Source organism: Amblyomma mixtum, chromosome 2 (assembly GCF_055824585.1).
Source record: "Amblyomma mixtum isolate Tamu chromosome 2, ASM5582458v1, whole genome shotgun sequence".
Taxonomy (NCBI): Eukaryota; Metazoa; Arthropoda; class Arachnida; order Ixodida; family Ixodidae; genus Amblyomma; species Amblyomma mixtum.
Window position 1 is genome coordinate 105,924,994 of NC_143013.1, and position 71,861 is coordinate 105,996,854.

General features: G+C 47.3%; 1 protein-coding gene and 1 non-coding gene across 2 annotated transcripts; one reads left to right on the forward strand and one right to left on the reverse strand.

The window, feature by feature from the left end:
• Positions 1–2,655: 2,655 nt before the first annotated feature.
• Positions 2,656–17,182, reverse strand: LOC149360442 (thiol S-methyltransferase TMT1B-like). The gene is made up of 3 exons (XM_089569284.1): positions 16,817–17,182; positions 5,438–5,587; positions 2,656–2,967 (listed from the first exon to the last, which is right to left on the reverse strand). Exons 1-3 carry the CDS (start codon positions 17,180–17,182, stop codon positions 2,734–2,736), a joined length of 750 nt encoding a protein of 249 aa, XP_089425410.1. The 3' UTR covers positions 2,656–2,733.
• Positions 17,183–29,332: 12,150 nt separating this feature from the next.
• TRNAT-UGU (transfer RNA threonine (anticodon UGU)) lies at positions 29,333–29,404 on the forward strand. Its single transcript has one exon. It is a non-coding gene; the product is annotated as a tRNA-Thr (tRNA).
• Positions 29,405–71,861: the final 42,457 nt, after the last annotated feature.

Sequence of the window (71,861 nt, forward strand, 5' to 3'; positions counted from 1 at the left end):
ACACCGCGAACTCTCCGTGACTTACTACGGCCGGTTTGTTGCAACTTCACACCAAGACTCAGTGCTGATTGTAGACCCACTGAGAGCGTGGCTTCTCCGTCTATGAACCGAAAGGCTCCTGCTTCGCTCAGTCGCAGTAAGAGTGGAGGCCTCGTAACGTAAGAATACACGACACTAAGATTACTTTTGCTTGCAAACTGTGCTTCAATGCACGCCGCTGCTTACACAAATACTATTTCCTGCACGAGTGGAAACTAACAAAGATGTTCTAATTTCTTTGGGCCGCTATTGCTCATGAGTATGTTTCACGACATTCAGCGTGAAAGCATAAAAAAATCCGGAGAATAAACTCAGTCATATGTGTGCGTTGGCCTTTTACTGATGAAACTGTCATCATAGCAGAGATAAAAGATGTACCAAGTTATAGGATGCATAGACTCCGGGATCAAAAAGTTGTAAATCAGCCCTTTCAACGGGCAAGCGCAAGCAAACCTCACACTGCTCGCAGCGTGCACAGGTCCTTGAGCAACGTTCGAGAAGTCCTTAAACCAGTGGACGTAAGATGATGCTCTAAAGGACCATTATAGAGTCAGTGTTCTACCGTTTACACCACTATTTCTTGTAAATCATGTGTACACCTCAGATGGCAATATTCAGCCCTCTTGCGCTACCTGTATCGTGTCATTTCATGAAAACGTTGCCTTCCTCTGGGCGACTCGAAGCCGAGATCAAAAGCCGTCTTCTCTGCAAGGGTCGGGCTTCTCTAAAACATGCAACAGAACTAGCCTGGAAAGCGTTTTGTGTTTAGTTAAGATTTCTTAGCCGCGATGTTTTAACGTCGATAAATCTCAGTGCATATTGGAATGTGTCATAATTACAAGTATTACTATTATAATTTGCATTGGCGGATAGCTATTTGTAACCGTGGGCCTTATTCAACTACGTAGGATGACGCCGCGTTGCGACTCTGTAGCTTTGGTAGCACTGCATGCCAAGAAAGGCTGTTGCCAAGTATAGATGATGGCTTTCGGTTTATTTCAGTGGCCGGCGGCCATTACCCCACTGGCGATGGCCATTTTGCGTTCTCGAGGCCGTTGAACTGTGCAGTGACCTCTCCATCAACGTTAAAATGTGGTCCGTCATGGCTGGCGCTTGTGTTACAACCACCAGCGAGCCTGAAGCAGCCCTCTGCGTAGGCGGTTGTCGTCTGCATGCATAGGAACCACAAGGTCTGTTCTGCGACTTTGCTTAATTTGAAGCTGTTCTTCTTTGCTGTTTTCTGATGTACAGTTCAAAATTGAGCTTTACAGATTCCTTAGTCCCCGAGAGATAGGTGAAATCGACCTCTGAACAAGTCAAATGCAGCCAGGAGACACAAAGTAAGGTGCTAACTGTCAGCGTTAGGTACCTAATTAACTAAAATATATTACTGAATTTTGTAGCCACTGCGGCTAGCGTGAATGTTTATATTCGAAACGCAACGGCGGTCTCATTTCTGGACTACTTGAATTAGTAGAATTCTTCAAGAGCAATCGTGTTCCGAGATACTCGCCGTCAAAGTTTCCAGTGATTTCACGTAATTATGCATACATCGCAGTGGCGGTAGACTCGAAACTTCTTAGCTTGAAGCACCTGTAGCGCCAGGTGTTTCACTCATTTCGATAGCCAAAAGTGAAAGTTAAACAGCTACCAGTCTCACCGGCCGATATACGCTGTTGACAGTCGGAACGGTGTGTCACAGTCGAAGGTCTTTCGCGCCAATCGTCATTCCCTTGTATATGTAAATACGCGGATCGAGTTTAAAATTCGGAAGCTAATACTCGGAACACATGCGTACTACGAGTGATTCCAAATGGAATTATGTAGGGATAGTAATGCCTTTGAGTCTGCAATATAACGATATCTGCTAATTGCAGGTATTAATAATTTCGCTAATCGATTTTAGTTAAGTGCGTTACGTGGACGATTATCATCTACGTTGTGTCCCCCTGGCCTCATAACGTATGCGAAGAGGTAGATTTCAAGCACTATCAACAGCTAATTTTAAGAAATCCGCAAATCTTAATTTTGAACCACTTGTATAACCTAAGCCTGAGACAGTGAATTGAGAGTGGCGACTTAAATATGGCTTGACCGCATGCAGCCTGTGTGTCCACTCGTTCCTAGTGTGGCCTGGAGCCCACATCACATTCGTGGGAACTGCGATCTCTCGTGGTACACGCGCACTCAGCTTTAATGAAAGTTCATTCTTCACGAGTGGAATGTTCTTACGCACAGCATAGAAACATGTAGATTATGAATAGCAGCTGAAATATGGTAGTCGCAGCGATAAAGCGTGATAGTAGTTCATTGAATAAATTGTGGGCGAGAAACAAACCAGCGTAGACAAATGTTCCCGAAGTGTAAACACACCCATAATATGTACGCATATTAGGGCACGATATGATATAATCACAAGCATTGTTTCATGCTTTCAGATGGTCTAGATATATTTGTGTTTCTGGAAAAAGAGAAACGCCCCCCCCCCCTCCCCCCCCCAGGTGCATCGGAGGTGCCACTGGCGGGCGAACCTGTGACGACTCCTTTTAATATTTCGTCTTTTAGGAAGGCAACCTGATGTAGCCAAATTTTTCAAGAGTGGATGCGAGCCTTTATTGGTCGGTAAAGATCCTTTATTGGTCGGTAAAGACGGTAAAAATTGACGTCTGGCGTTGGTAAGCTCTACTCTGCGGGTCATGCGACAGCGATTCCGAAGACCTGGTTGTTTAGTACAGTCCCCATTGGCACATGTGCGTAGTGAGTCGTGACATGGGAAAAGCCGGCCGCTTCGATGACCTTCACGGATTCTCTGTTGAGGTGGCAGTTGCAGCAGAAAATCGTCCAGAGAGGAGTCATTAAGTCCTGCAGAAGCCTCAGCCATGTGCCTTTAGGATAGGCCACGTGCTCCAGGAAGATCAGACGTCCACACTGAAAGCGCAGTAGAGTACCTCATATCAAGTATATTAAGTATCAAAATTTTATTGTTTTATGGGTGCAACGAGTTAACGACATCCTAGTCGAAATCTCATGGATGAAATGGACATCGATAAAGCTTGAAGCGGGGCTAGTGGGTGTGACTGCATGACAGTCTTACTGTGGTGGTTGAGAAAGCGAGGATATAAGACCAGAATTCCCTAAGCACTATGGTGAAGCGCTACTTGTAGCAGTGGAGGCAGGCTTGACATGTAAAAAAATTCTAATGAGGAAATGAAATTCAGTGAGATATGTAATGCCGAGAAGAGTGTCTGTACCGAGAAAAAGAAAATGCTACAGGGGATGGCATAGAATCAGGTGGGAAAATGGAATAAAGAATTTGATTGCAATAGAGTGTCTGCTATTAATTCAAGAGGAGGCTAAGTGTATATTAATGGCGGGGGTCAAACATGCAGTTTACGTGACAGGGCAGATAATGATACTAACCGTGATAACAGGATACGGTCGAGAACTTCCCCTCACGTCACGGCAAAATGTTCGTGGTCCATTTAGTTACCTGGCTGAAATCAAACGCGACTGGCGCCAACAACTTTTTTGTACTTATAGTAAAGTGTAATAGTTTGGGCTGCGCTTGCACTGAGGGCACGTGGGTGCATTCGTTTTGTGAAATTCTTTATAAGCCAGTCTAGATACCCAACAGGGTAGATGTTTTCCAGGGATTCCTATTTAACGCTGCCCCGCACCAGCTGCGGCCACCTTGTCCCCGCCACCTTGTCCCAATCTCATCTGCCCAACTGACTCTGTACCACACCCTGCTGCTCTTCACGTCTCTTCCAATTAGATGAGCTACCCCGAGAGATCATAGGTTGTCAGCTTTTCGCATTGCATTACGTTGCCGCTGTCCAATTTCTCTTGATTTTAGCTAGGATATTGTGAACGCTGGACAACTCTAATATGCCTTCCTGATGTTCATGCTAACGCCGTATTTTCACTTTCTAGGACACGCTGAGTTCGCGCTCGATTGATGTTTGATCGATTTCATTATCTTCCCGGTTTATGACGGACACGTGATTAGAGGAAGAGCAAACTGATAGACATTTTCCTGTTTGGAGTGTTGCCCACTGTGCGAGACAATGCTGGTTTCTGCACATCGACATTTTCGTGTGTTGGGCTTTGAAATATGTAGATTACCCTGTTTTACGTCTTTATTCCCAGCCTTGGAACCATCCAGATTCCTTACTACCGAGAAAATCAAAAGGAATGTGTGGTAGGCAAGTGATTGGGTTCAGAAGAACTCGTGAACCACTGAAACAAGACCGCTGCAGCCAAGGTGATTGGCTGTGCGTACTGTTGTGATGTCCAGTTTGAGAGCGGTTGATATTAAGAATAAAACATACTTTTTCAGGTCGAGAGTGGAAGAACATGAATGTTGGTCTGCTAAGTGGTCGGTCATGAAGCAGCTGGCGGGGTTAGATAGTAGCCTGGCGGGAACTCGACAAGACGAAATCTTTAATAGTTCCAACTTTTTCTCGTCTGCAGCGTTACTCGAAAGGCTTTACTCTAGCGAAGAAAAATAAGAACGTATTTTGCATTGAAAGGGTACATGCACAACATTAATCGCCTTGTAATGTCTAAAAGTATAATGAAGGTACTTGAAAACGGCTAAAGAAAGTGAAGCGGCCTTTTGGAAAACCTGTTTTCTCCTCCGTCTGAACGCGGCCGACTGTCACCATTATCATGTGTCGGGACAGCGCGGACTGGGCTAGGGTGTTCCTTCTTGCGGGAAGCGAAGGCAGCGACGGGAGTGCCCCTCGACGGCTTCGCCAACTTCCGCGGAGTCGCAAGAGTCTCTTCGGTGCTGGCCAACGTGGTCGGCCAAGTTCGTGGCCGCACGCTCTCGTCGCCGCCCGGGGCAGTCACATGGGAAGATACCGTACCGTGCCACTGGACAGAGCTTCTCGCTAATTATTTCTCGCTTTCTCCCCCTCACTTCTGGTTCGTGGCAGCGAATCCTCCTCCGGCAAGTGCCTGGGTATGGCTTTGTCCTAGCATACGGCGAGCAAGGCAATACCCGGCCGCCATTGTCGGCTCGTACAAACGTTCGCCGCCGATCCCTCCTAAGCCGCGTCGCTGGGCTTTAGCGCCCCTGCCCCAGCGTGTAAGTGAGAAGCCCTTCTTACGTAGACTTTTACTTGTGAGTAATACCTTCTTGCGTGGCCTTCTAATTCCGAGCAATGCCTCTTTGATGTTTTGCAGCTAGCTGGCCCGCTCTGTGTATTATTTGCAAGTTTTAATAAATAGCATATGAGTGACCACGCATTATAATCCCCCCTTTTGTTCGCTCGAGAAGGAATCCCTCCGTGTTTAGCCAGCGGAGACACTGCAGCTGCGTAGTTTGAGTACGTTGCGGAGACTGCCCCCACAATTCCACAATAGATAACTGCAACGCAATAAGGACACATACTTTGATCAGCACTCGCTTGGCTTCTTCAATAACTTTTCTGCCGTTATTGACGGAGCACAGCAAATAGGTGAAGACGACCACGTCGAACTGGCCGCTGGCGAGATCCCTCATGTCTTCTCCGTAGCCGTGTATCCAGCGTTCAAGTTCGACCTGGAAAGCAAAAATCGGCTTAAAGCATACACTCAAACAAGAACTGAATGAGCTAGTGACATCACTTTGACACTGCAACGTCACATTAAAGCCTTAAACGCAGCATTTCTTGTCATTCGTTTGAGTGCAAGTGAAAAATTAAGAAAAGACTTATAACGCAGCAAGTAGAAATGTCTCCAGCATGAGCAGTTGATTAGCTTGTCGTTGCACTCAAGTTATGGATAGCGATGAAGATAGAGCATCTGTGTGGCGAGCCTTGCAATAACATATATACGCATGAAATATATATGTACACTGGCGGTCAGGCGTTTCCACAACAAGACTGTCGAAAAAGTTTAATTTCTTTGCATTCCTGGAGCACTACTTGTTGTTTAATGACGCGCTGTGTTACAATCGCATTCAGCTGTATCTATTCTAAAACAAGTGCGGTAAATCTGCAAACAGTGGGAAGCAGCGTATCAAATAGTTACTGTAAAAATACAACCTACAAAAAATATAACAGTAATCAATAAAAAGAGACCAAAAGGTATATACAATGTGAACTCATTCATTAAAGCTTGGAGCCAGTGCCAACAACGCGTTTGACGGAGAAGAACCAGGCTATACAGCAGGGATAGGTAGTTATTATTTCATCCACGCTGAAGGCGCGTTGGTTTTGTGATTTTTGCGTTGCTTGCTTTTACCGCGATAGCGGTAAATGCCCCGTTAATCAGAAAATCTGGCGTCGGCGTTTTTGGCGAAACATCACGGGAATGTGTCTGGCCGGTGGTCCCCGGAGAGCAATCGAAGAGGCACGTGGGCCACCTGGATCAATTGACCTTGCGGCGTCATCTCAACTTGCCTAGCAGATAGTGAGCGAACTGCCCGCCGTGACGGGTGGCAGTTAAGTTAATGATTGGTCGCTCGGGAGAACAACCTGGGCCGCAGAACGCCCACCACTCGGAGCGCCTGCCATTGCAGGCAAGTAATTAACCCTGTACGCTATCGGGTCTTGCCCTTCAGGCGGAACCTAATTATCCCTCCATTTTTGTGCTGGGCTTTACAAGGCGCTCTTATCATGCCATCAAGTCAGAAGTCGGAGCTGTTGTGTATGTTTTAACATCTCTCGCTTCGTTCCCGTTTTATTACTCTGGAAGAAGGAAAATGAGTCACACGCATTCCTAGCGACGCACAGTTGGGGCTGCGGCTGTAGGTTTTCGATGCACCTCTTTCTATCGAAATTTGTTAGCACTGTACTTTTTAGAAGGGAAGAGAACTGCTCGTGCATAACATTAATTCGGCAATATCTGGAGGTTTCACTTTCACCGATTTCTCCCGGTTGTAATCGTGGTGTCTGAAAAATAGCTGGAGGTTCCATCGCTGCTTGTACCGGTGTTATCTTGCATGCGTCGTTGTTGTAAATGTTATGATGCACCTTCGAAGCAAATTCTTCGCAGTTCGGCGCCAATGGGGCTCAGCTTCTGCGCATCACTCGTATTTGACGAGCTGCGTAGTGCACCCTAGAACAGATCTCTCCCTGGGATTGATTGAAATTTAAATTGCTAAGGCAGTTGCAGTTGCGTCCTTGTGATAGGGATGGAACTATAGTAAACTGAACGTTGAGGATCGGAATCAACTCTATCTGCATAGCGCATGTTAGCAGGATTGGTAGCCCAGAATTAAGGAGCAGGTGCTGCTCAGAAGTTCGGAGAATTAAACCAGCGCAAGTTAACTCTTTGTTGTACTCCTTTCCGCAGCAAGTTTTGGTGAGCACTCTTCCTTGTGTATTTAAGGTAACCAGGGAGGACATATCGCAGTGAAAAAAAAAAGACAAGTGGACCGAACAGGGCGAGTCCTACATCCTTGACACCGAAGTAATTTATCAGCTGACGTTACCCAGAAGGAATGAGGGAACTTGTAGTTCGGGCTAAACATTCAGCTGCTGTGATGGATCTGGTGGTAACCAAGATATCTCTGTGCAAGTTGCCGACAGTGTTAGTGAAGTTCATGGCAGTCGCATTTGCAGGTAAGGATTTCAACAGGATGACACCGAATAGCGGCGCGAAAGAAATTAAATGTGCGATGCAGGATACTCTCTTAGGAAATGGATACTTTTGGGGGCGTAGAAGCCCCTGAAGCCCTGAAAAGTTTTTAAATTTGCCGATAGAAGGTAGTATGATATAGGCTATACTAACCTTACTACTAGGCAATAACGTTGTTCCAATATGAAAGCGCAAATAATTGCCGCCTTTGAAACACAGAATATGTGTTGAGAAGAAATGCGTTGAAAGAATTTGTACTAAATAAATTACAATCTGGCGCAGTTAAGAAAAAGAAGCAAGAAAGCATTCCCGCTGTATTGTTAGAGTTTATTGTACATATGCATGAAAACACTTCTTTTATGGTAACAGCCGAATACTTGCAAAACAGTGGCTGTGCGAACATCAGTAGGTTCTGCGCTTAAAACAGTGACGTTAAAACCGAGCACTGGCAAATGTTAGCTTTACCACGGGCGCAGAACACAATTTTTAGAAGGAATTTCTGTAGCCGTGCTTTTGACTATCTGCTTTGGCAAGAGCTCACAGACATGACCAAGTTGCTTTTCCGGAGCCTTATATTAGGTTATTAGCGAACCATGAATTGCTAGGGGAATACTGACATGGCTAACGTCTGGCCGTCGCCTACAAGAGGGCATGTGTGAGATCAAATCGGACGAGAAAGAACATCCAAAGAAAAATTTGAGTTTTCAGCGGGCCGTGCCCAACATTTACTGTTCCTCCTTCACAGGAATGGTGGCCTATAACTTCGGGCTCTTCTAGAGTTGCTCCTTGAAGGCAGCTCTGAGGTCGATGTTAGGGTAAACGTTCGTGTACTTGATGATTCGTCTGCCGTGCTCGAAATTGCCCCGGCGCCTACCTCCAGCACCCTTTTCCTCAGCTCAGGGTCGCGCGAATCCAACGACTGGAACTGTTTTAGGGCAAGGCATCGTGCCTTGCCAAAGCTGGTTGCCCATATGACGTTTCCAAGAAGAATGAAGGTCGAAATAGAGCTGCCGAGCTCTGACGGAAAGAAGCGGCACGAGCAGCAGAAGCCCTAAAAATGAATCGACAGCATCTACAGAAGTTTCGTCAGGAATCGGTAATTGGAATGCATTGATCACGGCCACGGAGTTGGCGGAGTTCATGTCAGGTTCTCAGTGCAGCTTTTTAAACGCCCGTTACTGAGTTTATCGTTCGAGCTGTAATCATGCAGCAGAGCGTGGGAGGAGTGAAGCCGCAGATGTAATTATGGCGAGAGCGAAGAGAGCGTGAGGCGAAAAGCGAAGGAGGAGAGTATATAGAGAGCGGTCGAATGGCAACTGCAGCGCAAATTGCCGCCCGCAAAGAGGTTCAGCGGCTCAGAGGCGGCGACGCAAGGTTGTAGATTCCTGCCGCTGGGCATGTCGCCAAAGCCGAGGCCAAGCGCAAACGTCGTTCAGCACTGCCTGTTCCGTCTGCAATCGCCTGTGGTTAAGTAATTCAGCAGCTGCGCTCAACTTTTCTATTACTATGTGTCGTACCGTCCAGTGAGTTTTTTTTGACGAATCGCACGCATGCCGCATGCGGCAAGGGTTGGCAGCTGTAGGCGTTGACGAACAAGATTGTATAAATGGAATCGTCTGGCATGGGTCATCGTACTGTGACATCTTGGGGTATCTGTTGTTTCAGCCAGTGTCATCGCTTCGGCGGATGCGGTTGTTGCGACGCGCGCCTCTTCTTTCACTCTTTCCTCTTATCTTTTAACTCTCCTCTATCTGCACTTGGCAGCGGTGATGGCTCGGCTGGAGCCAGTAGGCAGGCCCGTGCACTTTGCTTTTCACCCTTCTCTCAGTCGCAACAACAACGGGTAATCGTACGAAAATACTGTCGGGTATCGTTGATCACGGTCAGGTAGACGGCCTGAAGGCGTACGGGATAATTATTTTTCTGACGGGTAAAGGCTGTGACCACTCAGCAAAAAAGAGAGGAAAGCATTGTGTCGATGTACTGAAACATACGGCGTTGCAGGCAGGACACTTATTTTTCTCGCCCTTTGAATATATGTACAGACACACACTACGCAGTTCTCAATCGAATAACACATGTGGTCCTAGTTAAGCATAATGGAAGCACTACATAAGCAATGTGCATAATTGAGACAGAGATGAATATTGTAGGATCACTTAATTGTGCAGTGGCGGCTAGCTTTTTAGGGCAAAGTGTTTCTAATGGGCACAATCCTAGGCCAAAAGAGGGCCGGCTGCGTTGGGCGCGATCGCTCACTTTCGCTGTTCGCTCTGTAAATGAAAAGACCATGCACTTAAATGACCAAAATGTTTATTCCTGCAATATCAGCAAATTTTGTCCTCACCGCGCAGATCCGGTTTCCGGTGTCATGTCTAAAAAAAGACCCTGTCTTTGCACTGGCGCCTCCACCACTTGTATCTTTTATGCCTCTTTGCGCTGATGTATTAGTATCCCGTCCTCTCATACGTTTTTTAGGCCCCCAGCTGCCTCAACTTCTGTGCTCCACTCGTATTTAACGCGCTGGATAGTGCAATCTGGACCACATCTTTCAGGCGTTTTCAGACGTTTTCATACCACATCTTTCAGACCAGGAGCATAGACGTTTCTATCAAATGCATCTCCATTCTTTTAATATGGATGTTACGTTATCAAACTGTTCAAATATTTCTGTGGGGGCAACCTCTTCTCGCAGGATTGTGGGCCCAGACTGCCGCAGCATATCGGAGGCAAGTTCTTTCTACACCAGCTACCCCTCGATCAACATTTCGTTTATCCTTCGGCTCCTTCTGACTGCAGACACCTCCTATACCACGGCGGAAATGGAAGCTGTAATATTCCATTAATCTGCTCAGTAGTGGTTCCAGCTAACCTGCACAAAGCCCGAACACGAAGACCGTGATTTGGAAGCAAGCCTGTTCGCGCAATGTTCACAGCCCCACTACGACAAAATATTGCATAATTGGAACTAATCTTCGCCACAAAAAAGTAAGGTGGAGATAAGAGGAAGAGAGAAGAGAGAAATGTGAGCGCAAGAAGAAATCTGCTATGAAGACCTTGAGCGAGACCATATGCCACTAGTATTCGCCTCGAAGGGCGGCAAATCGAGAAAAGATAAATGTCAGAGATGGGTACAGGAAAAGGCGACGACAGATCTCCCCGAACTGAATACCTCTACAAGATGTCGGAACAAAAGTGGTATTATGCCACTGCGAAAAGCGCCTTAAAGCGCCAGCAGACGGCTCATTCGCAAGGATCTGCTTTCTCTGGAGACGACGAAACAGAAGGCGAAGCTTGATTGATTCCATAAGGGCGCGGCACATTCTGTCGGGACGCAACCAGCGTCTTCATTATAGAGACGCCCCTTTGGGTGGCCGCTTAGGGCGAATTGTGCTGGTGGATCGATCAGCTTTTCTTGCACCGCGGTTGTGAATGCGTCTTTCACTGGCTAATCCGGTGCAGGTTCGCAGGTTCGCAAGTTTGCTCCGCGGTGGAGCACTCTCTATTGATGCACCGAGCAGAGGAGAATTTAGCCGGTACTCGGACGGAGCGTTGCGGTCACTTCCGCAGTGGGTAGGCTACGTTTCCCCGTTTATAGTGTGGAGACCGCTGGTTAACCCTGGACTTTTTGTACGTTTCTGACGATGTCGTCGGACCCAGGAGTTACGATTCTAGCCGCTATCAACTGGAAAAGCGGCGAAACAGCTCAGGGACAAGTGACTGGGAGAACGGCGAAATGTATGTTCCTTTATTGCTGTTTTAAAGAAATGGATCATCTATTACTTTAGTTTTGGTTTAGTTTATGGGGTTTAGCTTCCCAAAGCTATTCAGGCTATGAGAGATGCCGTAGTGAAGGGCTCCGAAAATTTCGACCTCCTGGTGTTCTTTAACGTGCACTGATATCGCACACTACACGGGGCTCTAGAATTTCGCCTCCATCGAAATTCCACCTTAGCGGCCGGGATCGAACTCGCGTCTTTCTGGTCAGCAGCAGAGCACCATAACCACTGAGCCACCACGGCAGCCTGTATTTCTTTACAAAAGGTACAAAAGTCGCCGGCTACATAGACGACGCAGCGCGCAACTATTCACACGAAGCGGTGCGCTCATATGTGGACGGCATACGCTCACTCGAGGTATTTAGCCCTGGTTGTCTTTGGCCAATTGGTATGGCAAGAAAGTATGGGGACGCTTAGTCACCTTAAGAGTGAAATACCAAAGCATTAGAACCAACGTTGATGCTGCATATGCGTCTCTGCCAGTTCTTCAACCAACCACGCGATGTTCTCACCGTCACCATTTCTTTATTTGCACACACACTATCATCCGCTGAGTGATTTCGCCGAGAGCCTCTTCCAACCTGCTTCTCGAGCCCTTTCCCGGCTGCGCACCCCTCCCCTTATTGCTTCTCAATTTTTACTTCGAGCGCCGTGGTCACGCAATAGTGTGATGCCATCTGCTTCTCGACCACTCAGTGACTTTTATGACTAATGGAGGGTGCGAAATCGCATGATGTGGAGTGCCATGGTGGGCAGGTGGCAATGGAACTGAATTTGATTGAAGTAATTTGATTTACACCCTCCACTGTGGGCTGGTTGCTCACACCCGGTTGGGCAGGTTGTGATGACATCACATGGTCATTTGGTCGCTCTCGAGGAAGCGATTATTGGGAGAGAAGCAGGACGCGAAATCTCAGGATGTGAATGCTAATGGTGTAGCATTAAAGTGCGGTGACTTCAAACGTGAAAGATATGGCTCACTGTGTGGTCATCGCTGGCCACCGTCAAGGGAGAATGTGTGGGCGGATACGAGGCCCAATTTCCGGAACCGGCAGGGCACTGAGACTTTCCGTCCAGCTCCCTGCTAGAGCTTGTCTTCCACTGCTTCATGAGTATTGGATCGCCTTGTGGCAGATTCGATCGCTGTGAGGCTGATTAAGCACCGCGCACAATTTCTACCAGTAGGAATCATAAGTTCTGCGGAGAATATTTCGAAGGATGAAACACGAAAGTTGCAGCTGGCGAAAGTACGCTGTTAAGGGCTTAGAAAAATTTGGTAGAGGCTTAGCTTGGTTAAGCCCGGTAAGTTGCGAAAGCAATAGCCCTGGCTGCGCCTGGTTTGGCTTGTGGTGTGTCTTGGTAGTGCTCTTAGTAAAGCTTATGTTTATGAAAGTTTTGCCAATTTTTTTTACATGGCATTATACTCACCACACGAAAGCCCCCACGTGCTGGGATATTTATGCGTGCCTCGGTCGCCAAAACGAGCGGCTGACGCTAACGGATGATTGTCTAGAAGCTTCCATCTTCTTTCACTCCCAATCCTCCCTTCCTGTACGGTGCAGTTCGGGGGTCCACCGAGATGACAGAGAATTTCCTTTCCTCAAAAAGCGTTGCGTTCAAAGGGCAAGGCATCGCACCGAACGTGTGGTGGCGATCCTCCCTTCCTGTGATTCGGGTGTCCACCGAGATGACAGAGGATTACTGCGCCATGCCTTGCCCTTTGAACACACCGCTTTTTGAGGAAAGAAAGTGGCGCAGTAATTCTCTGTCATCTTGGTGGACACCCATACCGACCGCTAAGCGCGCCGCGCTCGGCAGGAGGGGGTGTTAGGCCGCGCTTGGTAGCTGCGGCCTCGCTACGCGACGGCGCAAGTTGGAGCCCCGCTCTTGCAGCTGTGACGTCAGACTGCTAAGCGCGCCGCGCGTGGCAGGAGCAGGGGTTAGGCCGCGCTTGGTAGCTGCGGTCCCGGAATAGGGACTCCACCCATTGCGGGACTCTTTAAGAGAGCCTCAGCTCTTTTATTAAATAAAGGCTTTTCGTCATCATTCTCGCTACGCGACGGCACGAGTTGGGCCCCTGGTTTTTGCGGCAGATGGCATGACGTCACAGCAGGGGGTCATGCTAAAGGTCATTGGTAGCTACCGGCCTCCCTACGCGATGGGCTGAAAGTGCAACTAGTATTGTGTTCGCAATAATAGCGATGCTGCGGCTGGCGTCAGCATCGGCGAACGATAAGAGAGGCCTTGGTGCTGCTGTGGACGTAACCTGGCAGATTGTTATGATGACGCAGTAAACTGTGAATGCGGATGAGGGTAATTTGCAAGAGCTACGATGAGTTCTTCGCGTTATTAGATGCGTGTCCTTGCTAAGCTACTAACATGGTATGTGAGCCACCTGGTGAAGTCGGCAGCAAAAGCTTTATTAGGGGATACACGTTGTTTATTTATTTATTAGAGATACCATCGGTCCGGTCACGACCAAGGTAGGAGTAGTGTAAAAGGGTAATGCAGACAACAGAAGGGTGAACAATGCAACCAAACAGAGACGCCGTCCAGTCGGTACTAAGTTCAAGCACTTCTATAATGGGTCTGATCTCTTCGGAAAAAACATGCGCAAAAATCTTGACGCATTTAAACGCGAAACAGCATGAGAACATTGTGTTTAACACTGTGCCAAAACCACATTGCACCAGGCACAAGACATTACCGATCAAGAACAGCAGCAGTGAACATACCTACGCCTGATGTGAGCACTACATGTTCTGATAGTTGGCTCCAGTCTTTCGCAATGGATAGGAAGAAAGAATGCTAATCGCACTGCTTAAAAAAATTTCGCTCTTTTACATGTCTACGATGGTTCCTTCAGTAACACGTGAAGTGGTTTCACTTGTGCATTGCTGCTTATTGATGATAGACTACGTGCTTTATGACCTTATAGAAAATAATCAGTCTCTTATGTTTAGTTTGTTGTCCTTATAAGAGCATGGTCGTCGGCCGCTGTGGACCACGATTCTATATTTGACGCCCTTTATTTTTAAACGTTATTGTACTGCACAGAACAAAGGTCGACTAATGAGATTTCAAGATATCGGTTGATGGCTATTCCTGGTACTCCTTGCAGCCACAAATTAACACGGTAGGAAACACAGTACTGCAAATTACCGAAATCAGCGAGAATAGAAAGGTCACTGCCGTTCAAGCTGTTATGCACACCAAATTGTACGCCTCTTGATTCCAACGAAATATAATAGCGGAAGGCATCCGGTAAGAATAAGGAAGCTTTTAGTTCTTAGGAGAAGTTGTCTAAAACTTTTAGGAGCAATCAAAAATACCATGCTGTTCAAAAGTTGTCGGCGCACAGTGTCGAATGTTTCAGTGAAGTTCATCGAGGCCGCACTTGCAGGAAACAATTAAACCGGATCGTCACTGCATGTCAGCGCCGACGAAATGAAATGTATGATGTAGAATAGTCATTTAAAATATGCAAATTTCAATAACGTAAAGGGATCGATCACTGACCAAAACGTGTCATGATATAGCGGAATGGAAAGATCCTGCTCATGTTGCACGAATTGACCGCTGATATTTCAAAGAAACGAGGATCTACAATTTTAATTTGGCATTTAAAATCGCATAAAAAGCCATGGCCGCCGCGATGGCTCTGTTTTTATGGCGCTCGGCTGCTGACCCGAAAATACGCGGGTCCGATCCCGGCCACGGCGGTCGAATTTCGATGGAGGCGAAATTCCAGAGGTTAAGGCGCTCGTCTACCAATCCAGAGTACACGGGTTCGAACGCGACAGCGGAGGACGCGTTTCGATGGAGGCAGAACGCAAAAGGCACCCGTGTGCTGTGCGCTGTCAGTGCAAGTTAAAGATCCCCGGGTGGTCGAAATTATTCAGAAGACCTCCACTACAGCACCTCGTTCTCTCTCTCTTCTTTCATTCCCACCTTTCTCCCTTCCCTTACAGCGCGGCTCATGTGTCCATCGAGATATGTGAGACCGATACTGCGCCATTTCGTTTCCTAAAAATGCCAATTTACCAATTTTTTTTAAATTCCAGAGGTCCGTGCACTATGCTATGTGAGTGCATATTCCCAGGTGATAAAATTTTCCGGAGCCCTTCACTACGGCGTCCGTCATAGCTTGAATCGTTTTGGGACGTTAAACCTCCATAAACCGTACACCATAAAAAACACCATTATAAGTACAGCCCATCACGTGGCCACATCTCGATAAACTATCGCTCATAGTGCACAGTGTTTTTCTGTCAGTAATGTTCGTCATCTTTTGTTATAATTTATGCTCTCGACAGTGCGCCTTTCCGTGAAAATTAATACTCCCTTCGCATCATCGACCATGCGCTTTTACCTTTCGTAACTAGATGGCGCCACATCGTTTGTAACTAAATTGCGCTGCAAGAAGGTACGTATGAGGTTTTCTAGAAAAAGAGTGCCAGAAAAGTTTCAGTACGATATAGACAAAATGTTTAAAAAACGTCTCACTGAATACAAGATAGGTGTATTCTTAGTGCCTTCTTTATTTTGAAGCTGGCGTATTGACCACACGGTCAACAGGCTTTTCAGCGTCTCAGCTTCCTGAGGAGTAACACGAGCTATTATTTATTACCTTAGAAGCACTCGAGAAGTGTTGCATAAATTGCATGTTAGGCGTTATTGAGTATCCTTGCACCATATGAGATTCTCATCCTTTAAAAGGCAAAAATAAATGTAAAAAATTGCAGACATTAGCCACCGGATAAGTCCTCAAGAGACCAGCACAAGAAAGGCAGTTTTCTTTAGCATCGGTGACTGTTAGCTTCCGTCATGTATGCAATAACGAGTTTCCCTTTCCATTCACTTGTTTGATGATTAGGTATACTTTTGCCATATTTCTTTGCGCTCTTTTGTATTTTACGGAATGTTCACGTCTTCGTACCCACCAAGCCTATTGATGCTATTTACTTCCTTTCGCGGATGTACGGTTCGTCAACACGAACCTCCAAATCTGATGCGAGTAAACCCACCGCCCTTGCTTACAGACTAAGAGTGTAACAAATGATCGAAGTAGGCGTTTATTGTGAGGCGGTTACGTTACAAACAAGATTATAGAACAGGAAACAGAATATTAACTTTTCTGAGGAACGCATACTATCATCTGGGGAAGAAATTTCTGTTACCACGTTGACTTTTTCGTCAGTCAGGAACTCCTCGACAGGAGCTGAATGCTACTTCTCTATTAGCTCGTCGCGGACCATGGAAAGGTAAAGGGGAATATTCACTTGGCTAAGACGTGCCCGCCGCCTATACCGGTTCATGTGTGAGACGCAATCGGACGACAAAATAGCGCCCAAACGAAATATTTAGCATTTACATAGGGTTGTGTCCAGCAATAACTATACCTCCGTCATTGAAATGGCAGCCTATACCTTGGGGTTCTTCTTGAGTCGCTCCAAGAAGGCAGCGCCGAAGTCCTTGTTGGGGTCCACGTTCGTGTACTTGATGGGACGCGTCACATACTCGAAGTTGCAGCCATGTCCTGCGCCGATCTCCAGCACCCTGAGCGAGCCCCTTTTCCTGAGCTCGGGGTCGTGTGACTCCAACGAATGGAGCGGTTCCAGGGCGAGACGTCGTCCCTTGGCGAAGCTTTCGGCCCAGACGACGCTCGCCAGGCGAAAGAAGGCGGCGAAGAAGACCTGCCGCACTCTGAGGGACAGGAGAAGCGGCAGCAGCAGCAGAAGCCCGAAGAAATGGAGGAAAACCATCCACAAAAGTGGCGGCACGAATCCGAACATGACTGTTCTTCTGCCCACTTTCACTCTACACTGAGCATGAGCATATGGTTGTCTCTTTTTAAAGAACCGCTCGCATACTCATGCGGCAAGCATAGGCGGCAGGCCGGCCTGCCACTACAGAATATCACGAGACCTTTGACAAGTGATTGCATAAATTGGATCCTGTGGCAGAGGTCTTCGTACGAATATCTTGACACGCGTCGGTGAAGGCGGTGACGCAGGCGGCATCAGGCTGACTGGAAAACTAATTTTTGTATAGGGTAACAGTTGTGGTCACGCACAAAAAGAATGAAACTTTGACGTCAGGTGGGCTATACTGTCACGCCAGGCAGTCTGCGATTGAATAACTTTTACCGTTTTGCTCCAGCAAGCCTCTCCAGCATGCTGCATAAGCACACTGCACTATTGAGAATAGATACGAGTGCAGAAGAATCACGAGTGCATGTCAGTGATCTTTCTATAGCAGAATACCGGGCGTAAAGTAAGGGGCTCAATCCTAGGAAACACCATCTTTTCTCCTTTGAAAATTCGCGCCAAATGAGAAACAATATGTGCGCTTACATTATTTTGCTCAGAACACGACAAAGGTGCCCTGAAGGGGCGCCTGAGATGTGCGTGCTTCACTTTCTGTGCTGGAAATTCCTGAAGCAGATATTAGTCCTGCGGGCGACCACTGCGACAGGCTGTAGTTTTGGAACAGATGCAACTTGGTTAAAGACGATGAAATGTTGGCTTTGAGCAACCTAAGACGATTGCGAAAACAAGTTTTATTTAAACGCTGCAGAAGCATCTTCATTTTGTTGAAACAGCTTTTCCTAAACTTTGCACACAAGAAGGCAAGTCGAACAAAACTATTGTTTTATGCGCCACGTTTTCTGCTCACTATACTCGTACCGAAAGATATTGCAATTAACCATGCATATCGGTGAAACTACCTTGGTCTTTTTAATGAACTAGCATTATTTTTTCTCTCATAAACGCGAGGGCTATAGCGATCCTGTAAAAAAGTGTAAATTGCCAGTGGCCGCACAACGGTGAAACCGCCGCCTTAAGGTATCTGACATCGCACAGCAGGCGGGCGTTTGTACTCCGGAATTCTGACCTACGAACTCTGTCTCACCGGACGACAGCAATTGCCACTGAAGCCGGTATCTCTGGAAAGTTCGAGCAGTTTGTGTTCGTTCTACACTTTCAAGAATCCATCTATGTATTTGTGATCATTTTAAATACCGTATTTACTAGATAATAATGGGCACCACTTTTTCAAGGCCAGCAAAATTGCAGACATCGATTGTAACCCGCACCAGATTTTCATGTCTTGATGAAGAAATGCGCCCCACGAGTCAATTCATTACCGACTGTGATCACTGGCGGGCTCTAGTTCTCAGTTCCGACCCGGGGACACAGATCAAGCTCCTCCAGCTGGCTGAAGACGCCGCCGTTGCTCAAGGGATAGCGGCCGTCGTTTAAGCGAGGGGCGACTCAGGGTCGCTCCTCTACATCCGCTGGAAATAAAGTTTCACCCCCACCTCCGCCAGAAGACAAGTGCACACGACTTTCGTGGCCTACCTGAGAGGAGGCAGGTTTAGAGATTTGGATGAGCTAGCTTCTGAGGCGAAGCGCATTCAGGGAGGCAACCTCTCGGCGCGAGCGTATCGGCCACCACCACCAGCATCGCTGTCACTTTGTTTGGTGACGAGGTGTTAAACCACCTCCGCGACAACGAAATCAGGTTGAGACAGTGCGATACCACTTTTCGCCTCGAGCAGCACAGCGCAATCGAGAGGTGCAGCTGAATAGTGGTTCGCCGGGAAAGAGGCGTGCGGCGACAACGCCTCGTTCATCTTTCCTGTTCATCCGTTCCTGCAATTCTTGGACGAGGAGACTTCCTAGCCACGACAGGCATCGTGATAGACATAATCAGCAGAGGCTACCGAGAGTCCATGACAGGCACCTTGAAGCTTTTCGCGAAAGTGCCTGCGGCACAGCAGTCAATTCAGGCTTCGAACGCGGCGCTAGCGGGTGGAGACCATGAACAATCACCCGCGCCGGCCCGAGGACCACGATGCGAGCGGACAGTCGCCGCTGAATGAGGCCAGAGAGCAGGCTGTCGCAGTACAAAGTTGCTCTGCCGTGCAGGGAAGGGCAGCGCTGCCCTTGCTGTCAGATGTGAACAGCGTGTCGGAGAAGAAGAAGGCGCGTTTGTCCTCTCTATTCTACGAATTCAACGCGACATTCAAGGACCGTCGTGGACTCACTACGCTGGTAAGTCACAGAATAGACACGGGTGACGCACTCCCTTGGAAATGCAATTCGATACCAATTCGCTTTGTTAACAGAACAGCACTAGACAGCGCCGTAGACTAAATTATTGACACTGGCGTTGTCGGGAGGTCTAACAGCGGTAGCCTTAGTTCCAAAGAAAGACGATACGTATCGACTTTGCGTGGACTACCGCCGACTGAATGAAGTTACGAGAAAGGACGCGTGCAGTCAACCATTTCTTCGTTAGTGTCCAACCTAAATGGGGCGAATTACTTCACTATGCTCGATTCTAGCCGCTGGTTCTTTCACGTTGAAATTGATGAGCGTGATAAGGAGAAAACTGCTTTCTCTTGTCACGCAGGTCTTTTTCAATTCAAGAGAATGTCTTTTGCATTGCTAGGAGCACCCGCTACTTATCAGGGCCTAATGGACCTTGTTCTGGGATATGCGAAGTGGCAACATAGGCTCGCATACCTAGACGGCGTCGTGGTGTACTAGAAAAAGTTCGAGGAACACCTACGCCATTTGAGGGACGTCTTCGAGAGGCTGAGGTCCGCGGGGAATCACCTTGAACGCGAAGAAGGCACAGATTACCGTGACCCGAATAACGCTGTTGGGGTTCACGATCGACAAAGGCCGCATTGTGCCGTGCGATGATAAGCTCGAGGCTATGCTTACGTTTCCATCGATGACAGATCTAGCTGGTCTCAGAAGCTTCCTGGGGTTGGCGAACTTATTACGAGTTAATCCCAGATTTCGGAGCGCTGCAGGCGCCTACGACAAGGTCTCTCAAGACAGACGAGGGCTGGAGTTAGAGTCACGAGGAAGACGCTGCACTGCGCATCCTCACCAAGGTGCTCGTGGACGCGGCTGAGTTACAGCTACCCGACCTAAGCAGGGAGGCTGTGATCCACACAGACGCAAGCGACCTGGGCTTAGGTGCAGTGCTGCTTCAGGAGCATGAAGGCGTGTTTCGTCCGGTAGCATTCGCGAGCCGTTCGTTGACGCCGGCAGGAAGGAACTGCTCAGTGACAGAAAAGGAATGTCTCCCGATAGTTCCTGCTCTGCGAATGTTCGACTACTACGTTGACGGGGTGGCACTTGTGATCGCGACGGATCACATGGCGCTCACCTGGCTTAGACGACTCAGCGAGCCGAGCGGCCGCCTAGCGCCTTGGGCCCTGTTGCAGCAGCGTGACGACTTAACCGTGCGCTACCGCAAAGGGAAGAAAAGCACCGTGGCTGACGCACTCTCGCGAGCGCCTGTCCAGAGCGAGGAAGGTCACGCGACCGACTGCCCGATAGAGAGAGAGTGAGGGATAGAACCGAGCTGTAGCCCATGTAAGGGATGCGAGAGCGTGAACCACGTGTACTGCGCGAGTTCCGTGGGGATCGTGTTCAGCAGAAAGGAGCTGGTCCAAGCTCTGCAGAGGAATTCCATTTGTCGAAGGTTGTTCGACGGGCTCCGGGAGCCGGGCGGCCGGTAAGCCGCGCACACAGAGACAGCTGGCTTTGTTGTCAGTTCGGAGCGTTTGGAAACAGCTGGTAGGGCAGTGAGCACGCTGGATAATTATCTGCTGGATTCTGGCGGCGTCCTGCTGAGGTATATCCCCTACGAGAACTACAAAGTGAGGCTTTCAAGGTGGCGATAGCGCGAGTGTTGAGAGCGGCACTGTTCCGCTACTTTCATAACTCGGGCATCGGTGGGCATGCAAGAGGTCCCAAGACTTAAACTAATTTGTGTCACATTGCTATCTGGCCTGGCATAAAATGGGACGTAATACGTTCATGCCATATGTGCCAAAGCGTGAAACCCCGAGGGGGACGACCGCCCAGCCTCATGCAGCCCATTAACAGCCACACTCCCTGGCATAGCCCAGTGTGTGACATCATGGGGCCGTATCCCATGACAATCAGTAGGAACCATTTCTTGCTGGTGGTCACAGATCACTTCACTAAGTGGGTCTGACTCTCCCCCCTTGGAAAGCGTACGGCAGGAGTGATGATGGTGAACCTGATGAACGTATTCAGCAGGTTCGGTTTCCCAGAGCAGATGATACCGGACAAGACGTCCTACCGCTGCGCTGGGCATTAAGCACAAGAAAACGACCACCTATCATGCTCAGTAAAACCCGATGGAACGAGTCAACCGCAACATCAAGCACAAGCTTGTCGCATACTCTGAGAGGTACAGAGATTGGCACTCCTATTTGCCGGAGATCGCGTTTGCTGTGTGTTCAACCTTTAACCGTCCGACTGGGTATGTGTTATATTCTCTCAAATGTGCAGAGAGCTGCTAAATCCGAAGGACCGGGTTCTAACGGACAGAAGGAAGACGCCAGTCGCTTCGTCAGCATGAGCTGAATACGCGACGCAGCTGCGCGCTTAGATGACGGAGGCCTTACGCAAGGCTCGTCGCTACCTGAGCACTGCTAGGGCGCAGCGGAAACCGCAGTGCGACTGCTCAGAACGACATGTTTACTACGGAGTGTGCGATCTGCTGCTTTGGGGCCAACACGTTCTCAGCAACGCTAGCATACTGTTCGCTGCCTCGTTCGCGCCGAAATGGATCGGGCCGCTCCACGTGAGGGAACGGCTTTGCTCGCTCGTTTACAGGCTCGAGTACTTGCAGTCGAAACCGACAGGCGGACCGGTGCACGTGTGCGACCTGAAACGTTACGTGGACAGAGATGAGTGGGTTGGAGACACAGCCCAACCCACGCCGCAGTCGGAAAACAAGCGTTGCGATCAGCCGGCGAACCCTGCGTCCCGCTTTAACTTGCGCCTTAGGCTGAAGTAAAAGCTGCTTGCGCAGTCTAGAGCGAGGACGCAGGCCGGCACGCAGTCTCGTTAAATTCATGAACGTACAGGCCGCTCATGCCGGTAAATATCGCGTAAGACTGACCTGTGTATAACATAATTTATTTTTATTTATTTATTTCATACTGGAGATCATCTTACAGATCCAAGCAGAACAAGATAACACAGATACACGGGTAACAAGCAAAATAAAAAGAAAAACTAAAAATAAAAGGCATGCAGGATGACTATGCGCTTACATTTTATCATGTCAGAAAATTCCACTCACGGATGGTACGCGGGAAAAAGGAAAATTTAAAAGTGTCAGTTCTAGCAAAGTACGGGGTAAGTGAAACGGGATGATGGTGACGTGTGATGCGTGTAGCTAAAAACGATAAATAGGGTGCAGGATCAAGAGCCAGTTTGGTATTTATGAGCAAGGAAAGAAATTCTCGTCAAATATTTGTTGTTCTTACCTGAAGGATTTGGATACTATTAGGTTTCATTAGCTCAGACGGAGAATCAAAGGGTGAAATTTTAGAATAAATAAATCTTATGGCTTTTATTTGGATTCTTTGAATTTTCTTAATATTGGTATTAGTATAAGGATCCCACACCACGCATGCATATTCGAGCTTAGGCCTGATTAGTGAGTTAAACGCGAGAAGTTTAACCTGAGGGGGAGCTTTGGAAAGTTTATTTCTTAAAAAATAGAGTTTGCGAAAGGCGGACGAACAGATATTTTCCATATGTGAATTCCAGGACAGATTGTTAGTTCATGTTACACCCAGGTATTTAAAACTGGAAACTTCCTGTAGTGATGTTTGTCCGAGATGATACCTGCGCTCAAAAATTAGTTTTTTACGTGTCACGCGAAGGAAGCTTGTTTTTTCTTTGTTTAAAGCCATGTCCCATTTCTGGCACCATGTAAGGATGTTAGAGAAGTGTTTAGGTCAATCTGGTGATTTGAACATGTAATATCTCTGTACAGCAAGCAATCATCCGCAAACAATCGAATCTCAACGCCCGGAACAGTTGTGTCGACGATGTCATTAATATATAGTAAGAACAATAAAGGTCCAAGTATACTCCCTTGAGGCAGTCCAGAAGTGACTGAAAGAGCGTCCGATTCCTCTCCATCAATCGAGACATACTGCTTACGGTTAGTTAAATAGTTTGAAATCCAGGTAACTAATATCTCAGGAAGGCCAATAGATGACACCGCCGCAATGACACTCGTGAGGGCTGAACAGTTATGTAGCACGCGCTGCAGGAGTTGGCTACATCCGTGTTGACCTTTTCAGCGCAGATAGAAAAGAAGCAGGTCACATCAGAATGGCATCGTTCACCACTACCAAACAACCAGCCACTATCCAGCTTCGGCAACTTGCCGCGCCCAAGGCCCGACGCTAGGCCCCGCCCGCGACCTGCAGTCGCCACCCTGCTGTATCCAGGCCGCCCCTCCTACCTGCCACACCGCATCGGAGCTGCCCGCCTGTCGACTGTACGCCGCCGCCTGGTGAGAGCGCAACCGGCCGCTGTCACAGACCGCCGCATCCGCTTACCTTGAAGCAAGCTGGCCTAACCCCTGGAGACAGCAGAGCTGCGGCCCTACTACCACTGCAGCCCTGGGCGCTCGTAAACTGACCAAGTATGCAGGGCAGCCTAACCGCGTCCTGAACCATAGTAGCGCCGCAGCCCCTCTCCCTGGAGCCACCTGACCCAGTTCTGCATCCTGCGGTTGCTTAATGGACCTGGCCTTTAAGCAACTGCAGACGGCGCTAAGGAGCTGGTTCATCAGTTTCACCCTAGTGGCGTAGCAGTGTGTGCTCGGAAGACCATTTTGGGAGCAAGATGCCTTTCCACATCGGCATCTCGTAGGAAGCCTGGCCTTCGAAGCAGCTGATCGGCGCGGACGTGGCGCGGACGTCAGCTGATATACCGGAGGGAGCGAAAGAACTCGGAGCTTCAATCCCTGGATGGCGGAGAAGATTACGTTGTCCTGCTTCTGTGTTCTGGAGGCTTCTTAAGAAGGCGAGGATGTGGTATACACTGGTATCCTTCCTCGTCCCCGCGTCAGAGGCGAACGCGCCGGAGTGGCGAGTCTACGCACGTTTGCCACCAGGAATGTGGAGTGGAGGCACTCAGGCTACTCTCTCCGTTTCCAGCAATGACGTGACGTCCCGACACCGCGCTGGCCATTAGGGCAGGGTTGCATCGCTGATCTTGTGAGTAACTCATTGCTCCTGGTTCGACAATGCCCGAGGGGTTAAAAGAGGAGCTCGCGGCGGAAACTTCTGTCTTGCCGCTGGCCTACTGCTGACCTGGGGCGAGGGATCCCTTCCTGCCCGCCGACCCCCGGACCCAATGCCGCTCGACAACGACGACTAGGTGAGCAATTGAACTTCAATTTGATCGGATAGAACATTCTTCCGCAGAGTGCTTTATCTCGCGTTAGGACAATAAACTATTCCCTAGCGTACTCTGCCGTTGCCTATTTAGTCCGAACCTGCCGTGGCTGCGACTCTGCGCCACGGGTTGGGGAAACGTGTCACATACGCCTTAACGGCCGGCTGGACGCGGAGTAACGCCGTAGCCCGGATGTAGTCTTTTCACGCGGATGTGTCGAGTGCAGCAAAGCAAAGCAAAGCAAGCAAAAGCAAAAGCACGCAAGCAAAACAAGCAAGGCAAACAAAGCAAACAAAGCAAACAAAGCAAACAAGGCAAGCAAGGCAAGCAAGGCAAGCAAGGCAAGCAAGGCAAGCAAGCCGTTTAAGTATGCTGGATGGAGTAGATAAGCACTGTGCAATGTTCAGAACATAGGCGAACATTGTAGAGTCACCTGTGCACGGCCGTGATCTTCTAGGGAAAAGTGCTTGTTGTAAATTGGCCGGCACAATCCTGAGCTAACGTTCTCTTCTCATATCCCCTGCAAATTCATCCCATTAGGGCAAAGTTATGTGTACTAACATTTTTCGGCTCAAACCATGACAGGAGTGTCCTGAAAGGGCCACTTGTGAAGGGCGTGTTTCACTTTGTGTTAAGAGTCTCTGAAGCGGACATAAGTCCAATAGGCGACCACTGATAGAAGCCATTGGCCTGGGGTTTGAGCAAGGTTGCTGAAGACAATAAAGGTCGGTATTCATCAACCTAAAACGAGAGGCAAAGCACTAGGTAATACCGCACCTCATAGCCACAGGCTGTCTATAAGCTCGCATGGGAATCGATATCTCAAAGCTGTAGACACGCCGTAATGGAAAACTGAAGATTTATTCCGACATCAAGTGGTTCCGTAAGGTGCTTTAACCTCGCACAGGAGGCGGGCGTTTTTTCATTTCGCTTGCACCGAAATGCAAGATTCTGGTACTCGACCCCGCGACCGTTGGCTCAGTGGATGGCAGCTATTTCCACTGATCTACTAATGCGTGTATCTTCTGTAAATATCAAGCTGCTGAAGATCTTTGTGCAGAGTTGAGAGTGCATCGACATATATGCAAGATGTTTATTAAACAACGTCGCAGCCTTGAATCCTCGTGCTATATTGATGTTTTATCAATAAAATGAGATGGCGGTTAATTAAATGCACAGAAGATGGCAGTGTGGGTTACGAGCCTGCCGATTACAGCCTAGAAGAATTGTGCTAGTAGACTGCTCAACGGTTGTGGTATTCATGCAGCGAAGTATGTAGACAGGTGGGGGGAGGGGGGGCATATTGTGAGCTGCAAAGGTGAGTAGTTAAATGGTAAGAACAGCGCTGCGGTTCTTTACATGACAATGTGGGCCATTGGCTTTCCTTGTTCATACTATGTTAGTTGTAACTGTCATTTCCCACCTCATTCAACGCTGCTGGAACCTTCTCTTTCAGTTTGCCTAGGTGGCTTCGGCCTACATCCAGGAATCAGCCAGTATCCCAAACGTCTAGCGCGATAGCACTTAGACCACCACTCACTGATTTTGCTTCTGTTTCAGTAGCTCCTAGCTGAGCGTACTTGACCTTGAAGCAGCCTAGATGGGCCATATAGGTCGCATAGCCTATTGACACTATCAAAACCTTGCCACCGGATTGTGAGGAGGATACCCATCGTGACCAGTAGCTGGTAAATTACTCGGGAAGAGCAATTTGAGCCTCACAAGCCCCTCCGGTGGTAGCAGCTGTCATTGCAGGGCAGCGGCGCTTCACTTGACAACTGTATTAGTGCGCTAGGAGTGGCATGAGGACTCACAACGATCTGTGAATGCTAATCAGAGAACGACTAATTCCGGATGCATTGGCGTTAACTCATTGAATCTATCGCGTCATACCCTTAAGGCGGAGCTTATAAATGCCCTCTCCAATTTATTGCGCTAGCAATAAGGCTCTCACGGCACGATTCCTCCAAACTTTGTCTGTAACCTGCTGGACATGGAAAACCGAGCCTACAACGGAAACCTAACTGAAAAGCTAGCGCAACTAACTCGCATTTGGCGGTATCACACTAGATCGTCCGTCATTTTTAAGCGCTCTACCGAATTCCGCCTTACGTCAGTCGTTTACGAATCACAGTGCACGCCAAAACTTCTCGCCAAAACGCTCTAAAACTAGCTTCTATTGCTTTTGTCACGTATGCAGAGGATGCCACTACGACGTCGCGGTTCGCTAAGATTGAAAAAAAAAAATCATGCGGGTGGGAGGAGGACGACAAGTAAAGGTGGCACTTTTTGCTAATGTTTCGATGAGGTGTGCGGCCCGTTCTACCGGTCCCATCGCCATCTCTCTGTTATCGGCGCCGGTAGATCGGTAATGCTACTACCGCAGAGCTCTTCCACGAGTACACGATCACACTGTGGCTTCACCCCGTAGGAGGTTCATATGAAAAGAACCAGCTCGAGCGTCACTCATGTCGCCGTCAAGAGCAATGAAAGCTCAAGGAGAAGAGCGACAAAAAAGTGTTTTTACTGCATTAGCACTTATAGTGGTCATTCCTCGAATTTAGTTGTTGTTTGTTTGTTTTGATTTGTTTTAGCCCGGAAGTCAGTGTATGGCAGTTCATTAAGAGAGGACGGCATGAAATAATGACCAATTCAATGACGATATTTCTTTGAACAGCGCGGTACCGACAGCGATCTTTTGAGCCGGGGAGAATGCGCAGGAATATACTCTACTTCATTCTTATGTGATGAAAAGTAGCTTGGAATAGCACTTTTTTAGGAAAGGCTTACAATTAACGGAACCTTGAGGCTCTAATAAGGTCACTGCAGCAGAATAAATCAAGCATAGCTAATAATTTTCACAGTAGGTGGAAGGATAGAGTTGGCCCTATTTTGCCATTTTGCAATGACTGTTTAGAGCAATTCCTTAGCAAATTAAACTATAACCCATTGACTGCACACTCAATGTGGGAATTGATAACGGTATATATTGCCTAATGTAGTGCAATGCACTTGACACTGCACGAGGCCTTGAGCACACATAAGCCAAACAGGAATTTAAGGCGAATTGAATGTAAAGGTATTATCAACGTCCGCCGCTTATGAACGTGGGTGGCGCTGATGAACACTCTCAAGGTAAGGTTACTTGTAAACATAAATACCCCCGAAAGCAGAAGATATGACAGCCGTCGCCGTAGCTCATAGGTAGAGCACCGGACGCGTAATTCGGAGGTCGTGGGTTCGGATCCCACCGGCGGCATGTGGTTGTTTTTTCTTCTGCTTTTCTAAGCAATTTGCTTTCAGCGATAACATATTCAGTAATATTCTAAATTGATTAACACCACAAAATAAATAAATAAATAAATAAAAAATCCCCTCTGCCCCTTGGTTTCTGTGGCTGTTGGCTTCTGTCAAATTTATTAACGAGCCCCTCAATCCCTTTTCCTTGTTTGCTTAATTGCTTAGCGAGGGCCTCGGTTCTGGCGGCCTTGACGCCATAGGACGCATAAGAGGGTTCTCACGCAGCTTCCACCCTCTCCGTTCGATGACGTTCTACGTCATACTCTGCGGTAACTCAGGACGTTCTACGTCCGCCGCTTATGAACGTGGGTGGCGATGATGAACACTCTCAAGGTTAGGTTACTTGTAAACATAAATACCCCCGAAAGCAGAAGATATGACAGCCGTCGCCGTAGCTCAGAGGTAGAGCACCGGACGCGTAATTCGGAGGTCGTGGGTTCGGATCCCACCGGCGGCATGTGGTTGTTTTTTCTTCTGCTTTTCTAATCAATTTGCTTTAAGCGTTAGCATATTCAGTGATATTCTAAATTGATTAACACCACAAAATAAATAAATAAATAAATAAAAATCCCCTGTGCCCCTTGGTTTCTGGGGCTGTTGGCTTCTGTCAAATTTATTAACGAGCCCCTCAATCCCCTTTTCTTGTTTGCTTAATTGCTTAGCGAGGGCCTCGGTTCTGGCAGCCTTGACGCCATAGGAAGCATAAGAGGGTTCTCACGCAGCTTCCACCCTCTCCGTTCGATGACGTTCTACGTCACACTCTGCGGTAACTCAGGACGTTCTACGTCCGCCGCTTATGAACGTGGGTGGCGCTGATGAACACTCTCAAGGTTAGGTTACTTGTAAACATAAATACCCCCGAAAGCAGAAGATATGACAGCTGTCGCCGTAGCTCAGAGGTAGAGCACCGGACGCGTAATTCGGAGGTCGTGGGTTCGGATCCCACCGGCGGCATGTGGTTGTTTTTTCTTCTGCTTTTCTAATCAATTTGCTTTAAGCGATAACATATTCAGTAATATTCTAAATTGATTAACACCACAAAATAAATAAATAAATAAAAAAATCCCCTCTGCCCCTTGGTTTCTGGGGCTGTTGGCTTCTGTCAAATTTATTAACGAGCCCCTCAATCCCCTTTCCTTGTTTGCTTAATTGCTTAGCGAGGGCCTCGGTTCTGGCAGCCTTGACGCCATAGGAAGCATAAGAGGGTTCTCACGCAGCTTCCACCCTCTCCGTTCGATGACGTTCTACGTCACACTCTGCGGTAACTCAGGACGTTCTACGTCCGCCGCTTATGAACGTGGGTGGCGCTGATGAACACTCTCAAGGTTAGGTTACTTGTAAACATAAATACCCCCGAAAGCAGAAGATATGACAGCCGTCGCCGTAGCTCAGAGGTAGAGCACCGGACGTGTAATTCGGAGGTCGTGGGTTCGGATCCCACCGGCGGCATGTGGTTGTTTTTTCTTCTGCTTTTCTAATCAATTTTCTTTAAGCGTTAACATATTCAGTAATATTCTAAATTGATTAACACCACAAAATAAATAAATAAATAAAAAAAATCCCCTGTGCCCCTTGGTTTCTGTGGCTGTTGGCTTCTGTCAAATTTATTAACGAGCCCCTCAATCCCCTTTCCTTGTTTGCTTAATTGCTTAGCGAGGGCCTCGGTTCTGGCAGCCTTGACGCCATAGGAAGCATAAGAGGGTTCTCACGCAGCTTCCACCCTCTCCGTTCGATGACGTTCTACGTCACACTCTGCGGTAACTCAGGACGTTCTGCGTCCGCCGCTTATGAACGTGGGTGGCGCTGATGAACACTCTCAAGGTTAGGTTACTTGTAAAGATAAATACCCCCGAAAGCAGAAGATATGACAGCCCTCGCCGTAGCTCATAGGTAGAGCACCGGACGCGTAATTCGGAGGTCGTGGGTTCGGATCCCACCGGCGGCATGTGGTTGTTTTTCCTTCTGCTTTTCTAATCAATTTGCTTTAAGCGATAACATATTCAGTAATATTCTAAATTGATTAACACCACAAAATAAATAAATAAATAAAAAAAATCCCCTGTGCCCCTTGGTTTCTGTGGCTGTTGGCTTCTGTCAAATTTATTAACGAGCCCCTCAGTCCCCTTTCCTTGTTTGCTTAATTGCTTAGCGAGGGCCTCGGTTCTGGCAGCCTTGACGCCATAGGAAGCATAAGAGGGTTCTCGCGCAGCTTCCACCCTCTCCGTTCGATGACGTTCTACGTCACACTCTGCGGTAACTCAGGACGTTCTACGTCCGCCGCTTATGAACGTGGGTGGCGCTGATGAACACTCTCAAGGTTAGGTTACTTGTAAACATAAATACCCCCGAAAGCAGAAGATATGACAGCCCTCGCCGTAGCTCATAGGTAGAGCACCGGACGCGTAATTCGGAGGTCGTGGGTTCGGATCCCACCGGCGGCATGTGGTTGTTTTTTCTTCTGCTTTTCTAAGCAATTTGCTTTAAGCGATAACATATTCAGTAATATTCTAAATTGATTAACACCACAAAATAAATAAATAAATAAAAAAAAATCCCCTCTTCCCCTTGGTTTCTGTGGCTGTTGGCTTCTGCCAAATTTATTAACGAGCCCCTCAATCCCCTTTCCTTGTTTGCTTAATTGCTTAGCGAGGGCCTCGGTTCTGGCAGCCTTGACGCCATAGGAAGCATAAGAGGGTTCTCACGCAGCTTCCACCCTCTCCGTTCGATGACGTTCTACGTCACACTCTGCGGTAACTCAGGACGTTCTACGTCCGCCGCTTATGAACGTGGGTGGCGCTGATGAACACTCTCAAGGGTAGGTTACTTGTAAAGATAAATACCCTCGAAAGCAGAAGATATGACAGCCCTCGCCGTAGCTCATAGGTAGAGCACCGGACGCGTAATTCGGAGGTCGTGGGTTCGGATCCCACCGGCGGCATGTGGTTGTTTTTCTTCTGCTTTTCTAATCAATTTGCTTTAAGCGATAACATATGCAGTAATATTCTAAATTGATTAACACCACAAAATAAATAAATAAATAAAAAAAATCCCCTGTGCCCCTTGGTTTCTGTGGCTGTTGGCTTCTGTCAAATTTATTAACGAGCCCCTCAGTCCCCTTTCCTTGTTTGCTTAATTGCTTAGCGAGGGCCTCGGTTCTGGCAGCCTTGACGCCATAGGAAGCATAAGAGGGTTCTCACGCAGCTTCCACCCTCTCCGTTCGATGGCGTTCTACATCACACTCTGCGGTAACTCAGGACGTTCTACGTCCGCCGCTTATGAACGTGGGTGGCGCTGATGAACACTCTCAAGATTAGGTTACTTGTAAACATAAATACCCCCGAAAGCAGAAGATATGACAGCCGTCGCCGTAGCTCAGAGGTAGAGCACCGGACGCGTAATTCGGAGGTCGTGGGTTCGGATCCCACCGGCGGCATGTGGTTGTTTTTTCTTCTGCTTTTCTAATCAATTTGCTTTAAGCGATAACATATTCAGTAATATTCTAAATTGATTAACACCACAAAATAAATAAATAAATAAAAAATCCCCTGTGCCCCTTGGTTTCTGGGGCTCTTGGCTTCTGTCAAATTTATTAACGAGCCCCTCAATCCCCTTTCTTTGTTTGCTTAATTGCTTAGCGAGGGCCTCGATTCTGGCAGCCTTGACGCCATAGGAAGCATAAGAGGGTTCTCACGCAGCTTCCACCCTCTCCGTTCGATGACGTTCTACGTCACACTCTGCGGTAACTCAGGACGTTCTACGTCCGCCGCTTATGAACGTGGGTGGCGCTGATGAACACTCTCAAGGTTAGGTTACTTGTAAACATAAATACCCCCGAAAGCAGAAGATATGACAGCCGTCGCCGTAGCTCAGAGGTAGAGCACCGGACGCGTAATTCGGAGGTCGTGGGTTCGGATGCCACCGGCGGCATGTGGTTGTTTTTTCTTCTGCTTTTCTAATCAATTTGCTTTAAGCGTTAACATATTCAGTAATATTCTAAATTGATTAACACCACAAAATAAATAAATAAATAAAAAAAATCCCCTGTGCCCCTTGGTTTCTGTGGCTGTTGGCTTCTGTCAAATTTATTAACGAGCCCCTCAATCCCCTTTCCTTGTTTGCTTAATTGCTTAGCGAGGGCCTCGGTTCTGGCAGCCTTGACGCCATAGGAAGCATAAGAGGGTTCTCACGCAGCTTCCACCCTCTCCGTTCGATGACGTTCTACGTCACACTCTGCGGTAACTCAGGACGTTCTACGTCCGCCGCTTATGAACGTGGGTGGCGCTGATGAACACTCTCAAGGTTAGGTTACTTGTAAACATAAATACCCCCGAAAGCAGAAGATATGAGAGCCGTCGCCGTAGCTCAGAGGTAGAGCACCGGACGCGTAATTCGGAGGTCGTGGGTTCGGATCCCACCCGCGGCATGTGGATGTTTTTCTTCTGCTTTTCTAATCAATTTGCTTTAAGCGATAACATATTCAGTAATATTCTAAATTGATTAACACCACAAAATAAATAAATAAATAAAAAAAAACCCCTGTGCCCCTTGGTTTCTGTGGCTGTTGGCTTCTGTCAAATTTATTAACGAGCCCCTCAATCCCCTTTCCTTGTTTGCGTAATTGCTTAGCGAGGGCCTCGGTTCTGGCAGCCTTGACGCCATAGGAAGCATAAGAGAGTTCTCACGCAGCTTCCACCCTCTCCGTTCGATGACGTTCTACGTCACACTCTGCGGTAACTCAGGACGTTCTACGTCCGCCGCTTATGAACGTTGGTGGGGCTGATGAACACTCTCAAGGTTAGGTTACTTGTAAAGATAAATACCCCCGAAAGCAGAAGATATGACAGCCCTCGCCGTAGCTCATAGGTAGAGCACCGGACGCGTAATTCGGAGGTCGTGGGTTCGGATCCCACCGGCGGCATGTGGTTGTTTTTCTTCTGCTTTTCTAATCAATTTGCTTTAAGCGATAACATATTCAGTAATATTCTAAATTGATTAACACCACAAAATAAATAAATAAATAAATAAAAAAAATCCCCTGTGCCCCTTGGTTTCTGTGGCTGTTGGCTTCTGTCAAATTTATTAACGAGCCCCTCTGTCCCCTTTCCTTGTTTGCTTAATTGCTTAGCGAGGGCCTCGGTTCTGGCAGCCTTGACGCCATAGGAAGCATAAGAGGGTTCTCACGCAGCTTCCACCCTCTCCGTTCGATGGCGTTCTACATCACACTCTGCGGTAACTCAGGACGTTCTACGTCCGCCGCTTATGAACGTGGGTGGCGCTGATGAACACTCTCAAGATTAGGTTACTTGTAAACATAAATACCCCCGAAAGCAGAAGATATGACAGCCGTCGCCGTAGCTGAGAGGTAGAGCACCGGACGCGTAATTCGGAGGTCGTGGGTTCGGATCCCACCGGCGGCATGTGGTTGTTTTTTCTTCTGCTTTTCTAATCAATTTGCTTTAAGCGATAACATATTCAGTAATATTCTAAATTGATTAACACCACAAAATAAATAAATAAATAAAAAATCCCCTGTGCCCCTTGGTTTCTGGGGCTCTTGGCTTCTGTCAAATTTATTAACGAGCCCCTCAATCTCCTTTCTTTGTTTGCTTAATTGCTTAGCGAGGGCCTCGATTCTGGCAGCCTTGACGCCATAGGAAGCATAAGAGGGTTCTCACGCAGCTTCCACCCTCTCCGTTCGATGACGTTCTACGTCACACTCTGCGGTAACTCAGGACGTTCTACGTCCGCCGCTTATGAACGTGGGTGGCGCTGATGAACACTCTCAAGGTTAGGTTACTTGTAAACATAAATACCCCCGAAAGCAGAAGATATGACAGCCGTCGCCGTAGCTCAGAGGTAGAGCACCGGACGCGTAATTCGGAGGTCGTGGGTTCGGATCCCACCGGCGGCATGTGGTTGTTTTTTCTTCTGCTTTTCTAATCAATTTGCTTTAAGCGTTAACATATTCAGTAATATTCTAAATTGATTAACACCACAAAATAAATAAATAAATAAAAAAAATCCCCTGTGCCCCTTGGTTTCTGTGGCTGTTGGCTTCTGTCAAATTTATTAACGAGCCCCTCAATCCCCTTTCCTTGTTTGCTTAATTGCTTAGCGAGGGCCTCGGTTCTGGCAGCCTTGACGCCATAGGAAGCATAAGAGGGTTCTCACGCAGCTTCCACCCTCTCCGTTCGATGACGTTCTACGTCACACTCTGCGGTAACTCAGGACGTTCTACGTCCGCCGCTTATGAACGTGGGTGGCGCTGATGAACACTCTCAAGGTTAGGTTACTTGTAAACATAAATACCCCCGAATGCAGAAGATATGGCAGCCGTCGCCGTAGCTCAGAGGTAGAGCACCGGACGCGTAATTCGGAGGTCGTGGGTTCGGATCCCACCGGCGGCATGTGGTTGTTTTTTCTTCTGCTTTTCTAATCAATTTGCTTTAAGCGATAACATATTCAGTAATATTCTAAATTGATTAACACCACAAAATAAGTAAATAAATAAATAAAAAAAATCCCCTGTGCCCCTTGGTTTCTGTGGCTGTTGGCTTCTGTCAAATTTGTTAACGAGCCCCTCAATCCCCTTTCCTTGTTTGCTTAATTGCTTAGCGAGGGCCTCGGTTCTGGCAGCCTTGACGCCATAGGAAGCATAAGAGGGTTCTCACGCAGCTTCCACCCTCTCCGTTCGATGACGTTCTACGTCACACTCTGCGGTAACTCAGGACGTTCTACGTCCGCCGCTTATGAACGTGGGTGGCGCTGATGAACACTCTCAAGGTTAGGTTACTTGTAAAGATAAATACCCCCGAAAGCAGAAGATATGACAGCCCTCGCCGTAGCTCATAGGTAGAGCACCGGACGCGTAATTCGGAGGTCGTGGGTTCGGATCCCACCGGCGGCATGTGGTTGTTTTTCCTTCTGCTTTTCTAATCAATTTGCTTTAAGCGATAACATATTCAGTAATATTCTAAATTGATTAACACCACAAAATAAATAAATAAATAAAAAAAATCCCCTGTGCCCCTTGGTTTCTGTGGCTGTTGGCTTCTGTCAAATTTATTAACGAGCCCCTCAGTCCCCTTTCCTTGTTTGCTTAATTGCTTAGCGAGGGCCTCGGTTCTGGCAGCCTTGACGCCATAGGAAGCATAAGAGGGTTCTCGCGCAGCTTCCACCCTCTCCGTTCGATGACGTTCTACGTCACACTCTGCGGTAACTCAGGACGTTCTACGTCCGCCGCTTATGAACGTGGGTGGCGCTGATGAACACTCTCAAGGTTAGGTTACTTGTAAACATAAATACCCCCGAAAGCAGAAGATATGACAGCCCTCGCCGTAGCTCATAGGTAGAGCACCGGACGCGTAATTCGGAGGTCGTGGGTTCGGATCCCACCGGCGGCATGTGGTTGTTTTTTCTTCTGCTTTTCTAAGCAATTTGCTTTAAGCGATAACATATTCAGTAATATTCTAAATTGATTAACACCACAAAATAAATAAATAAATAAAAAAAAATCCCCTCTTCCCCTTGGTTTCTGTGGCTGTTGGCTTCTGCCAAATTTATTAACGAGCCCCTCAATCCCCTTTCCTTGTTTGCTTAATTGCTTAGCGAGGGCCTCGGTTCTGGCAGCCTTGACGCCATAGGAAGCATAAGAGGGTTCTCACGCAGCTTCCACCCTCTCCGTTCGATGACGTTCTACGTCACACTCTGCGGTAACTCAGGACGTTCTACGTCCGCCGCTTATGAACGTGGGTGGCGCTGATGAACACTCTCAAGGGTAGGTTACTTGTAAAGATAAATACCCTCGAAAGCAGAAGATATGACAGCCCTCGCCGTAGCTCATAGGTAGAGCACCGGACGCGTAATTCGGAGGTCGTGGGTTCGGATCCCACCGGCGGCATGTGGTTGTTTTTCTTCTGCTTTTCTAATCAATTTGCTTTAAGCGTTAGCATATTCAGTGATATTCTAAATTGATTAACACCACAAAATAAATAAATAAATAAAAAAAATCCCCTGTGCCCCTTGGTTTCTGGGGCTGTTGGCTTCTGTCAAATTTATTAACGAGCCCCTCAATCCCCTTTTCTTGTTTGCTTAATTGCTTAGCGAGGGCCTCGGTTCTGGCAGCCTTGACGCCATAGGAAGCATAAGAGGGTTCTCACGCAGCTTCCACCCTCTCCGTTCGATGACGTTCTACGTCACACTCTGCGGTAACTCAGGACGTTCTACGTCCGCCGCTTATGAACGTGGGTGGCGCTGATGAACACTCTCAAGGTTAGGTTACTTGTAAACATAAATACCCCCGAAAGCAGAAGATATGACAGCCGTCGCCGTAGCTCAGAGGTAGAGCACCGGACGCGTAATTCGGAGGTCGTGGGTTCGGATCCCACCGGCGGCATGTGGTTGTTTTTTCTTCTGCTTTTCTAATCAATTTGCTTTAAGCGTTAGCATATTCAGTGATATTCTAAATTGATTAACACCACAAAATAAATAAATAAATAAAAAAAATCCCCTGTGCCCCTTGGTTTCTGGGGCTGTTGGCTTCTGTCAAATTTATTAACGAGCCCCTCAATCCCCTTTTCTTGTTTGCTTAATTGCTTAGCGAGGGCCTCGGTTCTGGCAGCCTTGACGCCATAGGAAGCATAAGAGGGTTCTCACGCAGCTTCCACCCTCTCCGTTCGATGACGTTCTACGTCACACTCTGCGGTAACTCAGGACGTTCTACGTCCGCCGCTTATGAACGTGGGTGGCGCTGATGAACACTCTCAAGGTTAGGTTACTTGTAAACATAAATACCCCCGAAAGCAGAAGATATGACAGCCGTCGCCGTAGCTCATAGGTAGAGCACCGGACGCGTAATTCGGAGGTCGTGGGTTCGGATCCCACCGGCGGCATGTGGTTGTTTTTTCTTCTGCTTTTCTAAGCAATTTGCTTTAAGCGATAACATATTCAGTAATATTCTAAATTGATTAACACCACAAAATAAATAAATAAATAAAAAAAATCCCCTCTTCCCCTTGGTTTCTGCGGCTGTTGGCTTCTGCCAAATTTATTAACGAGCCCCTCAATCCCCTTTCCTTGTTTGCTTAATTGCTTAGCGAGGGCCTCGGTTCTGGCAGCCTTGACGCCATAGGAAGCATAAGAGGGTTCTCACGCAGCTTCCACCCTCTCCGTTCGATGACGTTCTACGTCACACTCTGCGGTAACTCAGGACGTTCTACGTCCGCCGCTTATGAACGTGGGTGGCGCTGATGTACACTCTCAAGGGTAGGTTACTTGTAAAGATAAATACCCTCGAAAGCAGAAGATATGACAGCCCTCGCCGTAGCTCATAGGTAGAGCACCGGACGCGTAATTCGGAGGTCGTGGGTTCGGATCCCACCGGCGGCATGTGGTTGTTTTTCTTCTGCTTTTCTAATCAATTTGCTTTAAGCGATAACATATGCAGTAATATTCTAAATTGATTAACACCACAAAATAAATAAATAAATAAAAAAAAATCCCCTGTGCCCCTTGGTTTCTGTGGCTGTTGGCTTCTGTCAAATTTATTAACGAGCCCCTCAGTCCCCTTTCCTTGTTTGCTTAATTGCTTAGCGAGGGCCTCGGTTCTGGCAGCCTTGACGCCATAGGAAGCATAAGAGGGTTCTCACGCAGCTTCCACCCTCTCCGTTCGATGGCGTTCTACATCACACTCTGCGGTAACTCAGGACGTTCTACGTCCGCCGCTTATGAACGTGGGTGGCGCTGATGAACACTCTCAAGATTAGGTTACTTGTAAACATAAATACCCCCGAAAGCAGAAGATATGACAGCCGTCGCCGTAGCTCAGAGGTAGAGCACCGGACGCGTAATTCGGAGGTCGTGGGTTCGGATCCCACCGGCGGCATGTGGTTGTTTTTTCTTCTGCTTTTCTAATCAATTTGCTTTAAGCGATAACATATTCAGTAATATTCTAAATTGATTAACACCACAAAATAAATAAATAAATAAAAAATCCCCTGTGCCCCTTGGTTTCTGGGGCTCTTGGCTTCTGTCAAATTTATTAACGAGCCCCTCAATCCCCTTTCTTTGTTTGCTTAATTGCTTAGCGAGGGCCTCGATTCTGGCAGCCTTGACGCCATAGGAAGCATAAGAGGGTTCTCACGCAGCTTCCACCCTCTCCGTTCGATGACGTTCTACGTCACACTCTGCGGTAACTCAGGACGTTCTACGTCCGCCGCTTATGAACGTGGGTGGCGCTGATGAACACTCTCAAGGTTAGGTTACTTGTAAACATAAATACCCCCGAAAGCAGAAGATATGACAGCCGTCGCCGTAGCTCAGAGGTAGAGCACCGGACGCGTAATTCGGAGGTCGTGGGTTCGGATGCCACCGGCGGCATGTGGTTGTTTTTTCTTCTGCTTTTCTAATCAATTTGCTTTAAGCGTTAACATATTCAGTAATATTCTAAATTGATTAACACCACAAAATAAATAAATAAATAAAAAAAATCCCCTGTGCCCCTTGGTTTCTGTGGCTGTTGGCTTCTGTCAAATTTATTAACGAGCCCCTCAATCCCCTTTCCTTGTTTGCTTAATTGCTTAGCGAGGGCCTCGGTTCTGGCAGCCTTGACGCCATAGGAAGCATAAGAGGGTTCTCACGCAGCTTCCACCCTCTCCGTTCGATGACGTTCTACGTCACACTCTGCGGTAACTCAGGACGTTCTACGTCCGCCGCTTATGAACGTGGGTGGCGCTGATGAACACTCTCAAGGTTAGGTTACTTGTAAACATAAATACCCCCGAAAGCAGAAGATATGAGAGCCGTCGCCGTAGCTCAGAGGTAGAGCACCGGACGCGTAATTCGGAGGTCGTGGGTTCGGATCCCACCCGCGGCATGTGGATGTTTTTCTTCTGCTTTTCTAATCAATTTGCTTTAAGCGATAACATATTCAGTAATATTCTAAATTGATTAACACCACAAAATAAATAAATAAATAAAAAAAACCCCCTGTGCCCCTTGGTTTCTGTGGCTGTTGGCTTCTGTCAAATTTATTAACGAGCCCCTCAATCCCCTTTCCTTGTTTGCGTAATTGCTTAGCGAGGGCCTCGGTTCTGGCAGCCTTGACGCCATAGGAAGCATAAGAGAGTTCTCACGCAGCTTCCACCCTCTCCGTTCGATGACGTTCTACGTCACACTCTGCGGTAACTCAGGACGTTCTACGTCCGCCGCTTATGAACGTTGGTGGGGCTGATGAACACTCTCAAGGTTAGGTTACTTGTAAAGATAAATACCCCCGAAAGCAGAAGATATGACAGCCCTCGCCGTAGCTCATAGGTAGAGCACCGGACGCGTAATTCGGAGGTCGTGGGTTCGGATCCCACCGGCGGCATGTGGTTGTTTTTCTTCTGCTTTTCTAATCAATTTGCTTTAAGCGATAACATATTCAGTAATATTCTAAATTGATTAACACCACAAAATAAATAAATAAATAAATAAAAAAAATCCCCTGTGCCCCTTGGTTTCTGTGGCTGTTGGCTTCTGTCAAATTTATTAACGAGCCCCTCTGTCCCCTTTCCTTGTTTGCTTAATTGCTTAGCGAGGGCCTCGGTTCTGGCAGCCTTGACGCCATAGGAAGCATAAGAGGGTTCTCACGCAGCTTCCACCCTCTCCGTTCGATGGCGTTCTACATCACACTCTGCGGTAACTCAGGACGTTCTACGTCCGCCGCTTATGAACGTGGGTGGCGCTGATGAACACTCTCAAGATTAGGTTACTTGTAAACATAAATACCCCCGAAAGCAGAAGATATGACAGCCGTCGCCGTAGCTGAGAGGTAGAGCACCGGACGCGTAATTCGGAGGTCGTGGGTTCGGATCCCACCGGCGGCATGTGGTTGTTTTTTCTTCTGCTTTTCTAATCAATTTGCTTTAAGCGATAACATATTCAGTAATATTCTAAATTGATTAACACCACAAAATAAATAAATAAATAAAAAATCCCCTGTGCCCCTTGGTTTCTGGGGCTCTTGGCTTCTGTCAAATTTATTAACGAGCCCCTCAATCTCCTTTCTTTGTTTGCTTAATTGCTTAGCGAGGGCCTCGATTCTGGCAGCCTTGACGCCATAGGAAGCATAAGAGGGTTCTCACGCAGCTTCCACCCTCTCCGTTCGATGACGTTCTACGTCACACTCTGCGGTAACTCAGGACGTTCTACGTCCGCCGCTTATGAACGTGGGTGGCGCTGATGAACACTCTCAAGGTTAGGTTACTTGTAAACATAAATACCCCCGAAAGCAGAAGATATGACAGCCGTCGCCGTAGCTCAGAGGTAGAGCACCGGACGCGTAATTCGGAGGTCGTGGGTTCGGATCCCACCGGCGGCATGTGGTTGTTTTTTCTTCTGCTTTTCTAATCAATTTGCTTTAAGCGTTAACATATTCAGTAATATTCTAAATTGATTAACACCACAAAATAAGTAAATAAATAAAAAAAATCCCCTGTGCCCCTTGGTTTCTGTGGCTGTTGGCTTCTGTCAAATTTATTAACGAGCCCCTCAATCCCCTTTCCTTGTTTGCTTAATTGCTTAGCGAGGGCCTCGGTTCTGGCAGCCTTGACGCCATAGGAAGCATAAGAGGGTTCTCACGCAGCTTCCACCCTCTCCGTTCGATGACGTTCTACGTCACACTCTGCGGTAACTCAGGACGTTCTACGTCCGCCGCTTATGAACGTGGGTGGCGCTGATGAACACTCTCAAGGTTAGGTTACTTGTAAACATAAATACCCCCGAATGCAGAAGATATGGCAGCCGTCGCCGTAGCTCAGAGGTAGAGCACCGGACGCGTAATTCGGAGGTCGTGGGTTCGGATCCCACCGGCGGCATGTGGTTGTTTTTTCTTCTGCTTTTCTAATCAATTTGCTTTAAGCGATAACATATTCAGTAATATTCTAAATTGATTAACACCACAAAATAAGTAAATAAATAAATAAAAAAAATCCCCTGTGCCCCTTGGTTTCTGTGGCTGTTGGCTTCTGTCAAATTTGTTAACGAGCCCCTCAATCCCCTTTCCTTGTTTGCTTAATTGCTTAGCGAGGGCCTCGGTTCTGGCAGCCTTGACGCCATAGGAAGCATAAGAGGGTTCTCACGCAGCTTCCACCCTCTCCGTTCGATGACGTTCTACGTCACACTCTGCGGTAACTCAGGACGTTCTACGTCCGCCGCTTATGAACGTGGGTGGCGCTGATGAACACTCTCAAGGTTAGGTTACTTGTAAACATAAATACCCCCGAAAGCAGAAGATATGACAGCCCTCGCCGTAGCTCATAGGTAGAACACCGGACGCGTAATTCGGAGGTCGTGGGTTCGGATCCCACCGGCGGCATGTGGTTGTTTTTTCTTCTGCTTTTCTAATCAATTTGCTTTAAGCGTTAACATATTCAGTAATATTCTAAATTGATTAACACCACAAAATAAATAAATAAATAAAAAAAATCCCCTGTGCCCCTTGGTTTCTGTGGCTGTTGGCTTCTGTCAAATTTATTAACTAGCCCCTCAATCCCCTTTCCTTGTTTGCTTAATTGCTTAGCGAGGGCCTCGGTTCTGGCAGCCTTGACGCCATAGGAAGCATAAGAGGGTTCTCACGCAGCTTCCACCCTCTCCGTTCGATGACGTTCTACGTCACACTCTGCGGTAACTCAGGACGTTCTACGTCCGCCGCTTATGAACGTGGGTGGCGCTGATGAACACTCTCAAGGTTAGGTTACTTGTAAACATAAATACCCCCGAAAGCAGAAGATATGAGAGCCGTCGCCGTAGCTCAGAGGTAGAGCACCGGACGCGTAATTCGGAGGTCGTGGGTTCGGATCCCACCCGCGGCATGTGGATGTTTTTCTTCTGCTTTTCTAATCAATTTGCTTTAAGCGATAACATATTCAGTAATATTCTAAATTGATTAACACCACAAAATAAATAAATAAATAAAAAAAATCCCCTGTGCCCCTTGGTTTCTGTGGCTGTTGGCTTCTGTCAAATTTATTAACGAGCCCCTCAATCCCCTTTCCTTGTTTGCGTAATTGCTTAGCGAGGGCCTCGGTTCTGGCAGCCTTGACGCCATAGGAAGCATAAGAGGGTTCTCACGCAGCTTCCACCCTCTCCGTTCGATGACGTTCTACGTCACACTCTGCGGTAACTCAGGACGTTCTACGTCCGCCGCTTATGAACGTGGGTGGCGCTGATGAACACTCTCAAGGTTAGGTTACTTGTAAACATAAATACCCCCGAAAGCAGAAGATATGAGAGCCGTCGCCGTAGCTCAGAGGTAGAGCACCGGACGCGTAATTCGGAGGTCGTGGGTTCGGATCCCACCGGCGGCATGTGGTTGTTTTTCTTCTGCTTTTCTAATCAATTTGCTTTAAGCGATAACATATTCAGTAATATTCTAAATTGATTAACACCACAAAATAAATAAATAAATAAATAAAAAAAATCCCCTGTGCCCCTTGGTTTCTGTGGCTGTTGGCTTCTGTCAAATTTATTAACGAGACCCTCAATCCCCTTTCCTTGTTTGCTTAATTGCTTAGCGAGGGCCTCGGTTCTGGCAGCCTTGACGCCATAGGAAGCATAAGAGGGTTCTCACGCAGCTTCCACCCTCTCCGTTCGATGACGTTCTACGTCACACTCTGCGGTAACTCAGGACGTTCTACGTCCGCCGCTTATGAACGTGGGTGGCGCTGATGAACACTCTCAAGGTTAGGTTACTTGTAAACATAAATACCCCCGAAAGCAGAAGATATGAGAGCCGTCGCCGTAGCTCAGAGGTAGAGCACCGGACGCGTAATTCGGAGGTCGTGGGTTCGGATCCCACCGGCGGCATGTGGTTGTTTTTCTTCTGCTTTTATAATCAATTTGCTTTAAGCGATAACATATTCAGTAATATTCTAAATTGATTAACACCACAAAATAAATAAATAAATAAAAAAATCCCCTGTGCCCCTTGGTTTCTGTGGCTGTTGGCTTCTGTCAAATTTATTAACGAGCCCCTCAATCCCCTTTCCTTGTTTGCTTAATTGCTCAGCGAGGGCCTCGGTTCTGGCAGCCTTGACGCCATAGGAAGCATAAGAGGGTTCTCACGCAGCTTCCACCCTCTCCGTTCGATGACGTTCTACGTCACACTGTGCGGTAACTCAGGACGTTCTACGTCCGCCGCTTATGAACGTGGGTGGCGCTGAATAACACTCTCAAGGTTAGGTTACTTGTAAACATAAATACCCCCGAAAGCAGAAGATATGACAGCCGTCGCCGTAGCTCAGAGGTGGAGCACCGGACGCGTAATTCGGAGGTCGTGGGTTCGGATCCCACCGGCGGCATGTGGTTGTTTTTTCTTCTGCTTTTCTAATCAATTTGCTTTAAGCGATAACATATTCAGTAATATTCTAAATTGATTAACACCACAAAATAAATAAATAAATAAAAAAAATCCCCTGTGCGCCTTGGTTTCTGTGGCTGTTGGCTTCTGTCAAATTTACTAACGAGCCCCTCAATCCCCTTTCCTTGTTTGCTTAATTGCTTAGCGAGGGCCTCGGTTCTGGCAGCCTTGACGCCATAGGAAGCATAAGAGGGTTTTCACGCAGCTTCCACCCTCTCCGTTCGATGACGTTCTACGTCACACTCTGCGGTAACTCAGGACGTTCTACGTCCGCCGCTTATGAACGTGGGTGGCGCTGATGAACACTCTCAAGGTTAGGTTACTTGTAAACATAAATACCCCCGAAAGCAGAAGATATGACAGCCGTCGCCGTAGCTCAGAGGTAGAGCACCGGACGCGTAATTCGGAGGTCGTGGGTTCGGATCCCACCGGCGGCATGTGGTTGTTTTTTCTTCTGCTTTTCTAATCAATTTGCTTTGAGCGTTAACATATTCAGTAATATTATAAATTGATTAACACCACAAAATAAATAAATAAATAAAAAAATCCCCTGTGCCCCTTGGTTTCTGTGGCTGTTGGCTTCTGTCAAATTTATTAACGAGCCCCTCAATCCCCTTTCCTTGTTTGCTTAATTGCTTAGCGAGGGCCTCGGTTCTGGCAGCCTTGACGCCATAGGAAGCATAAGAGGGTTCTCACGCAGCTTCCACCCTCTCCGTTCGATGACGTTCTACGTCACACTCTGCGGTAACTCAGGACGTTCTACGTCCGCCGCTTATGAACGTGGGTGGCGCTGATGAACACTCTCAAGGTTAGGTTACTTGTAAACATAAATACCCCCGAAAGCAGAAGATATGACAGCCGTCGCCGTAGCTCAGAGGTAGAGCACCGGACGCGTAATTCGGAGGTCGTGGGTTCGGATCCCACCGGCGGCATGTGGTTGTTTTTTCTTCTGCTTTTCTAATCAATTTCCTTTAAGCGTTAACATATTCAGTAATATTCTAAATTGATTAACACCACAAAATAAATAAATAAATAAAAAAAATCCCCTGTGGCCCTTGGTTTCTGTGGCTGTTGGCTTCTGTGAAATTTATTAACGAGCCCCTCAATCCCCTTTCCTTGTTTGCTTAATTGCTTAGCGAGGGCCTCGGTTCTGGCAGCCTTGACGCCATAGGAAGCATAAGAGGGTTCTCACGCAGCTTCCACCCTCTCCGTTCGATGACGTTCTACGTCACACTCTGCGGTAACTCAGGACGTTCTACGTCCGCCGCTTATGAACGTGGGTGGCGCTGAATAACACTCTCAAGGTTAGGTTACTTGTAAACATAAATACCCCCGAAAGCAGAAGATATGACAGCCGTCGCCGTAGCTCAGAGGTGGAGCACCGGACGCGTAATTCGGAGGTCGTGGGTTCGGATCCCACCGGCGGCATGTGGTTGTTTTTTCTTCTGCTTTTCTAATCAATTTGCTTTAAGCGATAACATATTCAGTAATATTCTAAATTGATTAACACCACAAAATAAATAAATAAATAAAAAAAATCCCCTGTGCGCCTTGGTTTCTGTGGCTGTTGGCTTCTGTCAAATTTACTAACGAGCCCCTCAATCCCCTTTCCTTGTTTGCTTAATTGCTTAGCGAGGGCCTCGGTTCTGGCAGCCTTGACGCCATAGGAAGCATAAGAGGGTTTTCACGCAGCTTCCACCCTCTCCGTTCGATGACGTTCTACGTCACACTCTGCGGTAACTCAGGACGTTCTACGTCCGCCGCTTATGAACGTGGGTGGCGCTGATGAACACTCTCAAGGTTAGGTTACTTGTAAACATAAATACCCCCGAAAGCAGAAGATATGACAGCCGTCGCCGTAGCTCAGAGGTAGAGCACCGGACGCGTAATTCGGAGGTCGTGGGTTCGGATCCCACCGGCGGCATGTGGTTGTTTTTTCTTCTGCTTTTCTAATCAATTTGCTTTGAGCGTTAACATATTCAGTAATATTATAAATTGATTAACACCACAAAATAAATAAATAAATAAAAAAATCCCCTGTGCCCCTTGGTTTCTGTGGCTGTTGGCTTCTGTCAAATTTATTAACGAGCCCCTCAATCCCCTTTCCTTGTTTGCTTAATTGCTTAGCGAGGGCCTCGGTTCTGGCAGCCTTGACGCCATAGGAAGCATAAGAGGGTTCTCACGCAGCTTCCACCCTCTCCGTTCGATGACGTTCTACGTCACACTCTGCGGTAACTCAGGACGTTCTACGTCCGCCGCTTATGAACGTGGGTGGCGCTGATGAACACTCTCAAGGTTAGGTTACTTGTAAACATAAATACCCCCGAAAGCAGAAGATATGACAGCCGTCGCCGTAGCTCAGAGGTAGAGCACCGGACGCGTAATTCGGAGGTCGTGGGTTCGGATCCCACCGGCGGCATGTGGTTGTTTTTTCTTCTGCTTTTCTAATCAATTTCCTTTAAGCGTTAACATATTCAGTAATATTCTAAATTGATTAACACCACAAAATAAATAAATAAATAAAAAAAATCCCCTGTGGCCCTTGGTTTCTGTGGCTGTTGGCTTCTGTGAAATTTATTAACGAGCCCCTCAATCCCCTTTCCTTGTTTGCTTAATTGCTTAGCGAGGGCCTCGGTTCTGGCAGCCTTGACGCCATAGGAAGCATAAGAGGGTTCTCACGCAGCTTCCACCCTCTCCGTTCGATGACGTTCTACGTCACACTCTGCGGTAACTCAGGACGTTCTACGTCCGCCGCTTATGAACGTGGGTGGCGCTGAATAACACTCTCAAGGTTAGGTTACTTGTAAACATAAATACCCCCGAAAGCAGAAGATATGACAGCCGTCGCCGTAGCTCAGAGGTAGAGCACCGGACGCGTAATTCGGAGGTCGTGGGTTCGGATCCCACCGGCGGCATGTGGTTGTTTTTTCTTCTGCTTTTCTAATCAATTTGCTTTAAGCGATAACATATTCAGTAATATTCTAAATTGATTAACACCACAAAATAAATAAATAAATAAAAAAATCCCCTGTGCCCCTTGGTTTCTGTGGCTGTTGGCTTCTGTCAAATTTATTAACGAGCCCCTCAATCCCCTTTCCTTGTTTGCTTAATTGCTTAGCGAGGGCCTCGGTTCTGGCAGCCTTGACGCCATAGGAAGCATAAGAGGGTTCTCACGCAGCTTCCACCCTCTCCGTTCGATGACGTTCTACGTCACACTCTGCGGTAACTCAGGACGTTCTACGTCCGCCGCTTATGAACGTGGGTGGCGCTGAATAACACTCTCAAGGTTAGGTTACTTGTAAACATAAATACCCCCGAAAGCAGAAGATATGACAGCCGTCGCCGTAGCTCAGAGGTAGAGCACCGGACGCGTAATTCGGAGGTCGTGGGTTCGGATCCCACCGGCGGCATGTGGTTGTTTTTTCTTCTGCTTTTCTAATCAATTTGCTTTAAGCGATAACATATTCAGTAATATTCTAAATTGATTAACACCACAAAATAAATAAATAAATAAAAAAAATCCCCTGTGCCCCTTGGTTTCTGTGGCTGTTGGCTTCTGTCAAATTTATTAACGAGCCCCTCAATCCCCTTTCCTTGTTTGCTTAATTGCTTAGCGAGGGCCTCGGTTCTGGCAGCCTTGACGCCATAGGAAGCATAAGAGGGTTCTCACGCAGCTTCCACCCTCTCCGTTCGATGACGTTCTACATCACACTGGGGTAACTCAGGACGTTCTATGTCCGCCGCTTATGAACGTGGGTGGCGCTGATGAACACTCTCAAGGTTAGGTTACTTGTAAACATAAATACCCCCGAAAGCAGAAGATATGACAGCCGTCGCCGTAGCTCAGAGGTAGAGCACCGGACGCGTAATTCGGAGGTCGTGGGTTCGGATCCCACCGGCGGCATGTGGTTGTTTTTTCTTCTGCTTTTCTAATCAATTTGCTTTAAGCGATAACATATTCAGTAATATTCTAAATTGATTAACACCACAAAATAAATAAATAAATAAAAAAAATCCGCTGTGCCCCTTGGTTTCTGTGGCTGTTGGCTTCTGTCAAATTTATTAACGAGCCCCTCAATCCCCTTTCCTTGTTTGCTTAATTGCTTAGCGAGGGCCTCGGTTCTGGCAGCCTTGACGCCATAGGAAGCATAAGAGGGTTCTCACGCAGCTTCCACCCTCTCCGTTCGATGACGTTCTACGTCACACTCTGCGGTAACTCAGGACGTTCTACGTCCGCCGCTTATGAACGTGGGTGGCGCTGATGAACACTCTCAAGGTTAGGTTACTTGTAAACATAAATACCCCCGAAAGCAGAAGATATGAGAGCCGTCGCCGTAGCTCAGAGGTAGAGCACCGGACGCGTAATTCGGAGGTCGTGGGTTCGGATCCCACCGGCGGCATGTGGTTGTTTTTCTTCTGCTTTTATAATCAATTTGCTTTAAGCGATAACAAATTCAATAATATTCTAAACTGATTAACACCACAAAATAAATAAATAAATAAAAAAAATATCCTGTGCCCCTTGGTTTCTGTGGCTGTTGGCTTCTGTCAAATTTATTAACGAGCCCCTCAATCCCCTTTCCTTGTTTGCTTAATTGCTTAGCGAGGGCCTCGTTTCTGGCAGCCTTGACGCCATAGGAAGCATAAGAGGGTTCTCACGCAGCTTCCACCCTCTCCGTTCGATGACGTTCTACGTCACACTCTGTGGTAACTCAGGACGTTCTACGTCCGCCGCTTATGAACGTGGGTGGCGCTGATGAACACTCTCAAGATTAGGTTACTTGTAGACATAAATACCCCCGAAAGCAGAAGATATGAGAGCCGTCGCCGTAGCTCAGAGGTAGAGCACCGGACGCGTAATTCGGAGGTCGTGGGTTCGGATCCCACCGGCGGCATGTGGTTGTTTTTTCTTCTGCTTTTCTAATCAATTTGCTTTAAGCATTAACATATTCAGTAATATTCTAAATTGATTAACACCACAAAATAAATAAATAAATAAAAAAATCCCGTGTGCCCCTTGGTTTCTGTGGCTGTTGGCTTCTGTCAAATTTATTAACGAGCCCCTCAATCCCCTTTCCTTGTTTGCTTAATTGCTTAGCGAGGGCCTCGGTTCTGGCAGCCTTGACGCCATAGGAAGCATAAGAGGGTTCTCACGCAGCTTCCACCCCCTCCGTTCGATGACGTTCTACATCACACTCTGCGGTAACTCAGGACGTTCTACGTCCGCCGCTTATGAACGTGGGTGGCGCTGATGAACACTCTCAAGGTTAGGTTACTTGTAAACATAAATACCCCCGAAAGCAGAAGATATGACAGCCGTCGCCGTAGCTCAGAGGTAGAGCACCGGACGCGTAATTCGGAGGTCGTGGGTTCGGATCCCACCGGCGGCATGTGGTTGTTTTTTCTTCTGCTTTTCTAATCAATTTGCTTTAAGCGATAACATATTCAGTAATATTCTAAATTGATTAACACCACAAAATAAATAAATAAATAAAAAAAATCCCCTGTGCCCCTTGGTTTCTGTGGCTGTTGGCTTCTGTCAAATTTATTAACGAGCCCCTCAATCCCCTTTCCTTGTTTGCTTAATTGCTCAGCGAGGGCCTCGGTTCTGGCAGCCTTGACGCCATAGGAAGCATAAGAGGGTTCTCACGCAGCTTCCACCCTCTCCGTTCGATGACGTTCTACGTCACACTGTGCGGTAACTCAGGACGTTCTACGTCCGCCGCTTATGAACGTGGGTGGCGCTGAATAACACTCTCAAGGTTAGGTTACTTGTAAACATAAATACCCCCGAAAGCAGAAGATATGACAGCCGTCGCCGTAGCTCAGAGGTAGAGCACCGGACGCGTAATTCGGAGGTCGTGGGTTCGGATCCCACCGGCGGCATGTGGTTGTTTTTTCTTCTGCTTTTCTAATCAATTTGCTTTAAGCGATAACATATTCAGTAATATTCTAAATTGATTAACACCACAAAATAAATAAATAAATAAAAAAATCCCCTGTGCGCCTTGGTTTCTGTGGCTGTTGGCTTCTGTCAAATTTATTAACGAGCCCCTCAATCCCCTTTCCTTGTTTGCTTAATTGCTTAGCGAGGGCCTCGGTTCTGGCAGCCTTGACGCCATAGGAAGCATAAGAGGGTTCTCACGCAGCTTCCACCCTCTCCGTTCGATGACGTTCTACGTCACACTCTGCAGTAACTCAGGACGTTCTACGTCCGCCGCTTATGAACGTGGGTGGCGCTGATGAACACTCTCAAGGTTAGGTTACTTGTAAACATAAATACCCCCGAAAGCAGAAGATATGACAGCCGTCGCCGTAGCTCAGAGGTAGAGCACCGGACGCGTAATTCGGAGGTCGTGGGTTCGGATCCCACCGGCGGCATGTGGTTGTTTTTTCTTCTGCTTTTCTAATCAATTTGCTTTAAGCGATAACATATTCAGTGATATTCTAAATTGATTAACACCACAAAATAAATAAATAAATAAAAAAATCCCCTGTGCCCCTTGGTTTCTGTGGCTGTTGGCTTCTGTCAAATTTATTAACGAGCCCCTCAATCCCCTTTCCTTGTTTGCTTAATTGCTTAGCGAGGGCCTCTGTTCTGGCAGCCTTGACGCCATAGGAAGCATAAGAGGGTTCTCACGCAGCTTCCACCCTCTCCGTTCGATGACGTTCTACGCCACACTCTGCGGTAACTCAGGACGTTCTACGTCCGCCGCTTATGAACGTGGGTGGCGCTGATGAACACTCTCAAGGTTAGGTTACTTGTAAACATAAATACCCCCGAAAGCAGAAGATATGACAGCCGTCGCCGTAGCTCAGAGGTAGAGCACCGGACGCGTAATTCGGAGGTCGTGGGTTCGGATCCCACCGGCGGCATGTGGTTGTTTTTTCTTCTGCTTTTCTAATCAATTTGCTTTAAGCGATAACATATTCAGCAATATTCTAAATTTATTAACACCACAAAATAAATAAATAAATAAAAAAAAATCCCCTGTGCGCCTTGGTTTCTGTGGCTGTTGGCTTCTGTCAAATTTATTAACGAGCCCCTCAATCCCCTTTCCTTGTTTGCTTAATTGCTTAGCGAGGGCCTCGGTTCTGGCAGCCTTAACGCCATAGGAAGCATAAGAGGGTTTTCACGCAGCTTCCACCCTCTCCGTTCGATGACGTTCTACGTCACACTCTGCGGTAACTCAGGACGTTCTACGTCCGCCGCTTATGAACGTGGGTGGCGCTGATGAACACTCTCAAGGTTAGGTTACTTGTAAACATAAATACCCCCGAAAGCAGAAGATATGACAGCCGTCGCCGTAGCTCAGAGGTAGAGCACCGGACGCGTAATTCGGAGGTCGTGGGTTCGGATCCCACCGGCGGCATGTGGTTGTTTTTTCTTGTGCTTTTCTAATCAATTTGCTTTAAGCGTTAACATATTCAGCAATATTCTAAATTGATTAACACCACAAAATAAATAAATAAATAAAAAAATCCCCTGTGCCCCTTGGTTTCTGTGGCTGTTGGCTTCTGTCAAATTTATTAACGAGCCCCTCAATCCCCTTTCCTTGTTTGCTTAATTGCTTAGCGAGGGCCTCGGTTCTGGCAGCCTTGACGCCATAGGAAGCATAAGAGGGTTCTCACGCAGCTTCCACCCTCTCCGTTCGATGACGTTCTACGTCACACTCTGCGGTAACTCAGGACGTTCTACGTCCGCCGCTTATGAACGTGGGTGGCGCTGATGAACACTCTCAAGGTTAGGTTACTTGTAAACATAAATACCCCCGAAAGCAGAAGATATGACAGCCGTCGCCGTAGCTCAGAGGTAGAGCACCGGACGCGTAATTCGGAGGTCGTGGGTTCGGATCCCACCGGCGGCATGTGGTTGTTTTTTCTTCTGCTTTTCTAATCAATTTCCTTTAAGCGTTAACATATTCAGTAATATTCTAAATTGATTAACACCACAAAATAAATAAATAAATAAAAAAAATCCCCTGTGCCCCTTGGTTTCTGTGGCTGTTGGCTTCTGTGAAATTTATTAACGAGCCCCTCAATCCCCTTTCCTTGTTTGCTTAATTGCTTAGCGAGGGCCTCGGTTCTGGCAGCCTTGACGCCATAGGAAGCATAAGAGGGTTCTCACGCAGCTTCCACCCTCTCCGTTCGATGACGTTCTACGTCACACTCTGCGGTAACTCAGGACGTTCTACGTCCGCCGCTTATGAACGTGGGTGGCGCTGATGAACACTCTCAAGGTTATGTTACTTGTAAACATAAATACCCCCGAAAGCAGAAGATATGACAGCCGTCGCCGTAGCTCAGAGGTAGAGCACCGGACGCGTAATTCGGAGGTCGTGGGTTCGGATCCCACCGGCGGCATGTGGTTGTTTTTTCTTCTGCTTTTCTAATCAATTTGCTTTAAGCGATAACATATTCAGTAATATTCTAAATTGATTAACACCACAAAATAAATAAATAAATAAATAAAAACCCCTGTGCCCCTTGGTTTCTGTGGCTGTTGGCTTCTGTCAAATTTATTAACGAGCCCCTCAATCCCCTTTCCTTGTTTGCTTAATTGCTTAGCGAGGGCCTCGGTTCTGGCAGCCTTGACGCCATAGGAAGCATAAGAGGGTTCTCACGCAGCTTCTACCCTCTCCGTTCGATGACGTTCTATGTCACACTCTGCGGTAACTCAGGACGTTCTACGTCCGCCGCTTATGAACGTGGGTGGCGCTGATGAACACTCTCAAGGTTAGGTTACTTGTAAACATAAATACCCCCGAAAGCAGATGATATGACAGCCGTCGCCGTAGCTCAGAGGTAGAGCACCGGACGCGTAATTCGGAGGTCGTGGGTTCGGATCCCACCGGCGATGAGGTTGTTTTTTCTTCTGCTTTTCTAATCAATTTGCTTTAAGCGATAACATATTCAGTAATATTCTAAATTGATTAACACCACAAAATAAATAAATAAATAAATACAAAAAATCCCCTGTGCCCCTTGGTTTCTGTGGCTGTTGGCTTCTGTCAAATTTATTAACGAGCCCCTCAATCCCCTTTCCTTGTTTGCTTAATTGCTTAGCGAGGGCCTCGGTTCTGGCAGCCTTGACGCCATAGGAAGCATAAGAGGGTTCTCACGCAGCTTCCACCCTCTCCGTTCGATGACGTTCTACGTCACACTCTGGGGTAACTCAGGACGTTCTACGTCCGCCGCTTATGAACGTGGGTGGCGCTGATGAACACTATCAAGGTTAGGTTACTTGTAAACATGAATACCCCCGAAAGCAGAAGATATGACAGCCGTCGCCGTAGCTCAGAGGTAGAGCACCGGACGCGTAATTCGGAGGTCGTGGGTTCGGATCCCACCGGCGGCATGTGGTTGTTTTTTCTTCTGCTTTTCTAATCAATTTGCTTTAAGCGATAACATATTCAGTAATATTCTAAATTGATTAACACCACAAAATAAATAAATAAATAAAAAAAAAACCCTGTGCCCCTTGGTTTCTGTGGCTGTTGGCTTCTGTAAAATTTGCTAACGAGCCCCTCAATCCCCTTTCCTTGTTTGCATAATTGCTTAGCGAGGGCCTCGGTTCTGGCAGCCTTGACGCCATAGGAAGCATAAGAGGGTTCTCACGCAGCTATCACGCTCTCCGTTCGATGACGTTCTACGTCACACTCTGCGGTAACTCAGGACGTTCTACGTCCGCCGCTTATGAACGTGGGTGGCGCTGATGAACACTCTCAAGGTTAGGTTACTTGTAAACATAAATACCCCCGAAAGCAGAAGATATGACAGCCGTCGCCGTAGCTCAGAGGTAGAGCACCGGACGCGTAATTCGGAGGTCGTGGGTTCGGATCCCACCGGCGGCATGTGGTTGTTTTTTCTTGTGCTTTTCTAATCAATTTGCTTTAAGCGTTAACATATTCAGCAATATTCTAAATTGATTAACACCACAAAATAAATAAATAAATAAAAAAAATCCCCTGTGCACCTTGGTTTCTGTGGCTGTTGGCTTCTGTCAAATTTATTAACGAGCCCCTCAATCCCATTCCTTGTTTTCTTAATTGCTTAGCGAGGGCCTCGGTTCTGGCAGCCTTGACGCCATAGGAAGCATAAGAGGGTTCTCGCGCAGCTTCCACCCTCTCCGTTCGATGACGTTCTACGTCACACTCTGCAGTAACTCAGGACGTTCTACGTTTGCCGCTTATGAACGTGGGTGGCGCTGATGAACACTCTCAAGGTTAGGTTACTTGTAAACATAAATACCCCCGAAAGCAGAAGATATGACAGCCGTCGCCGTAGCTCAGAGGTAGAGCACCGGACGCGTAATTCGGAGGTCGTGGGTTCGGATCCCACCGGCGGCATGTGGTTGTTTTTTCTTCTGCTTTTCTAATCAATTTGCTTTAAGCGATAACATATTCAGTAATATTCTAAATTGATTAACACCACAAAATAAATAAATAAATAAAAAAAATCCCCTGTGCGCCTTGGTTTCTGTGGCTGTTGGCTTCTGTCAAATTTATTAACGAGCCCCTCAATCCCCTTTCCTTGTTTGCTTAATTGCTTAGCGAGGGCCTCGGTTCTGGCAGCCTTGACGCCATAGGAAGCATAAGAGGGTTCTCACGCAGCTTCCACCCTCTCCATTCGATGACGTTCTACGTCACACTCTGCGGTAACTCAGGACGTTCTACGTCCGCCGCTTATGAACGTGGGTGGCGCTGATGAACACTCTCAAGGTTAGGTTACTTGTAAACATAAATACCCCCGAAAGCAGAAGATATGACAGCCGTCGCCGTAGCTCAGAGGTAGAGCACCGGACGCGTAATTCGGAGGTCGTGGGTTCGGATCCCACCGGCGGCATGTGGTTGTTTTTTCTTCTGCTTTTCTAATCAATTTGTTTTAAGCGATAACATATTCAGTAATATTCTAAATTGATTAACACCACAAAATAAATAAATAAATAAAAAAAATCCCCTGTGCCCCTTGGTTTCTGTGGCTGTTGGCTTCTGTCAAATTTATTAACGAGCCCCTCGATCCCCTTTCCTTGTTTGCTTAATTGCTTAGCGAGGGCCTCGGTTCTGGCAGCCTTGACGCCATAGGAAGCATAAGAGGGTTCTCACGCAGCTTCCACCCTCTCCGTTCGATGACGTTCTACGCCACACTCTGCAGTAACTCAAGACGTTCTACGTCCGCCGCTTATGAACGTGGGTGGCGCTGATGAACACTCTCAAGGTTAGGTTACTTGTAAACATAAATACCCCCGAAAGCAGAAGATATGACAGCCGTCGCCGTAGCTCAGAGGTAGAGCACCGGACGCGTAATTCGGAGGTCGTGGGTTCGGATCCCACCGGCGGCATGTGGTTGTTTTTTCTTGTGCTTTTCTAATCAATTTGCTTTAAGCGTTAACATATTCAGCAATATTCTAAATTGATTAACACCACAAAATAAATAAATAAATAAAAAAATCCCCTGTGCCCCTTGGTTTCTGTGGCTGTTGGCTTCTGTCAAATTTATTAACGAGCCCCTCAATCCCCTTTCCTTGTTTGCTTAATTGCTTAGCGAGGGCCTCGGTTCTGGCAGCCTTGACGCCATAGGAAGCATAAGAGGGTTCTCACGCAGCTTCCACCCTCTCCGTTCGATGACGTTCTACGTCACACTCTGCGGTAACTCAGGACGTTCTACGTCCGCCGCTTATGAACGTGGGTGGCGCTGATGAACACTCTCAAGGTTAGGTTACTTGTAAACATAAATACCCCCGAAAGCAGAAGATATGACAGCCGTCGCCGTAGCTCAGAGGTAGAGCACCGGACGCGTAATTCGGAGGTCGTGGGTTCGGATCCCACCGGCGGCATGTGGTTGTTTTTTCTTCTGCTTTTCTAATCAATTTCCTTTAAGCGTTAACATATTCAGTAATATTCTAAATTGATTAACACCACAAAATAAATAAATAAATAAAAAAAATCCCCTGTGCCCCTTGGTTTCTGTGGCTGTTGGCTTCTGTGAAATTTATTAACGAGCCCCTCAATCCCCTTTCCTTGTTTGCTTAATTGCTTAGCGAGGGCCTCGGTTCTGGCAGCCTTGACGCCATAGGAAGCATAAGAGGGTTCTCACGCAGCTTCCACCCTCTCCGTTCGATGACGTTCTACGTCACACTCTGCGGTAACTCAGGACGTTCTACGTCCGCCGCTTATGAACGTGGGTGGCGCTGATGAACACTCTCAAGGTTAGGTTACTTGTAAACATAAATACCCCCGAAAGCACAAGATATGACAGCCGTCGCCGTAGCTCAGAGGTAGAGCACCGGACGCGTAATTCGGAGGTCGTGGGTTCGGATCCCACCGGCGGCATGTGGTTGTTTTTTCTTCTGCTTTTCTAATCAATTTGCTTTAAGCGATAACATATTCAGTAATATTCTAAATTGATTAACACCACAAAATAAATTAATAAATAAATAAAAACCCCTGTGCCCCTTGGTTTCTGTGGCTGTTGGCTTCTGTCAAATTTATTAACGAGCCCCTCAATCCCCTTTCCTTGTTTGCTTAATTGCTTAGCGAGGGCCTCGGTTCTGGCAGCCTTGACGCCATAGGAAGCATAAGAGGGTTCTCACGCAGCTTCTACCCTCTCCGTTCGATGACGTTCTATGTCACACTCTGCGGTAACTCAGGACGTTCTACGTCCGCCGCTTATGAACGTGGGTGGCGCTGATGAACACTCTCAAGGTTAGGTTACTTGTAAACATAAATACCCCCGAAAGCAGATGATATGACAGCCGTCGCCGTAGCTCAGAGGTAGAGCACCGGACGCGTAATTCGGAGGTCGTGGGTTCGGATCCCACCGGCGATGAGGTTGTTTTTTCTTCTGCTTTTCTAATCAATTTGCTTTAAGCGATAACATATTCAGTAATATTCTAAATTGATTAACACCACAAAATAAATAAATAAATAAATACAAAAAATCCCCTGTGCCCCTTGGTTTCTGTGGCTGTTGGCTTCTGTCAAATTTATTAACGAGCCCCTCAATCCCCTTTCCTTGTTTGCTTAATTGCTTAGCGAGGGCCTCGGTTCTGGCAGCCTTGACGCCATAGGAAGCATAAGAGGGTTCTCACGCAGCTTCCACCCTCTCCGTTCGATGACGTTCTACGTCACACTCCGGGGTAACTCAGGACGTTCTACGTCCGCCGCTTATGAACGTGGGTGGCGCTGATGAACACTATCAAGGTTAGGTTACTTGTAAACATGAATACCCCCGAAAGCAGAAGATATGACAGCCGTCGCCGTAGCTCAGAGGTAGAGCACCGGACGCGTAATTCGGAGGTCGTGGGTTCGGATCCCACCGGCGGCATGTGGTTGTTTTTTCTTCTGCTTTTCTAATCAATTTGCTTTAAGCGATAACATATTCAGTAATATTCTAAATTGATTAACACCACAAAATAAATAAATAAATAAAAAAAATCCCCTGTGCCCCTTGGTTTCTGTGGCTGTTGGCTTCTGTCAAATTTACTAACGAGCCCCTCAATCCCCTTTCCTTGTTTGCTTAATTGCTTAGCGAGGGCCTCGGTTCTGGCAGCCTTGACGCCATAGGAAGCATAAGAGGGTTCTCACGCAGCTTCCACCCTCTCCGTTCGATGACGTTCTACGTCACACTCTGCGGTAACTCAGGACGTTCTACGTCCGCCGCTTATGAACGTGGGTGGCGCTGATGAACACTCTCAAGGTTAGGTTACTTGTAAACATAAATACCCCCGAAAGCAGAAGATATGACAGCCGTCGCCGTAGCTCAGAGGTAGAGCACCGGACGCGTAATTCGGAGGTCGTGGGTTCGGATCCCACCGGCGGCATGTGGTTGTTTTTTCTTCTGCTTTTCTAATCAATTTCCTTTAAGCGTTAACATATTCAGTAATATTCTAAATTGATTAACACCACAAAATAAATAAATAAATAAAAAAAATCCCCTGTGCCCCTTGGTTTCTGTGGCTGTTGGCTTCTGTGAAATTTATTAACGAGCCCCTCAATCCCCTTTCCTTGTTTGCTTAATTGCTTAGCGAGGGCCTCGGTTCTGGCAGCCTTGACGCCATAGGAAGCATAAGAGGGTTCTCACGCAGCTTCCACCCTCTCCGTTCGATGACGTTCTACGTCACACTCTGCGGTAACTCAGGACGTTCTACGTCCGCCGCTTATGAACGTGGGTGGCGCAGAATAACACTCTCAAGGTTAGGTTACTTGTAAACATAAATACCCCCGAAAGCAGAAGATATGACAGCCGTCGCCGTAGCTCAGAGGTAGAGCACCGGACGCGTAATTCGGGGGTCGTGGGTTCGGATCCCACCGGCGGCATGTGGTTGTTTTTTCTTCTGCTTTTCTAATCAATTTGCTTTAAGCGATAACATATTCAGTAATATTCTAAATTGATTAACACCACAAAATAAATAAATAAATAAAAAAAAATCCCCTGAGCCCCTTGGTTTCTCTGGCTGTTGGCTTCTGTCAAATTTATTAACGAGCCCCTCAATCCCCTTTCCTTGTTTGCTTAATTGCTTAGCGAGGGCCACGGTTCTGGCAGCCTTGACGCCATGGGAAGCATAAGAGGGTTCTCACGCAGCTTCCACCCTCTCCGTTCGATGACGTTCTACGTCACACTCTGCGGTAACTCAGGACTTTGTACGTCCGCCGCTTATGAACGTGGGTGGCGCTGATGAACACTCTCAAGGTTAGGTTACTTGTAAACATAAATACCCCCGAAAGCAGAAGATATGACAGCCGTCGCCGTAGCTCAGAGGTAGAGCACCGGACGCGTAATTCGGAGGTCGTGGGTTCGGATCCCACCGGCGGCATGTGGTTGTTTTTTCTTCTGCTTTTCTAATCAATTTGCTTTAAGCGATAACATATTCAGTAATATTCTAAATTGATTAACACCACAAAATAAATAAATAAATAAATAAAATCCCCTGTGCCCCTTGGTTTCTGTGGCTGTTGGCTTCTGTCAAATTTATTAACGAGCCCCTCAATCCCCTTTCCTTGTTTGCTTAATTGCTTAGCGAGGGCCTCGGTTCTGGCAGCCTTGACGCCATAGGAAGCATAAGAGGGTTCTCACGCAGCTTCTACCCTCTCCGTTCGATGACGTTCTATGTCACACTCTGCGGTAACTCAGGACGTTCTACGTCCGCCGCTTATGAACGTGGGTGGCGCTGATGAACACTCTCAAGGTTAGGTTACTTGTAAACATAAATACCCCCGAAAGCAGATGATATGACAGCCGTCGCCGTAGCTCAGAGGTAGACCACCGGACGCGTAATTCGGAGGTCGTGGGTTCGGATCCCACCGGCGATGAGGTTGTTTTTTCTTCTGCTTTTCTAATCAATTTGCTTTAAGCGATAACATATTCAGTAATATTCTAAATTGATTAACACCACAAAATAAATAAATAAATAAATACAAAAAATCCCCTGTGCCCCTTGGTTTCTGTGGCTGTTGGCTTCTGTCAAATTTATTAACGAGCCCCTCAATCCCCTTTCCTTGTTTGCTTAATTGCTTAGCGAGGGCCTCGGTTCTGGCAGCCTTGACGCCATAGGAAGCATAAGAGGGTTCTCACGCAGCTTCCACCCTCTCCGTTCGATGACGTTCTACGTCACACTCCGGGGTAACTCAGCACGTTCTACGTCCGCCGCTTATGAACGTGGGTGGCGCTGATGAACACTATCAAGGTTAGGTTACTTGTAAACATAAATACCCCCGAAAGCAGAAGATATGACAGCCGTCGCCGTAGCTCAGAGGTAGAGCACCGGACGCGTAATTCGGAGGTCGTGGGTTCGGATCCCACCGGCGGCATGTGGTTGTTTTTTCTTCTGCTTTTCTAATCAATTTGCTTTAAGCGATAACATATTCAGTAATATTCTAAATTGATTAACACCACAAAATAAATAAATAAATAAAAAAAATCCCCTGTGCCCCTTGGTTTCTGTGGCTGTTGGCTTCTGTCAAATTTACTAACGAGCCCCTCAATCCCCTTTCCTTGTTTGCTTAATTGCTTAGCGAGGGCCTCGGTTCTGGCAGCCTTGACGCCATAGGAAGCATAAGAGGGTTCTCACGCAGCTTCCACCCTCTCCGTTCGATGACGTTCTACGTCACACTCTCCGGTAACTCAGGACGTTCTACGTCCGCCGCTTATGAACGTGGGTGGCGCTGATGAACACTCCCAAGGTTAGGTTACTTGTAAACATAAATACCCTCGAAAGCAGAAGATATGACAGCCGTCGCCGTAGCTCAGAGGTAGAGCACCGGACGCGTAATTCGGAGGTCGTGGGTTCGGATCCCACCGGCGGCATGTGGTTGTTTTTTCTTCTGCTTTTCTAATCAATTTGCTTTAAGCGATAACATATTCAGTAATATTCTAGATTGATTTACACCACAAAATAAATAAATAAATAAAAAAAATCCCCTGTGCCCCTTGGTTTCTGTGGCTGTTGGCTTCTGTCAAATTTATTAACGAGCCCCTCAATCCTCTTTCCTTGTTTGCTTAATTGCTTAGCGAGGGCCTCGGTTCTGGCAGCCTTGACGCCATAGGAAGCATAAGAGGGTTCTCACGCAGCTTCCACCCTCTCCGTTCGATGACGTTCTACGTCACACGCTGCGGTAACTCAGGACGTTCTACGTCCGCCGCTTATGAACGTGGGTGGCGCTGATGAACACTCTCAAGGTTAGGTTACTTGTAAACATAAATACCCCCGAAAGCAGAAGATATGACAGCCGTCGCCGTAGCTCAGAGGTAGAGCACCGGACGCGTAATTCGGAGGTCGTGGGTTCGGATCCCACCGGCGGCATGTGGTTGTTTTTTCTTCTGCTTTTCTAATCAATTTGCTTTAAGCGTTAACATATTCAGTAATATTCTAAATTGATTAACACCACAAAATAAATAAATAAATAAAAAAATCCCCTGTGCCCCTTGGTTTCTGTGGCTGTTGGCTTCTGTCAAATTTATTAACGAGCCCCTCAATCCCCTTTCCTTGTTTGCTTAATTGCTTAGCGAGGGCCTCGGTTCTGGCAGCCTTGACGCCATAGGAAGCATAAGAGGGTTCTCACGCAGCTTCCACCCTCTCCGTTCGATGACGTTCTACGTCACACTCTGCGGTAACTCACGACTTTCTACGTCCGCCGCTTATGAACGTGGGTGGCGCTGATGAACACTCTCAAGGTTAGGTTACTTGTAAACATAAATACCCCCGAAAGCAGAAGATATGACAGCCGTCGCCGTAGCTCAGAGGTAGAGCACCGGGGCGCGTAATTCGGAGGTCGTGGGTTCGGATCCCACCGGCGGCATGTGGTTGTTTTTTCTTCTGCTTTTCTAATCAATTTGCTTTAAGCGATAACATATTCAGTAATATTCTAAATTGATTAACACCACAAAATAAATAAATAAATAAAAAAAAATCCCCTGTGCCCCTTGGTGTCTGTGGCTGTTGGCTTCTGTCATATTTATTAACGAGCCCCTCAATCCCCTTTCCTTGTTTGCTTAATTGCTTAGCGAGGGCCTCGGTTCTGGCAGGCTTGACGCCATAGGAAGCATAAGAGGGTTCTCACGCAGCTTCCACCCTCTCCGTTCGATGACGTTCTACGTCACACTCTGCGGTAACTCAGGACGTTCTACGTCCGCCGCTTATGAACGTGGGTGGCGCTGAATAACACTCTCAAGGTTAGGTTACTTGTAAACATAAATACCCCCGAAAGCAGAAGATATGACAGCCGTCGCCGTAGCTCAGAGGTAGAGCACCGGACGCGTAATTCGGAGGTCGTGGGTTCGGATCCCACCGGCGGCATGTGGTTGTTTTTTCTTCTGCTTTTCTAATCAATTTGCTTTAAGCGATAACATATTCAGTAATATTCTAAATTGATTAACACCACAAAATAAATAAATAAATAAAAAAAATCCCCTGTGCCCCTTGGTTTCTCTGGCTGTTGGCTTCTGTCAAATTTATTAACGAGCCCCTCAATCCCCTTTCCTTGTTTGCTTATTTGCTTAGCGAGGGCCACGGTTCTGGCAGCCTTGACGCCATAGGAAGCATAAGAGGGTTCTCACGCAGCTTCCACCCTCTCCGTTCGATGACGTTCTACGTCACACTCTGCGGTAACTCAGGACTTTCTACGTCCGCCGCTTATGAACGTGGGTGGCGCTGATGAACACTCTCAAGGTTAGGTTACTTGTAAACATAAATACCCCCGAAAGCAGAAGATATGACAGCCGTCGCCGTAGCTCAGAGGTAGAGCACCGGACGCGTAATTCGGAGGTCGTGGGTTCGGATCCCACCGGCGGCATGTGGTTGTTTTTTCTTCTGCTTTTCTAATCAATTTGCTTTAAGCGATAACATATTCAGTAATATTCTAAATTGATTAACACCACAAAATAAATAAATAAATAAATAAAATCCCCTGTGCCCCTTGGTTTCTGTGGCTGTTGGCTTCTGTCAAATTTATTAACGAGCCCCTCAATCCCCTTTCCTTGTTTGCTTAATTGCTTAGCGAGGGCCTCGGTTCTGGCAGCCTTGACGCCATAGGAAGCATAAGAGGGTTCTCACGCAGCTTCTACCCTCTCCGTTCGATGACGTTCTATGTCACACTCTGCGGTAACTCAGGACGTTCTACGTCCGCCGCTTATGAACGTGGGTGGCGCTGATGAACACTCTCAAGGTTAGGTTACTTGTAAACATAAATACCCCCGAAAGCAGATGATATGACAGCCGTCGCCGTAGCTCAGAGGTAGAGCACCGGACGCGTAATTCGGAGGTCGTGGGTTCGGATCCCACCGGCGATGAGGTTGTTTTTTCTTCTGCTTTTCTAATCAATTTGCTTTAAGCGATAACATATTCAGTAATATTCTAAATTGATTAACACCACAAAATAAATAAATAAATAAATACAAAAAATCCCCTGTGCCCCTTGGTTTCTGTGGCTGTTGGCTTCTGTCAAATTTATTAACGAGCCCCTCAATCCCCTTTCCTTGTTTGCTTAATTGCTTAGCGAGGGCCTCGGTTCTGGCAGCCTTGACGCCATAGGAAGCATAAGAGGGTTCTCACGCAGCTTCCACCCTCTCCGTTCGATGACGTTCTACGTCACACTCTGGGGTAACTCAGGACGTTCTACGTCCGCCGCTTATGAACGTGGGTGGCGCTGATGAACACTATCAAGGTTAGGTTACTTGTAAACATAAATACCCCCGAAAGCAGAAGATATGACAGCCGTCGCCGTAGCTCAGAGGTAGAGCACCGGACGCGTAATTCGGAGGTCGTGGGTTCGGATCCCACCGGCGGCATGTGGTTGTTTTTTCTTCTGCTTTTCTAATCAATTTGCTTTAAGCGATAACATATTCAGTAATATTCTAAATTGATTAACACCACAAAATAAATAAATAAATAAAAAAAATCCCCTGTGCCCCTTGGTTTCTGTGGCTGTTGGCTTCTGTCAAATTTACTAACGAGCCCCTCAATCCCCTTTCCTTGTTTGCTTAATTGCTTAGCGAGGGCCTCGGTTCTGGCAGCCTTGACGCCATAGGAAGCATAAGAGGGTTCTCACGCAGCTTCCACCCTCTCCGTTCGATGACGTTCTACGTCACACTCTGCGGTAACTCAGGACGTTCTACGTCCGCCGCTTATGAACGTGGGTGGCGCTGATGAACACTCTCAAGGTTAGGTTACTTGTAAACATAAATACCCCCGAAAGCAGAAGATATGACAGCCGTCGCCGTAGCTCAGAGGTAGAGCACCGGACGCGTAATTCGGAGGTCGTGGGTTCGGATCCCACCGGCGGCATGTGGTTGTTTTTTCTTCTGCTTTTCTAATCAATTTCCTTTAAGCGTTAACATATTCAGTAATATTCTAAATTGATTAACACCACAAAATAAATAAATAAATAAAAAAATCCCCTGTGCCCCTTGGTTTCTGTGGCTGTTGCCTTCTGTGAAATTTATTAACGAGCCCCACAATCCCCTTTCCTTGTTTGCTTAATTGCTTAGCGAGGGCCTCGGTTCTGGCAGCCTTGACGCCATAGGAAGCATAAGAGGGTTCTCACGCAGCTTCCACCCTCTCCGTTCGATGACGTTCTACGTCACACTCTGCGGTAACTCAGGACGTTCTACGTCCGCCGCTTATGAACGTGGGTGGCGCTGAATAACACTCTCAAGGTTAGGTTACTTGTAAACATAAATACCCCCGAAAGCAGAAGATATGACAGCCGTCGCCGTAGCTCAGAGGTAGAGCACCGGACGCGTAATTCGGAGGTCGTGGGTTCGGATCCCACCGGCGGCATGTGGTTGTTTTTTCTTCTGCTTTTCTAATCAATTTGCTTTAAGCGATAACATATTCAGTAATATTCTAAATTGATTAACACCACAAAATAAATAAATAAATAAAAAAATCCCCTGTGCCCCTTGGTTTCTCTGGCTGTTGGCTTCTGTCAAATTTATTAACGAGCCCCTCAATCCCCTTTCCTTGTTTGCTTAATTGCTTAGCGAGGGCCTCGGTTCTGGCAGCCTTGACGCCATAGGAAGCATAAGATGGTTCTCACGCAGCTTCCACCCTCTCCGTTCGATGACGTTCTACGTCACACTCTCCGGTAACTCAGGACGTTCTACGTCCGCCGCTTATGAACGTGGGTGGCGCTGATGAACACTCCCAAGGTTAGGTTACTTGTAAACATAAATACCCTCGAAAGCAGAAGATATGACAGCCGTCGCCGTAGCTCAGAAGTAGAGCACCGGACGCGTAATTCGGAGGTCGTGGGTTCGGATCCCACCGGCGGCATGTGGTTGTTTTTTCTTCTGCTTTTCTAATCAATTTGCTTTAAGCGATAACATATTCAGTAATATTCTAGATTGATTAACACCACAAAATAAATAAATAAATAAAAAAATCCCCTGTGCCCCTTGGTTTCTCTGGCTGTTGGCTTCTGTCAAATTTATTAACGAGCCCCTCAATCCCCTTTCCTTGTTTGCTTAATTGCTTAGCGAGGGCCTCGGTTCTGGCAGCCTTGACGCCATAGGAAGCATAAGATGGTTCTCACGCAGCTTCCACCCTCTCCGTTCGATGACGTTCTACGTCACACTCTCCGGTAACTCAGGACGTTCTACGTCCGCCGCTTATGAACGTGGGTGGCGCTGATGAACACTCCCAAGGTTAGGTTACTTGTAAACATAAATACCCTCGAAAGCAGAAGATATGACAGCCGTCGCCGTAGCTCAGAGGTAGAGCACCGGACGCGTAATTCGGAGGTCGTGGGTTCGGATCCCACCGGCGGCATGTGGTTGTTTTTTCTTCTGCTTTTCTAATCAATTTGCTTTAAGCGTTAACATATTCAGTAATATTCTAAATTGATTAACACCACAAAATAAATAAATAAATAAAAAAATCCCCTGTGCCCCTTGGTTTCTGTGGCTGTTGGCTTCTGTCAAATTTATTAACGAGCCCCTCAATCCCCTTTCCTTGTTTGCTTAATTGCTTAGCGAGGGCCTCGGTTCTGGCAGCCTTGACGCCATAGGAAGCATAAGAGGGTTCTCACGCAGCTTCCACCCTCTCCGTTCGATGACGTTCTACGTCACACTCTGCGGTAACTCACGACTTTCTACGTCCGCCGCTTATGAACGTGGGTGGCGCTGATGAACACTCTCAAGGTTAGGTTACTTGTAAACATAAATACCCCCGAAAGCAGAAGATATGACAGCCGTCGCCGTAGCTCAGAGGTAGAGCACCGGGGCGCGTAATTCGGAGGTCGTGGGTTCGGATCCCACCGGCGGCATGTGGTTGTTTTTTCTTCTGCTTTTCTAATCAATTTGCTTTAAGCGATAACATATTCAGTAATATTCTAAATTGATTAACACCACAAAATAAATAAATAAATAAAAAAAAATCCCCTGTGCCCCTTGGTGTCTGTGGCTGTTGGCTTCTGTCATATTTATTAACGAGCCCCTCAATCCCCTTTCCTTGTTTGCTTAATTGCTTAGCGAGGGCCTCGGTTCTGGCAGGCTTGACGCCATAGGAAGCATAAGAGGGTTCTCACGCAGCTTCCACCCTCTCCGTTCGATGACGTTCTACGTCACACTCTGCGGTAACTCAGGACGTTCTACGTCCGCCGCTTATGAACGTGGGTGGCGCTGAATAACACTCTCAAGGTTAGGTTACTTGTAAACATAAATACCCCCGAAAGCAGAAGATATGACAGCCGTCGCCGTAGCTCAGAGGTAGAGCACCGGACGCGTAATTCGGAGGTCGTGGGTTCGGATCCCACCGGCGGCATGTGGTTGTTTTTTCTTCTGCTTTTCTAATCAATTTGCTTTAAGCGATAACATATTCAGTAATATTCTAAATTGATTAACACCACAAAATAAATAAATAAATAAAAAAAATCCCCTGTGCCCCTTGGTTTCTCTGGCTGTTGGCTTCTGTCAAATTTATTAACGAGCCCCTCAATCCCCTTTCCTTGTTTGCTTATTTGCTTAGCGAGGGCCACGGTTCTGGCAGCCTTGACGCCATAGGAAGCATAAGAGGGTTCTCACGCAGCTTCCACCCTCTCCGTTCGATGACGTTCTACGTCACACTCTGCGGTAACTCAGGACTTTCTACGTCCGCCGCTTATGAACGTGGGTGGCGCTGATGAACACTCTCAAGGTTAGGTTACTTGTAAACATAAATACCCCCGAAAGCAGAAGATATGACAGCCGTCGCCGTAGCTCAGAGGTAGAGCACCGGACGCGTAATTCGGAGGTCGTGGGTTCGGATCCCACCGGCGGCATGTGGTTGTTTTTTCTTCTGCTTTTCTAATCAATTTGCTTTAAGCGATAACATATTCAGTAATATTCTAAATTGATTAACACCACAAAATAAATAAATAAATAAATAAAATCCCCTGTGCCCCTTGGTTTCTGTGGCTGTTGGCTTCTGTCAAATTTATTAACGAGCCCCTCAATCCCCTTTCCTTGTTTGCTTAATTGCTTAGCGAGGGCCTCGGTTCTGGCAGCCTTGACGCCATAGGAAGCATAAGAGGGTTCTCACGCAGCTTCTACCCTCTCCGTTCGATGACGTTCTATGTCACACTCTGCGGTAACTCAGGACGTTCTACGTCCGCCGCTTATGAACGTGGGTGGCGCTGATGAACACTCTCAAGGTTAGGTTACTTGTAAACATAAATACCCCCGAAAGCAGATGATATGACAGCCGTCGCCGTAGCTCAGAGGTAGAGCACCGGACGCGTAATTCGGAGGTCGTGGGTTCGGATCCCACCGGCGATGAGGTTGTTTTTTCTTCTGCTTTTCTAATCAATTTGCTTTAAGCGATAACATATTCAGTAATATTCTAAATTGATTAACACCACAAAATAAATAAATAAATAAATACAAAAAATCCCCTGTGCCCCTTGGTTTCTGTGGCTGTTGGCTTCTGTCAAATTTATTAACGAGCCCCTCAATCCCCTTTCCTTGTTTGCTTAATTGCTTAGCGAGGGCCTCGGTTCTGGCAGCCTTGACGCCATAGGAAGCATAAGAGGGTTCTCACGCAGCTTCCACCCTCTCCGTTCGATGACGTTCTACGTCACACTCTGGGGTAACTCAGGACGTTCTACGTCCGCCGCTTATGAACGTGGGTGGCGCTGATGAACACTATCAAGGTTAGGTTACTTGTAAACATAAATACCCCCGAAAGCAGAAGATATGACAGCCGTCGCCGTAGCTCAGAGGTAGAGCACCGGACGCGTAATTCGGAGGTCGTGGGTTCGGATCCCACCGGCGGCATGTGGTTGTTTTTTCTTCTGCTTTTCTAATCAATTTGCTTTAAGCGATAACATATTCAGTAATATTCTAAATTGATTAACACCACAAAATAAATAAATAAATAAAAAAAATCCCCTGTGCCCCTTGGTTTCTGTGGCTGTTGGCTTCTGTCAAATTTACTAACGAGCCCCTCAATCCCCTTTCCTTGTTTGCTTAATTGCTTAGCGAGGGCCTCGGTTCTGGCAGCCTTGACGCCATAGGAAGCATAAGAGGGTTCTCACGCAGCTTCCACCCTCTCCGTTCGATGACGTTCTACGTCACACTCTGCGGTAACTCAGGACGTTCTACGTCCGCCGCTTATGAACGTGGGTGGCGCTGATGAACACTCTCAAGGTTAGGTTACTTGTAAACATAAATACCCCCGAAAGCAGAAGATATGACAGCCGTCGCCGTAGCTCAGAGGTAGAGCACCGGACGCGTAATTCGGAGGTCGTGGGTTCGGATCCCACCGGCGGCATGTGGTTGTTTTTTCTTCTGCTTTTCTAATCAATTTCCTTTAAGCGTTAACATATTCAGTAATATTCTAAATTGATTAACACCACAAAATAAATAAATAAATAAAAAAATCCCCTGTGCCCCTTGGTTTCTGTGGCTGTTGCCTTCTGTGAAATTTATTAACGAGCCCCACAATCCCCTTTCCTTGTTTGCTTAATTGCTTAGCGAGGGCCTCGGTTCTGGCAGCCTTGACGCCATAGGAAGCATAAGAGGGTTCTCACGCAGCTTCCACCCTCTCCGTTCGATGACGTTCTACGTCACACTCTGCGGTAACTCAGGACGTTCTACGTCCGCCGCTTATGAACGTGGGTGGCGCTGAATAACACTCTCAAGGTTAGGTTACTTGTAAACATAAATACCCCCGAAAGCAGAAGATATGACAGCCGTCGCCGTAGCTCAGAGGTAGAGCACCGGACGCGTAATTCGGAGGTCGTGGGTTCGGATCCCACCGGCGGCATGTGGTTGTTTTTTCTTCTGCTTTTCTAATCAATTTGCTTTAAGCGATAACATATTCAGTAATATTCTAAATTGATTAACACCACAAAATAAATAAATAAATAAAAAAATCCCCTGTGCCCCTTGGTTTCTCTGGCTGTTGGCTTCTGTCAAATTTATTAACGAGCCCCTCAATCCCCTTTCCTTGTTTGCTTAATTGCTTAGCGAGGGCCTCGGTTCTGGCAGCCTTGACGCCATAGGAAGCATAAGATGGTTCTCACGCAGCTTCCACCCTCTCCGTTCGATGACGTTCTACGTCACACTCTCCGGTAACTCAGGACGTTCTACGTCCGCCGCTTATGAACGTGGGTGGCGCTGATGAACACTCCCAAGGTTAGGTTACTTGTAAACATAAATACCCTCGAAAGCAGAAGATATGACAGCCGTCGCCGTAGCTCAGAAGTAGAGCACCGGACGCGTAATTCGGAGGTCGTGGGTTCGGATCCCACCGGCGGCATGTGGTTGTTTTTTTCTTCTGCTTTTCTAATCAATTTGCTTTAAGCGATAACATATTCAGTAATATTCTAGATTGATTTACACCACAAAATAAATAAATAAATAAAAAAAATCCCCTGTGCCCCTTGGTTTCTGTGGCTGTTGGCTTCTGTCAAATTTATTAATGAGCCCCTCAATCCTCTTTCCTTGTTTGCTTAATTGCTTAGCGAGGGCCTCGGTTCTGGCAGCCTTGACGCCATAGGAAGCATAAGAGGGTTCTCACGCAGCTTCCACCCTCTCCGTTCGATGACGTTCTACGTCACACTCTGCGGTAACTCAGGAGGTTCTACGTCCGCCGCTTATGAACGTGGGTGGCGCTGATGAACACTCTCAAGGTTAGGTTACTTGTAAACATAAATACCCCCGAAAGCAGAAGATATGACAGCCGTCGCCGTAGCTCAGAGGTAGAGCACCGGACGCGTAATTCGGAGGTCGTGGGTTCGGATCCCACCGGCGGCATGTGGTTGTTTTTTCTTCTGCTTTTCTAATCAATTTGCTTTAAGCGATAACATATTCAGTAATATTCTAGATTGATTTACACCACAAAATAAATAAATAAATAAAAAAAATCCCCTGTGCCCCTTGGTTTCTGTGGCTGTTGGCTTCTGTCAAATTTATTAACGAGCCCCTCAATCCTCTTTCCTTGTTTGCTTAATTGCTTAGCGAGGGCCTCGGTTCTGGCAGCCTTGACGCCATAGGAAGCATAAGAGGGTTCTCACGCAGCTTCCACCCTCCCCGTTCGATGACGTTCTACGTCACACTCTGCGGTAACTCAGGACGTTCTACGTCCGCCGCTTATGAACGTGGGTGGCGCTGATGAACACTCTCAAGGTTAGGTTACTTGTAAACATAAATACCCCCGAAAGCAGAAGATATGACAGCCGTCGCCGTCGCTCAGAGGTAGAGCACCGGACGCGTAATTCGGAGGTCGTGGGTTCGGATCCCACCGGCGGCATGTGGTTGTTTTTTCTTCTGCTTTTCTAATCAATTTGCTTTAAGCGATAACATATTCAGTAATATTCTAAATTGATTTACACCACAAAATAAATAAATAAATAAAAAAATCCCCTGTGCCCCTTGGTTTCTGTGGCTGTTGGCTTCTGTCAAATTTATTAACGAGCCCCTCAATCCTCTTTCCTTGTTTGCTTAATTGCTTAGCGAGGGCCTCGGTTCTGGCAGCCTTGACGCCATAGGAAGCATAAGAGGGTTCTCACGCAGCTTCCACCCTCTCCGTTCGATGACGTTCTACGTCACACTCTGCGGTAACTCAGGACGTTCTACGTCCGCCGCTTATGAACGTGGGTGGCGCTGATGAACACTCTCAAGGTTAGGTTACTTGTAAACATAAATACCCCCGAAAGCAGAAGATATGACAGCCGTCGCCGTAGCTCAGAGGTAGAGCACCGGACGCGTAATTCGGAGGTCGTGGGTTCGGATCCCACCGGCGGCATGTGGTTGTTTTTTCTTCTGCTTTTCTAATCAATTTGCTTTAAGCGTTAACATATTCAGTAATATTCTAAATTGATTAACACCACAAAATAAATAAATAAATAAAAAAATCCCCTGTGCCCCTTGGTTTCTGTGGCTGTTGGCTTCTGTCAAATTTATTAACGAGCCCCTCAATCCCCTTTCCTTGTTTGCTTAATTGCTTAGCGAGGGCCTCGGTTCTGGCAGCCTTGACGCCATAGGAAGCATAAGAGGGTTCTCACGCAGCTTCCACCCTCTCCGTTCGATGACGTTCTACGTCACACTCTGCGGTAACTCACGACTTTCTACGTCCGCCGCTTATGAACGTGGGTGGCGCTGATGAACACTCTCAAGGTTAGGTTACTTGTAAACATAAATACCCCCGAAAGCAGAAGATATGACAACGTCGCCGTAGCTCAGAGGTAGAGCACCGGGGCGCGTAATTCGGAGGTCGTGGGTTCGGATCCCACCGGCGGCATGTGGTTGTTTTTTCTTCTGCTTTTCTAATCAATTTGCTTTAAGCGATAACATATTCAGTAATATTCTAAATTGATTAACACCACAAAATAAATAAATAAATAAAAAAAATCCCCTGTGCCCCTTGGTGTCTGTGGCTGTTGGCTTCTGTCAAATTTATTAACGAGCCCCTCAATCCCCTTTCCTTGTTTGCTTAATTGCTTAGCGAGGGCCTCGGTTCTGGCAGCCTTGACGCCATAGGAAGCATAAGAGGGTTCTCACGCAGCTTCCACCCTCTCCGTTCGATGACGTTCTACGTCACACTCTGCGGTAACTCAGGACGTTCTACGTCCGCCGCTTATGAACGTGGGTGGCGCTGAATAACACTCTCAAGGTTAGGTTACTTGTAAACATAAATACCCCCGAAAGCAGAAGATATGACAGCCGTCGCCGTAGCTCAGAGGTAGAGCACCGGACGCGTAATTCGGAGGTCGTGGGTTCGGATCCCACCGGCGGCATGTGGTTGTTTTTTCTTCTGCTTTTCTAATCAATTTGCTTTAAGCGATAACATATTCAGTAATATTCTAAATTGATTAACACCACAAAATAAATAAATAAATAAAAAAAATCCCCTGTGCCCCTTGGTTTCTCTGGCTGTTGGCTTCTGTCAAATTTATTAACGAGCCCCTCAATCCCCTTTCCTTGTTTGCTTAATTGCTTAGCGAGGGCCACGGTTCTGGCAGCCTTGACGCCATAGGAAGCATAAGAGGGTTCTCACGCAGCTTCCACCCTCTCCGTTCGATGACGTTCTACGTCACACTCTGCGGTAACTCAGGACTTTCTACGTCCGCCGCTTATGAACGTGGGTGGCGCTGATGAACACTCTCAAGGTTAGGTTACTTGTAAACATAAATACCCCCGAAAGCAGAAGATATGACAGCCGTCGCCGTAGCTCAGAGGTAGAGCACCGGACGCGTAATTCGGAGGTCGTGGGTTCGGATCCCACCGGCGGCATGTGGTTGTTTTTTCTTCTGCTTTTCTAATCAATTTGCTTTAAGCGATAACATATTCAGTAATATTCTAAATTGATTAACACCACAAAATAAATAAATAAATAAATAAATAAAATCCCCTGTGCCCCTTGGTTTCTGTGGCTGTTGGCTTCTGTCAAATTTATTAACGAGCCCCTCAATCCCCTTTCCTTGTTTGCTTAATTGCTTAGCGAGGGCCTCGGTTCTGGCAGCCTTGACGCCATAGGAAGCATAAGAGGGTTCTCACGCAGCTTCTACCCTCTCCGTTCGATGACGTTCT

Bases quoted from the DNA above. Each gene is read 5' to 3' on its own strand.
- LOC149360442 (XM_089569284.1), bottom strand. From the start codon at position 17,182: ATGTTCGGATTCGTGCCGCCACTTTTGTGGATGGTTTTCCTCCATTTC. The intron at 5,588-16,816 runs GTATAGGCTGCC...TTTGCTTTCCAG, and splicing joins GACTCAAGAAGAACCCCAAG to GTCGAACTTGAACGCTGGAT. The intron at 2,968-5,437 runs GTATGTGTCCTT...CTGCGCTTTCAG, and splicing joins CCAAGCGAGTGCTGATCAAA to TGTGGACGTCTGATCTTCCT.